This window comes from Chiloscyllium punctatum, chromosome 49 (genome assembly GCF_047496795.1).
Source record: "Chiloscyllium punctatum isolate Juve2018m chromosome 49, sChiPun1.3, whole genome shotgun sequence".
Taxonomy (NCBI): domain Eukaryota; kingdom Metazoa; phylum Chordata; class Chondrichthyes; order Orectolobiformes; family Hemiscylliidae; genus Chiloscyllium; species Chiloscyllium punctatum.
In genome coordinates, this window is record NC_092787.1 from 39,236,883 (window position 1) to 39,308,971 (window position 72,089).

General features: G+C 46.7%; 2 protein-coding genes across 2 annotated transcripts in view; both read left to right on the top strand.

The window, feature by feature from the left end:
* Positions 1-11,403, top strand: part of LOC140469602 (UDP-N-acetylhexosamine pyrophosphorylase-like protein 1) — a 37,795-nt gene extending 26,392 nt beyond the window's left edge. The window contains exons 6-9 of the mRNA XM_072566276.1: positions 433-573; positions 4,798-4,986; positions 6,665-6,731; positions 9,072-11,403. Coding sequence (XP_072422377.1) covers positions 433-573; positions 4,798-4,986; positions 6,665-6,731; positions 9,072-9,161 — 487 coding nt within the window. The 3' untranslated portion in view covers positions 9,162-11,403. The remainder of the gene's footprint in view (positions 1-432; positions 574-4,797; positions 4,987-6,664; positions 6,732-9,071) is intronic.
* Positions 11,404-23,460: 12,057 nt separating this feature from the next.
* edf1 (endothelial differentiation-related factor 1) lies at positions 23,461-39,372 on the top strand. Its single transcript, XM_072566278.1, has 5 exons — positions 23,461-23,619; positions 29,516-29,567; positions 34,806-34,966; positions 35,247-35,340; positions 38,930-39,372. The coding sequence occupies exons 1-5, from the start codon at positions 23,542-23,544 to the stop codon at positions 38,989-38,991; spliced, it is 447 nt and encodes a 148-aa protein (XP_072422379.1). The 5' UTR covers positions 23,461-23,541; the 3' UTR covers positions 38,992-39,372.
* The last annotated feature ends 32,717 nt before the right edge of the window (positions 39,373-72,089 follow it).

Sequence of the window (72,089 nt, forward strand, 5' to 3'; positions counted from 1 at the left end):
AATTGCCCTTGAGAAGGTGGCCTCGAGCCCTTAGTTGCTGTCTGCCTGGTGTCAAATGCCCATCCCTCAGGAGCAGTTCCAGCCCTTGCCAATCCTGACCCATTGCTAGTGGTACAGGGCATGTTAACTTCAGTGAATGGTGAGTGTTGAAAGGCTCTCTGCCACCGAGCAGCTGAAGGAGCGTGAGGAAATGTGAGAGAGACAGCCATAGTGGGTGGGAGGGTCAGTCATCACAGAACATAGGTAAGTCGGGAAAAAAAGCCAGAAGGAAGGTGAGAATCCTTTGCCCAGTGAGAGGTTGTGGTGTGGAATGCGGGAGCCTGAAAGGGTGGTGGAAGCACATTCAATCAGAACTTTCAAAAAGGAGCTTGCCCAGATGTGATGGGCTGACTGGCCTCCTGTGCGGTGTGATACATCCTCTCTTCCTTGCAGGGAGTTTGAACCTCAGCTGAAGCGTCACATAGCCGTGAAGAAGATTCCCTACGTTGATGAGCAAGGAAACACTGTGAGACCGGACGTGCCCAATGGCATCAAGATGGAGAAGTTTGTTTTTGACGTTTTCCAGTTTTCCAAGTGAGTACGTTGAGCAAGAGGGACTGCTTGAGGCTCCGTTCATCTCCATTTCCCTTCCATCGTGAGGCTTTCCTCCAATGATAACTATCTTGTTGATGGTCCTTTCCCCTCCTTCAACTGAACCGACTGCTGCGCCATCCCAGAGCCTTACACACAACACTCCTCAGCTCTCAAACAACCACACAATACTGCAAGTTTCCCTTTCCTCCTTTGTCACCAGCTAGGCCAGCATCTCTAATTGCCTGAGAGAAGCCGGTAAAATCGTGAGAGCCATTGATGGGGGAATAGCAAAGAGGGGAGGAGAGTACAAAATTCGGGGGCATATTTTTAAGGTGAGAGGAGAAAGATTTAAAAGAAACCCGATGGGGTAACATTTGCAGCCAGGGTGGCTTGCATAGAGTTGTACAGCATGGAAACAGACCCTTCGGTCCAACTCATCCATGCTGACCAGATATCTTAAATTAATCTTCTCCCATTTGCCAAAATTTGGCCCGTATTCCTCTTAAACCCTTCTTCATCATATACCCATCCAAATGCCTTTTAAATGTTGCAATTGTACCAGCCTCCACCACTTCCTCTGGCAGCTCATTCCATACACACACCACCCTCTGTCTGAAAAATGTGCCTCTTAGGTCTCTTTTAAATCTGTCCCCTTTCACTGTAAATCTATACCCGCCAATTTTGGACTCCCCTACCTTGGGAAAAAGATCTTGGCTATTCACCCTATCCAGTTGTGGAATGAATGGCCAGAGGAAGTGGTACCGTTACAACATTTAAAAGACATTTGAACAGGTACATGAGAAGGAACAGTTTATAGGGATACTGGTCAAATGCAGGCAAGTGGGACTAGTTTAGTTTGGGAACCTTGGTCATCACAGACGAGTTGGACTGATTAAGGTCCGTTTCCATGTTCTATGACTGTATTAGCTGCTGCAGCCTTTGGAGTGTCGAGATATGATAATGTTAGTGAGAGATTTCCACAGTTTTGATCCAGCAACACTAAAGGAAGGGATAGAAATCTTCAGGAGTTCAGGCAGCATCATGTTTCAGCCCGATGATGTTTGGTCAGAGTTGGAAGTACTTGGTGATGTAACATAGAGTCATAAAGATGTACAGCATGGAAACAGACCCTTCGGTCCAATCCGTCCATGCCGACCAGATATCCCAACCCAATCTAGTCCCACCTGCCAGCACCCGGCCCATATCCCTCCAAACCCTTCCTATTCATATACCCATCCAGATGCCTTTTAAATGTTGCAATTGTACCAGCCTCCACCACTTTCTCTGGCAGCTCATTCTATACACGTACCACCCTCTGCGTGAAAAAGTTGTCCCTTTGATCTCTTTTATATCTTTCCCCTCTCACCCTAAACCTGTGCCCTCTAGTTCAGGACTCCCCGACCCCAGGAAAGAGATTTTGTCTATTTACCATATCCATGCCCCTTATGATTTTATCAACCACTGTAAGGTCACCCCTCAGCCTCCGACGCTCCAGGGAAAACAGTCCCATCCTGTTCAACCTCTTCCTATAGCTCAGATCCTCCAACCCTGGCAACATCCTTGTAAATCTTTTCTGAACCCTTTCAGGTTTCACAACATCTTTCCGATAGGAAGGAGACTAGAATTGCACGCAATATTCCAACAGTGGCCTAACCAATGTCCTGAACAGCTGCAACATGACCTCCCAACTCCTGTACTCAATACTCTGACCAATAAATGAAAGCATACCAAATGTCGCCTTCACTATCCTATCTACCTGCAACTCCACTTTCAAGGAGCTATGAACCTGCACTCCAAGGTTTCTTTGTTCAGCAACACTCCCTAGGACCTTACCATTAAGTGTATAAGTCCGACTAAGATTTGTTTTCTCAAAATGCAGCACCTCACATTTATCTGAATTAAACTCCATCTGCCACTTCTCAGCCCATTGGCCCATTTGGTCCAGATCCTGTTGTAATCTGAGGTAACCTTCTTTGCTGTCCACTACACCTCCAATTTTGGTGTCATCTGCAAACTTACTAACTGTACCTTTTATGCTTGCATCCAAATCATTTATATAAATGACGAAAAGTAGTGGACCCAGCACCAATCCTTGTGGCACTCCACTGGTCACAGGCCTCCAGTCTGAAAAATAACCCTGCACTACCACCCTCTGTCTTCTACCTTTGAGCTAGTTCTTTATCCAAATGGCTAGTTCTCCCTGTATTCCAGGAGATCTAACCTTGCTAATCAGTCTCCCATGGGGAACTTTGTCGAATGCCTTACTGAAGTCCATATAGATCACATCTACTGCTCTGCCCTCATCAATCCTCTTTGTTACTTCTTTTAAAAAGTCAATCAAGTTTTTGAGACATGATTTCCCACACACAAAGCCATGTTGACGATCCCTAATCAGTCCTTGCCTTTCCAAATACATGTACATCCTGTCCCTCAGGATTCCCTCCAACAACTTGCCCACCGCCGACGTCAGGCTCACTGGTCTATAGTTCCCTGGCTTGTCTTTACCACCCTTCTTCAACAGTGGCACCACGTTTGCCAACCTCCAGTATTTTGGCACCTCACCTGTGACTATCGATGATACAAATATCTCAATAAGAGGCCCATCAACACTTCCCTAGCTTCCCGCAGAGTTCTCAGGTACACCTGATCAGGTCCTGGGGATTTATCCACCTTTATGCGTTTCAATACATCCAGCACTTCCTCCTCTGTAATATGTCTTTTAAGCGAGTGTAGAGGCTTGGTAAAGGTAGAGAAGGGACACGAGAACAAAAGCTGGAAGGCAGGAGAGATGAAATAAGTGATGGTGGAAAACAACAAAAGGGGTAATCGCATAAGGAAAATGTATAGGGATCCAGGGGAGTAGGAAATAGCAGCAAATGAACAGGGGACTGGGGAGAAACCTACAACCACAGTAAAGAGGAGCATAAGGCGCTCAGTGCCTTGGTAATGTTTGGCAACTCAGCTGCTCCTCCACTGACCCCAAGGACAGGTAACTCCCCCGCTTCAGTAATCCTGAGGGCCCGAATGGCCTCATCGCCTTCAGGATCCTGAGCTCAGATCAGTCCCTCGTCTCCAGTACCCCTGAGGCAGTTATCTCCCATCTTCCCTCAGCGACAGTCACATTGATTCTTCAAATCCTTACAATGCCGGAAGATGCCACTCTGCCCATCGAGTCTGCGTCAACCCTCCAAAGAGCATCCCACCCAGATCCCTACTCTATCCCTGTATTTTACCATTTACATCCCTGGGTAATTTAGCATGGCCAATCCACCTAACCTGCGTATCTTTGGACTGTGGGAGAAATCTGGAGCATCTGAAGGAAATCCACGTAGACAAGGGGACATTGTGTAAACTCCATACAGACAGTTACCCGAAGCTGGAATTGAACCTGGGTCCCTAATTCTGTGAGGCAGCTGTGCTAACCACTGAGTCACCGTGTTGTCTGTACGAGTATAGTAGCGTAGTTTTTTAAATCCCTGCTACAAGGACTCATTGCTGCAGGGTCTCAGCTGGTACTGAATCCTGGTAGGCTCGATGATAGGTTTGAAATTAGCTGCAATGAACTGAGCAGAGGTAGGAGAAGGATAGGCTCCTTGCTGAAGGTCAGAAGGAGCACCCAGCATTGAGTGAGTGCAGCTTACTCCCCCTCGGGCGTGTGCCTCAGAAATACAGGCTTGTGTGGGAGCAGCTGACTAGGAGCCACACTGAGATTCTGAAAGGTGCCATTGTGTGCAGGAGTCAAAAGGAATGACCACTGTTCCATTGGTTAACCCTTGCTCTGCCCATTGTTCCATTGGTTAACCCAACATCCTGCCCACTGTTCGCATTGATTAACCCACTCCCTGCCCACTGTTCCCATTGGTTAACCACACACCCTGCCCACTGTTCCCGTTGGCTAAACCCATGTGCTGTCTCTTACCATAGGATAACTGCAAACCCTGTCATCTGTACCCATTGATTAATCCATTGCCCTGTCGTCTGTACCAGTTGGTTAACCCCACGCCCTGTCGTCTGTTCGCACTGGCTAACCCAATGCCTTGCCCATTGTACATGTTAGTTAATGCCACACCCTTTCCTCTGTTCCCATTGGTCAACGCTATGCCTTTTCCTCTGTTTCCATTGGTTTACCCCATGCCCTGTCTTCTATCCATCGATCACCTACCCTCTGTTCCCATTGGTTAACATGAAGCCTTGTTCCCTAATACTGTTGGTGTTTCTGTGCAGGAATTTTGTTGCGTTTGAGGTTTTGAGGGAGGATGAGTTCTCCCCCCTGAAGAATGCCGACAGTGCTGGGAGTAAAGATACCCCGTCAACAACACGGCGAGCCCTGCTTTGGCAGCACTATCGCTGGGCAGTGCGAGCCGGTGCCCACTTCCTCGATTCCAACAACATGCGGATCCCCCATCTCAGCCAGTAAGTCACTGAGTCATACAGAGCAGACCCTTCGGTCCATATGGTCCATGCTGACCAAGCTTCCCAAACTAACCAAGTCCTATTTGACCCATATCCCTCTCAATCTTTCCTATTCATGTCTTTTAAATGTTGTAACTACCTGCATCTACTACTTCCTCTCACTGAAACTGTCTGTCTGCTTGGTTAACGGATGGTGCTGTCAACACAGCAATGAAGGAGAGTGATGTACATTTTTATAGCAGCTCTTACAACCTCTGTTCTTTCCAAATTGCTTACTCATCAGTGATGTGCCTTTGGAGTGCAGCTACTGCTGTAAAGTAGGAATGTGGTAGCTGAATGGAGTGCAGCAAATCTCATAAACAGCAATCTGACAAACAGGTTTGTGGCAGTGATGATGGTTCAGCATTAATGTTGGTCAGGACACCAAGAATAAGTCCTTGCTTTCTTTCAAAAGTAGTTTTTTTTTAAGTTTTGTTCATTCGTGGGATATTGGCATCACTAACTGGGTCAGCATTTGCCAATCCTTAATTGCCCATGTACTGAGTAGCTTGCTAGATCATGTCAGGGAACATTAAGAGTCAATCACACTGCTGTCTGGAGTCACATGTAGGGCAGACAGGGTAAGGATGTCAGATTTCCCTGCCCAGAGGACATTTGTGACCCAAATGGGTTTTTGCCACAATTGGCAACGGTTACATGTTCAACATTTTACTTGGAGGCCTGAGTGACTCTGGCTGGGAGTGGTCAGCTGGGATTTTGTCCGTTAATATTCAGACGCTCTGGTTGTGGGGAGACAATTACCTGATGGACCAAAACCAGAGGCAATAGGTTTTTCCCCTTTTATCTTTTCATGGGAGTGTGTATCACTGGCAAGAGCGATAGTTGATGTCCATCCCCAATTGCCCTCGTTCTGAGGGACTTGCTAGGCTGTATCGGGGGGGGCAGTTGAGAATCAGCCATGTTGCTGGGGGTCTGGAGTCACATGTAGGCCAAACAGGTAAGGCTGGCAGGTTTCCTTCCAGTAAAATAAGAATATTTTTTACTGTCATGTGTAAACATTATAAAATACTGTGCAGTCGCTGTACATAGGGGTTATTCACATTAACTTAGAATTTTAAAAAAACCTGGAGAGTCTAATTTTCCAAAACATTTTTTTTTAGAAGTTTTTGTTCATTCGTGGGGTGTTGGCATCACTGACTGGGTCAGCATTTGCCTATCCCCTAATTGTCTTGTCTACCGAATAGCTTGCTAGATCACGCCAGGGAACATTAAGAGTCAATCACACTGTCTGGAGTCACATATAGGGCAGACAGGGTAAGGATGACAGATTTCCCTGCCCAGAGGAATGGGTTTTCACAACAAACAACGACGGTTTCATGGTTGCCATTACTGAGGTGAGCTTCCGTTTCCAGATTAATTCATTAATTTAAATTCCCCAGCCACCATGGTGGGATTTGAACCCACTTCCACAGATCATTTCCCCTGGGCCTTTGGCCTGCATGTCCCATTCTTGATAAAAAAAACGCCTTGATTTGGAGAATTTACAAGGAGGGTGCAATCAGAAATGAAGTTTGTGTGCTTAATGAAGTGACTGTATCCAGAATGGATGAATTTAATAAAGCACGGAGAGTAGACAGGTGAACAACGGCATTCCTAAAACTCTTGTGTATTCCTGCAGGCTCCAGGAGGCTGAGGAACTACCTGCAGTTTGTGAGATCTCTCCGCTGGTCTCTTCTGAAGGAGAGGTAGGTGGCTGGCTATGAATTATGGTGATTTCATCAGGGACACGTGAAGCTTACACATTCATGGAGTTGAAGCCAGTAGTCCCAAAACGTCCAACACCCTGCATTGCCCACTCTGGGTTTGAGAGTCCCATCGTCTGCACATATGCACTGTTTGAGCCCCAGCTAAAAGCAAATAACCCTGACATGAGTGCATAGTGAGTAATTAGAAACCTTGGAGATGATACAGAGATGATTGAAAAATAAAAAACAATGAAGAAGGAGCTCAGAAGGATGTAGAGAGGGTGGCGAAACGGGTAGGTATATGACACATGACATTTAATGGCAAGCAGTGAGAAACGGTCCATCTAGCAGGAGGAAAGCTCAGAAGCAATACAAAGTAAATGATTAGAATTTGAAAGAGAGTGTAGACATTCACAAAGTATAGAGTCATTAATACAGACAGAGTACAAAAGCAAGGAAGTAGACTGAAGCTTAGATAAACACTGTTAGATGCCAGTCTTGATCAAGTAATGAAGAAATGTCTCATTGGCTGAAGAGTTGAGAAGCCTACAAACAGGACCTAACATGAGGAAGGAAACTTTTCATGATCATGATGATTTGTGATGATCCAAAACAAACTGCCTGAAAGGAAGGCAGCAGATTCAGTAAGAGCCTTCAAAAAGGGAAGCTGGACAAGAGTATGACAATGGGAAGAATTGGGTAGCTTTTTTTTTTCCAGAAGCTGCAGGACCATAATTACAGACTGATCAGCCTGACCTCGGTCACAGGTAAGATCCTGGAATCCATTGTGAAGGATGAGATTTCCGAATACTTGAAAGTGTATGGTGAAATAGGGCAAAGTCAGCATGGTTCCACCAAGGGAGATCATGCCTGATAAACCTGCTAGAATTCTTTGAGGAAGTAATGAGCAGGTTAGATCAAGGAGAGCCGATGGATGTTATCTACCTGCACTTCCAGAAGGCTTTTGACAAGGTGCTGCACAGGAGGCTACTGAGTAAGATATGGACCCATGGTATTAAAGGCAAGGTGCTATCATGATAGAAGCTTGGTGTCTGGCAAAAAGCACAGATTGGAGATAAAAGGGTCTCTCTCAGGATGGCAGCTGGTGACAAGTGGTGTTCCACAAGGCTCAGTGTTGGGACCACAACTTTTCACTTTATATAATAATGATCAAGATAAAGGAATCGAGGGCATTCTGACTAAGTTTGCAGACAATGCAGAGATCGGCAGAGGGACAGTTAACATTGAGGAGGCGGGGAGGCTGCAGAAGGAGTTGGATGGGTTAGGAGAATGGGCAAAGAAATGGCAGATAGAGTACAATGTGGGAAAGTGTGAGGTCATGCAGTTTGGTAGAAGGAATAGAAGCATGGACTATCTTCTAAATGGAGAGAAACTTCAGAAATCTGAAGTGCAAAGATGCTTGGGAGTTCTAGTCCAGGATTTTCTGAAGGTAAACTTGCAGGTCAGTCAGTAGTTAGGAAGGCAAATGTAATGATATCATTTATTTTGAGAGGACTTGAATGTAAAAGCAGGGATGTACTTCTGAGGCTCTATAAGGTTCTGGTCAGACCACATTTTAGAGTATAGTGCACAGTTTTGGGCCCCATACCAGAGGAAGGGTATACTCGCCCTAGAGCATGGTCAGAGAAGGTTCACCAGAATGGACTTAGGAATGAAAAGCTTAACATATGAGGAATGTTTGAGGACTCTGGGTCTATATCAGAGTTTTGAAGGATATGGGGGGATCTCTTAGAAACTTACAAAATACTGAATGGCCTGGACAGAGTGGATGTTGGGAAGATGTTTCCATTGGTGGAGAGACTGGGACCCGAGGGCACAGCCTTAGAGTAAAAGGAAGACCTTGTAGAACGGAGATAAGGAGAAACCTGTTCAGCCAGAGAGTGGGGAATCGATGGAATTCACTGCCACAGAAGGCTGGGGAGGTCAGGCCATTGAATGTATTTAGGATGGAGATAGATAGGTAGGTTCTTGATTGTCAAGGGGATCAAGGGTTATGGGGACAAAGCAGGAGAATAGGGTTGGGAAACGTATCAGCCATGATTGAATGGCGGAGCAGACTCTGTGGGCTGAATGGCCTAATTTCTGCTCCTATGTCTTATGATGGGCTGAATGGCCTTCTGTGCTGTTATTACATGGCTCCATGGTACTGGCTTTGCTTTGTCTACATCCTTTCTGTGAATGATGAAAGGGTAGGGTGCCATCAAGAATGGCTTCAGGCTGAGGTACAGCAAGACACTAAGGACTGGATTTGACCCGGTAGAAGTTCATGGGCCCTTGATGACTCATACACAAGCTGATCTCGGTTTGTTTTGGTTGCAGGGTTTGGAGAAGTATCTGAAGGATCGGGAGTTCCATTCCCCACTGCTTTTAACTGAGGACGCACTGGTTGCGCTGGGGCAGCACCAGTGATGGCCTTGTGTGAGCAGGCGGAGCTCATTGCCAAGAGAAGGATTTTCTACCAAGAACTGGATCAAGTGCCTTTACTTTTATACTATTGATTTATAAAACTGATTCCTGATTATTTTTATTTTTACTCGACAGTTTGAAATAGCGGCTGGGGTTTTATCCATTACAGGAGGCTGGGTGTTCCCTGGGTCTAGGCAACATCTTGAGTTTTGCCCTGGAGAGGGCCAACGCAACACAGCCACTGTCTCTCTCAGACTGCATCAAACATGGACTTACAGGGCCATAGCTGGTCAATGGGATACCTCTCTCTGATAAGCCCCACTCCAGTCAAGGAGCAATGGGACATGTCACTGTGATAAACTACCATCCTATGGCAATGGGACACATCACTCTAAGTCCCATCCAGGTCAAAGAGGAGCTATAGTGGTTCACATCTCAAACATAAGCAGCAGTAATGAGAGTTGGGAATGTGATCCTCCAAGTCTGCCCCTCCAATCCTAATGATCCTGGCTGGTTTTCCAACAAATCCCCCCATCGGAGTTTAAAACGGGATTGATCACTGCCTTTGATGTAGTTAATCTCTGAAGGAATGATGTAAAGATTCAGTGGAGAAATTCACATATTCAATGCTGAGCCTCCACTCCCCACGACATGTCCTGTGACGATCTTTGTTGTATAAGCCATCCCCAGCGGAGGGGCCAGCCACAACATCAAACCCTCTTCGCAAGAGGTTTGTGTCAACCTCCCTATTCCCTGGGTCATCTCTAGCTGATGAACTCCATTTCTGTTAATCTGGTTATTTACAAGCTGAGTGAAGAGGAGGCATCATTGCAACAGAGAGAGACCATGTTTCACCAGAGACACTACTGGACACACAGATACCGAGTGTGCCTTAGAAATCACTGCTGCTGTATTTTCAAGTTTCACTCCAGGGGACCAGCTCTGTTTCTGCCTGCAGTCTTTCCAATCTCTCAAATGGTCACCATTCTGAGATTCTGGAGATGGATGATCTGAGAGTGGGACGGACCAGCTTCTTCAAATCAGATAACCACAATTATTTCAATAAAAAGTCTTATTCTAGGCCTAGCTTGTGATCTCAGACCTCACCCTTGCCCATTTTGAAACCAGTGCCTCTTTCCTCTGAGCTCTTCGTCCAGCCTAGGATCATATATGTCCCTGCTTTGGCATTTCAAATCCCCAGTAGGAGGGGAGAACAGAGACAGGGCAAGGGCACACTTTCGCACACCATTTACAGTCAATGGTGGGCCCTCATGTCTACCATCCATCTGTAAGGCCAGGCCTGCATCATGAACATCCTGCAGACATGAATGCACAGAACCCAGATTGGAATTTGCTGATAGACTCCCATGCTGTCCCTGTCCTGGAAGAGTTTGATGGGGGCAGCACTGAGGAAGCCACACTCTTTGTTTAACCCTATGCTGTACCTGACCTGAGTGTGTTCGATGAGGACAGTGTAGAGCGAGCTTTACTTTCACTTTAAGAGTAGAGGGAGCCTTGAATGAAGAGCTGGAGAGTGCAGAAGGGCATGTTAGGAGCAGCACCAGGCATACCTGAAGATAAGTTGTCAACCTGGCGAAGCTACCAAACAGGAGTACTTGCGTGCCTGCAATGAGCTGCAAGTAATAGACTTAAGCATTCCCACAATCAATGGATCAGATTGGAACTCTGCAGTTCTGCCACATCCACTTGTGAATGGTGGTGGACAATTAAACAACTCACTGGAGGAGGAGGTCCATAAATATCCCCATCCTCAACAATAGACGACCCCAGCACTTCAGTGTAAAAGACAAGACTGAAGCTTTCGCAGCAATCTTCAGTCAGAAGTGCCGAGCAGATGATCCACCTCGGCCTCCTCCAGTGGTCCCCAACATTACAGAAGCCAGTCTTTAGCCACTTCGATTCACTCTACATGATATCAAGAAATGATTGGAGACACTGGATACTACAAAGGCACTGGCCATTAGAGCATTCCAGCAGTACTGAAGACTTGTGCTCCAGAACTTGCCGCCCCGTGGCCAAGCTGTTCCAGTACAGCTACGATATTGGCATCTACCCAGCAAGACAGAAACTCGCCCAGGTATATCCTGTACCCAGCAAGACAAATCCAAATCTGTCTACTCTCAATCATCAGTAAAACGATGGAAGGTGTTGTCGACAATGTAAACCTTTCAACCAGAGCATCTCACTGTGACCCTGTACTCTCTGAATAAAGGAATGAAGCAAAGTTTGGATGTAATTTGATGAAGTAAACCTCTATGAACTCTCTAAGGAACAGCACGTGTCCACACCACCCGTTTCTCAGGGAGGACAAAAACAGAAACTGCTGGAGAAACTCAGCAGGTCTGGCAGCATTTATGGAGAACAGTTCTGAAGAAAAGTTCTTAAACCTAAAACATTAACTCTACTTTCTCTCCACAGATGCTGCTAGACCGGAGTTTCTCCAGCACTTTGTTTTTGTTTCAGATTTCCAGCATCGACAGTTGTTTGTTTTCTGTCCCACGGCTGCAGCAGTGATGTCTTTGTGAACTGAGGCTTCAGCCCAGTGTCTTTCGCATACAGGCCAATGCCTTACAATTATGTCAGCAGATTGGGTTACCAGCCGCAGCCAGCTGTACTGCCGTGTGCCTCCTCTCATGTAACCTTCAGCAGGGGCCAGCTCGTGGTGCAGCTGGGTATGATCACTGGATCTCAACGTGGAGATGCCGGTGTTGGACTGGGACGGACAAAGTTAAAAATCACACAACACCAGGTTATAGCCCGATGAGTTTATCTGGAAGTACAAGCTTTCAGAGTGCTGCTCCTTTGTAAGGTAGCTCAGCGCACCTGCTGTTGTGTGATTCTTAATAATGGATCTGAACAGGAGTGGTGTGGTCAATGATCTCAGCAAGGTAGACACGATCAGTGGATCTCAGCAGTAGGAAGATACCAACCAGACATACCCACTGGGCCATTTGCAGTTCCATGGCTAGTTGTTGTGGTCACAATGTCTGGTAGTGAACACCACCTCAAAGAAATATTCTAACAAGGCTATGCTATTGTGTTTTTGCTGTGTGTGTTCCTGTGGGTTTGTGTGCGTCCTTGGCTTTGCATTTGTTTCTGTGGGTGTGTATTTGCGTGGGTTTGTGTGTGTTTCTCTGAGGGTTTGTGTGTGTTTCTGCTGTCTGTGTCCCCACTTCATTTAAAACTTTCCCTCTCGAGGCCCATAGTGACATCTTCCTACAGAATTATTTTTTCTTTGTGGCTCCATCTTACTACCAGTTGAGTTTGAGCTCACAAAGATATTAAAATACAAATGCTTTACATTGCAACACGATGGAAATATATAATATAATAAAAAAAGGTCTTGTAACACTGCCATCACATAATATTTATTTAGCTATGACCTGCCCCACTGACACTCAGCTTGATTTTGGCCAGACCCAGATCTCATTACAGCCTTGGTCTAAAGGAGCTCTAAACAAGTGGGAAAGTGAGGGTTACTGTTCTTGACACCAAGGTAGCATTTAACTTTGTAACAAGCATGTGGATGAGGGTAGAGCAGTGGATGTAGTGTACATGGATTTTAGTAAGGCATTTGATAAGGTTCCCCATGGTAGGCTTATGCGGAAAGTCAGGAGGCATGGGATAGAGGGAAATTTGGCCAATTGGATAGAAAACTGGCTAACCGGTCGAAGGCAGAGAGTGGTGGTAGATGGTAAATATTCAGCCTGGAGCCCAGTTACAAGTGGAGTTCCGCAGGGATCAGTTCTGGGTCCTCTGCTGTTTGTAATTTTTATTAATGACTTAGATGAGGGAGTCGAAGGGTGGGTCAGTAAATTTGCAGATGATACGAAGATAGGTGGAATTGTGGACAGTGAGGAGGGCTGTTGTCGGCTGCAGAGGGACTTAGATATGATGCAGAGCTGGGCTGAGGAGTGGCAGATGGAGTTCAACCCTGCCAAGTGTGAGGTTGTCCATTTTGGAAGAACAAATAAGAATGCGGAATACAGGGTTAATGGTAGGGTTCTTAGTCAGGTGAAGGAACAGAGGGATCTTGGGGTCTATGTACATAGATCTTTGAAGGTTGCCACTCAGGTGGATAGAGTTTGTAAGAAGGCCTATGGAGTATTATCGTTCATTAGCAGAGGGATTGAATTCAAGAGTCGTGAAGTGATGTTGCAGCTGTACAGGACTTTGGTTAGGCCACAGTGTGCAGTTCTGGTCGCCTCACTTTAGGAAAGATGTGGAAGCTTTGGAGAGGGTGCAGAGAAGATTTACCAGGATGTTGCCTGGAATGGAGAGTAGGTCGTACGAGGATAGGTTGAGAGTTCTCGGCCTTTTCTCGTTGGAACGGCGAAGGATGAGGGGTGACTTGATAGAGGTTTATAAGATGATCAGAGGAATAGATAGAGTAGACAGTCAGAAACTTTTTCCCCGGGTACAACAGAGTGTTACAAGGGGACATAAATTTAAGGTGAAGGGTGGAAGGTACAGGGGAGATGTCAGGGGTGGGTTCTTTACCCAGAGAGTGGTGGGGGCATGGAATGCGCTGCCCGTGGGAGTGGTAGAGTCAGAATCATTGGTGACCTTTAAGCGGCATTTGGATAGGTACATGGATGGGTGCTTAATCTAGGTTAGAAGTTCGGCACAACATCGTGGGCCGAAGGGCCTGTTCTGTGCTGTATTGTTCTATGTTCTATGTTCTAATCAGGAACCTGAGTTCCTGCCCACATCCCACGAGTCAATAAAATAAAAACTCCACTGGTTGGAGTCTTTCCTGGCTGTTGGAGGTCAGTCATCTCAGCTCTAGGAGATCTCTCAGCAGTTCCTCAGGGTAATGTCCCAGGCACAACCATCTTCAGCTGCTTCATCAATTACCTTCCCTCCATCGTAAGGTTTACCTTCCCTCCATCGTAAGGTCAGAAGGGATGTTTGCGGATGATCAAACAGTGCTCAGCACCATTTGCAATTCCTCAGGGATTGAAGTAGTCCATGTTCAAATACCAGATTTGGAAAATATTCAGGCTTGGGCTGACAAGAGGCAAGTAACATTTACAGAAGGTATTTAACAAGGTATCTCACAAGAGGGGAGGTCATAAAGTAAGAACCTGTGGTGTCCTAGGTAGTATATTGTTGTGAATAGAGAACTGGCTAATAGGCAGGAAACACTAAAGAACAAAGAAAATTTACAGCCCAGGAACAGGCCCTTCGGCCCTCCAAGCCTGAGCCAATCCAAATCCGCTGTCTAAACCTGTCGCCCAATTCCTAAGCATCTGTATCCCTCTGCTCCCCACCTACTCGTGCATCTGTCCAGATGCACCTTAAATGAATCTACCATGCCTACTTCTACCACCTCTGCTGGCAACGCATTCGAGGCACTCACCACCCTCTGTGTAAAGTACTTGGTCTGTGTATACCCCCTTAAACTCTTCACCTCTCACCTTGAAAGCATGACCTCTTGTTATTGAATCCTTCACCCTGGGAAAAAGCTTATCTCTATCTACCCTGTCTATACCCTTCATGATGTTGTAAACCTCAATCAGGTCCCCCCTCAATCTCCTTTTTTCTAATGAAAACAATCCTAACCTACTCAACCTCTTATCATAGCTAGCACCTTCCATACCAGGCAACATCCTCGTAAACCTTCCCTGCACCCTCTCCAAAGCATCCATATCCTTTTGGTAATGTTACCAGAACTGTACACAGTATTCTAAATGCAGCCGAACCAATGTCTTGTACAATTTTAACATGACCTGCTAACTCTTATACTCAATACCCCGTCCGATGAAGGCAAGCATATCATATGCCTTCTTGACCACTCTAACCACCTGTGCAGCAACCTTCAGGGTACAATGGACCTGATCTCCCAGATCTCTCTGCCCATCAACTTTTCCCAAGTCTCTTCCATTTACTGTATAATTCGTTTTAGAATTAGACTTCCCAAAATGCATCCCATCACAATTGCTTGGATAGAACTCCATCTGCCACTTCTCCGCCCAACTCTCCAGTCTATCTGTATTCTCCTGTATTCCTTGACAGTCCTCTATGCTTTCTGCTACTCCACCAATCTTAGTGTCATCTGCAAACTTACTGATCATACCAACAGTGCCCTCTTCCAGATCATTTATATATATCACAAATAACAGTGGCCCCAACACTGACCCCTGTGGAACACCACTGGTCACTTTTCTCCATTTCGAGAAACTCCCTTCAACTACTACTCTGTCTCCTGTTGCTCAACCAGTTCTTTATCCACCTAGCTAGAACATTCTGCACACCATGTGACTTGACTTTCTCTATTAGTTTACTGTGGGGAACCTTAGCAAACGGCTTACTAAAATCCATGTATATGACATCTACAGCCCTTCCTTCATCTATCAACTTGGTCACTTCCTCAAATAACTGTATTAAGTTGGTAAGGCATGATCTACCCGCGCAAAACCATGTTGCCTACCACTTCCAAAAATTGATTTTATCCCTCAGTACCTTCTCCAGCAACTTTCCCACTACTGACATTAGGCTCACTAGTCTGTAGTTACCCAGAATATCCCTACCACCCTTGTATAGGGGGACAACATGAGCAGTCCTCCAGCACCTCACCTGTGTTTAAGGATACTACAAAGATATCTGTCAGGGCCCCAGCTATTTCCCCTCTCACCTCCCTCAGCAACCTGTGATATATCCCATCTGGCCCTGAGGATTTGTCCACCTTAATAACCTCTAGCCTACCCAACACATCTTCCTTCCTTATGTCAATGTGATCCAGAGTTATCAAACATCTATCTGTAATTTCAACATTCATCATGTCCCTCTCCTCAGTGAAGACTGATGCAAAGTAATCAATCAAAATCTCACCCATTCTCTCAGGTTCGACACACAGCTTTCCTTCCTTATCCAATCCTTTCTCTAGTTACCCGCTTGTTTCTTATATAAGAGTAAGAGACTTTGGGATTCTCCTTAATTCTGCTTGTTAAAACTATTTCATGATCCCCTTTAGCACGCTTGATTCCTCGTTCAGATATTCCTCCAGGGCCCATTCTGTTCTTAGCTGCCTGAACCTTATGTATGCTTCGCTTTTCCTCTTGGCTAGCCATACCATTTCTCCTGTCATCCATGGTTCATGAATCTTGCCTTTCCTATCCTTTGATTTCAGTGGGACATGCCTATCCTGCACAATCTTTAAAAGTCTCCCACATATCAAATGTGTCCAAACCACATTTCCCAGCTCCTGTCTAATTTTGAAAAAATTGGCCTTGGCCCAGTTTAGTACTCTTCCCTTAGGACTATCATCCTTGTCTATGAGTATTCTAAAACTTACAGAATTGTGGTCACTGTTCCCAAAGAAATCCCCCACCGCAACTTCTACCACCTGGCCTGGGTCATTCCCCAGTACCAGGTCCAACATGGCCCCTTCCCTCGTCGGACTATTGACATACTGCTCTAGAAAACTCTCTTGGGTGGTTCTTACAAATTCTGTCCCATCCAGACCTCTGACACTAAGTGTATCCCAGTCAATGTTGGGAAAATTAAAATCTCCCATCACCACCACCCTATTGCCTTGACATCTTTCCATAATCTGTTTACCTATTTGTTCTTCTACCTCACGCTCACTGTTGGGAGGCCTGTAATACAGCCCCAACAATGTAACTGCACATTTCTTATTTCTCAACTCCACCCATAATGCCTCACTGCTCAAGCCTTCCATAGTGTCCTCCTTTAGCACAGCTGTGATATCATCCCTGACCAACAATGTAACTCCTCCCCACCTTATATTTCCCTCCCTATCCTGTCTGAATCGTCTATATCCTGGAACATTTAGTTACCAATCATGGCCTTCCTTCAACCAAGTGTCTGTGATTGCAATAATGTCATACTGCCAGGCACCAATGCAAGCCCTAAGTTTATCTGCCTTACCCACTATACTTGCATTAAAGTATACACACCTCAGGCCACCAGTCTTTTGCGATAAGTGGGCATAAGGAGTTATTTTTCAGGATGGTGACCTGGGAACCAGTCGGGTTCCACAGTGATCAATGCTGGGACCACAACTGTTTATAATATATACTAATGACTTGGAAGAAGGAAGCCAAATTGGTAGATAACACAAAAATAGGTGGGAAGGCAAGTTGTGACAGGGATACAAACAGGTTAGAGAGAGATATTGATAGGTTAAGTAAGTAGGTACTATGTTGGCAAATAGAATATAATGTAGAAAAACGTCAAGTTGTTCACTTAGGCAGGGAGAACAAAAGAAGTGGCAGATGAAATACAAGCGTGGGAAAGGGGCGACACAGTGGTTCACACTGCTGCCTCACAGCACCAGGAACCCCAGTTCGATTCTAGTCTCAGGCGACTATGTGGAGTTTGCACATTCTCCTCGTGTCTGCGTGGGTTTCCTCCCAGAATCAAAAGGTGTGCGGGTGAGTTGGCCATGCTAAATTGCCCATAGTGTTCAGCAATGTGTAGATTAGGCGCATTGGTCAGGGGTAAATATAGAGTAATAGGGTAGGGGAATGGGTCAGGATAGGTTAATCTGCAGAGGGCTGGTATGAATTTGTTGGGCCCTAATGGCTTGTTTCCACGCTGTAGGGATTCTATGATAAAGTGTGAGGTCATGCACTTAGATAGGAAGAATAGAGGCATGGACTATTTTCTAAATGGGGAGAAAATTCAGAAATCTGAAGTGCAAAGGGACTTGGGAGTCTCTGAAGGTTAACTTGCAGGTTGAGTCAGTAGTTAGGAAGGAAAATACAATGTTGTCATGCATCTCGAGAGGACTAGAATATTAAAGCAGGGATGAACCACTGAGAGTTTATAAGGCTCTGGTCAGACCACATTTAGAGTATTGTGAGCAATTTTAGGCTCCATACCTCAGGAAAGACGTATTGGCTTTGGAGCGAGTCCAGAGGAAGTTCACAAGAATGATTCCAGGAATGAAAGGCTTAACATAGGAGGAACATTTGGGGACTCTGGGACTATACTCTTATGGAGCTTAGAAGGATATGAGGGGAATCTGATTGAAACTTACAGAATACTGAATAGCCTGGACAGAGTGGACGTGGAAGATGTCTCCATTGGCAGGAGAGAGGAGGGCCTGAGGACACAGCCTTAGAGTAAAGGGAAGACCCTTTAGAACAGAGATAAGGAGAAAATTCTTTAGTCATAGAGAGGTGAATCTGTGGAATTCATTGCCTCAGAAGGCTATAGATACCAGGTCACTGAATATATTTAAAACAGAGATAGATAAGTTCTTCATTGTTAAGGACATCTAAGGGGCGAAAGTGGGAAATGGGTTGAAAAACCTATCAGCCATGGTTGAATGGTGGAGCAGGCTCGATGGGTCGAATGGCCTAATGTCTGCTCCTATATCTTATAGTCTTTTTTAAATGGAGAAAAACAGAAAGCTGCAACACAAAGGGATTTGGTGGTACTTGTGCATGAAACTCAGAAATCTAGTTCACAGGTACAGCAGGTAGTCGGGAAGGTTCATGGAATGTTAGCCCTTATTTCAACAGAGTTGGTGTACAAGAGTAGGGAAGTCCTACAGCAACTGTCCAAGGCGCTGGTATGACCCATAACTGGAGGACTGGGAACAGTTTTAGTCCCTTTATTCAAGGAATGCTATCATTTCATTGGAGGCAGTTCAGAGAAAGTTCAAGAGGATGATCCCTGGTGTGGAAGGATTTGTCTTATAGGCTTGTCTTCATTGCTGACACCTTTGCGTATGGAGATTGGGATGTCATGTTGAAACTTTACAGGATATTGGTGAGACCTCTTCTGGAGTACTGTGTTCAGTTCTGGACCAGAAGTCACATACGACCTCATCCATGGCCTTCTATAGGAAGCTTATTATTGAGCTGGAGAGGGTTCAGGAAAGATTTACCAGGATGTTGCTGAGAATGGAAAGTTTGAGTTATAAGAAGAGGCTGGGATTTTTTTTACTAGAGCATAGGAGGTTCATTTATGAAGTCATGAGAGGTATAGATAAGGTGAATGGCAGATGTCTTAGGGAAGGGCATTTCAAGGGTAGGGGCAATTTTTTTTAAGGTGAGAGGAGAAAGATTGAAAAAAGACATGGGGGCAACTTTTTTTACATGGGGTGGTTTGTGTATGGAATGAACTTCCAGAGGAAATGGTGACTGCAGATACAGTTACAATATTTAATAGGCATTTGGATAAGTTCATGAATAGAAATGGTGGAGGGATATAAAGAACAAAGACCAATACAACACAGGAACAGGCCTTTTGTCCCTCCAAGCTGGCATCAACACATTTTGCCTTTCCGTTCTAAAACTGTCTTCACTTTCAGGATCTGTATCCCATCTATTCCCTTCCTATTCATGTACTTGTCCAGATGCTTCTTGAATGCTGCTATTGTGTCTGCTTCCACCACCATCTCTGGCAATACGTTCCAGGCACTCACTACCCTTTGTGTGAAAACATTGACTCACACCTTGAACATGTGTCCCCTAGTAATTGACCCCTCCACTCTGGGAAAAAGCCTCGTACTTCCCACTCTATCCATGTCATTCACAATTTTATAAACTTGTATTAGGTCATCCCTCAACCTCCTGCTTTCCAGTGAAAACAAACCCAGTCTAACCAACCTTCCTTCTTAGCAAAAATTACCCATACTGGGAAACATCCTGGTAGACCTTTTCTGTACCCTTTCCAAAGCAACCACATCCTTCTGGTAGTGTGATGAGCAGAACTGTAAGCAATATTTCAAGTGTAGCCTAACTAAAGCTGCAGCGTAACCTGTCTGTCCTCACTCAATGCCCCTTCCAATGACAACATGCATGCCATATGCCTTTTTTACTACCTTATCTACCTGCGCTGCCATCTTCAGTGATGTAGGATCTGCACACGCAGATCCCTCTGCATATCATTACTCCTAAGGATTAGAACATAGAACAGTACAGCACAGAACAGGCCCTTCAGCCCACGATATTGTGCCAACCACTGATCCTCATGGATGCACCCTCAAATTTCTGTGACCATATGTATGTCGAGGAGTCTCTTAAATGTCCCCAATGACCCTGCCTCCACAACTGCTGCTGGCAATGCATTCCATGCTCTCACAACTCTCTGTGTAAAGAACCCACCTGTGACATCCCCTCTATACGAAAGTAGCTTAAAACTATGACCCCTTGTGTTAGTAATTTCTGCCCTGGGAAATAGTCTCTGGCTATCGACTCTATCTGTGCCTCTCATTAGCTTGTATACCTCAATTAGGTCCCCTCTTCTCCTCCTTTTCTCCAATGAAAAAAGTCAACCTCTCTTCATAAGATAAGCCCTCCAGTCCAGGCAGCATCCTGGTAAACCTCCTCTGAACCCGCTCCAAAGCATCCAAATCTTTCTTATAATAGGGCGACCAGAACTGGACGCAGTATTCCAAGTGCAGTCTTACCAAAGTTTTATAGAGCTGCAACAAGATCTCACGACTCTTAAACTCAATACCCCTGTTAATGTAAGCCAAAACACCATATGCTTTCTTAACAACCCTGTCCACTTGGGTGGCCATTTTAAGGGATCTATGTATCTGCACCCCAAGATCCCTCTGTTCCTCCACACTACCAAGAATCCTATCCTCAATCCTGTGCTCAGCTTTCAAATTCGACCTTCCAAAATGCATCACCTCACATTTATCCAGGTTGAACTCCATCTGCCACCTCTCAGCCCATCTCTGCATCCTGTCAATGTCCCGCTGCAGCCTACAACAGCCCTCTATACTGTCAATGACACCTCCAACCTTTGTGTCATCTGCAAACTTGCTGACCCATCCTTCAATCCCCTCATCCAAGTCATTAATAAAAATTACAAACAATAGAGGCCCAAGGACAGAGCCCTGTGGAACACCACTCACCACTGACTTCCAGGCAGATTCTGCCATTCAGTGTATAATTTCCACCTGTACTTGACTTTCCAAAATGCATCACCTCACATTTGTCCAGATTAACCTCCATCTGCCATTTTTCTGCCCATGCTTCCAACCGATCTATATCTTGCTATATCCTCTGACAACCTTCGTCACTATCTGCAACTCCACCAATCTTCGTATCATCTGCAAACTTGCTAATTAGGCTAGCTATGTTTTCCTCTAAATCATTATGTAGATCACAAATAGCAGAGGTCCCAGCATTGGTTCTTGTGTAACACCAGTAGTCACAGCACTCCATTCTGAAAAGCATCCTTCCACCGCTATCCTCTGTCTCCTATGACTAAGTTAAGAATCACACAACACCAGGTACTATAACTTGGTGTTGTGTGATTCTTAACTTTGTCCACCCTGTCCAACACCGGCCCCTCCACATCCTATGACTAAGCCAGTTCTTTATCCACCTTGCCAGCTCACCCCTGACACCATGTGACTTCATCTTTTGTGCCAGTCTGCCATGAGGAACATTGTCAAAGTCTTTATTGAAGTCCATGTAGACAACATCAACTGCTTTTCCCTCATCAATCAACTTCGTCACCTCCTCAAAAAACTCAATCAAGTTAGTGAGGCATGACCTCCTCCGCACAAAGCCATGCTGTCTATCGCTAATAAATGCTTCTAAATGTGTATAGATCTTATCCCTGAGAATCTTTTCCAATAATTTCCTTACCACCAAAGTGAGATCCACAGACCTGTAAATTTCCAGGATTATTCCTGCTACGCCTCTTAAACAATGGGACAACATTGGCTATTCTCCAGTCCTCTGGGAGCTCACCTGTGGCCAAAGAGGATACAAAGATGTCTGTCAATGCTCCAGTAATTTGTTGTGTTGCCACCCTCAATATTCTGGGATAGATTCCCTCAAGATTCGGGGATTTATCTACCTTAATAATTTTTAAGATGTACAACACCTCTTCCTTTTTATTAGCAACCTGGCTTAGAAACTTAAAACTTCCTTCCCTGAGATCATCCTTTACCAATTCCTTTGCTTTGGTGAATACCGAGACGAAGTATTCATTTAGGACCTCACCTACATCTTCTGACTCCACACATGGATTCTCTCATTTGTCCTTGAATGGGCCAACCCTTTCCCTGGCTACCCTCTTGCTTTTTATATATGTATATAAATTCTTGGGATTCTCCTTAATCCTGTTTGCTAATGATTTTTCATGACCATTTTTAGCCCTTCTAATTCCTTGTTTAAATTCTTTCCCACTTTCTTTATATACTTCAAGGGCTTCATCAATTCCCATCCTCCTAGAAAATACATTAGTTTCCTTTTTTCTTTCTGACCGAGATCACAACATCTCCGGTCATCCAAGGTTCACGTAGCTTGCCAAACCTATCTTGCATAAATGTGCCGCTCCTAAACTCTTATCAACTTCTGTTTTAAAAACTCCAACATGGGCCAAATGCAGTCAGGTGGGACGAGTTTTGTTTGGGATTATGGTTGGCATGGGCTGGTTGGACCAAAACGTCTGTTTCCATGCTGTATGACTCTACTCACTGGAGTTTAGAAGGATGAAAGGGAACTTCATTGAAACCTATAGAATTCTTAAGGGTCTTGACAGGGTAAATGTTGAGAGGATGGTTCCACTCATAGGACAGTATAGGACCAGAGGGTATAGTCTCAGAATAAAGGGGCTGAGTCTCAATTTAAGACTGAGATGAGGTTTTTTTCACTCGGTGTTGAGTCTTCAGAACTCATTGTCACAGAGAGCTGTGGAAACAGAATCCTTGTTTTTTATTTCAGCCTGAGAGATTCTTGATCACTTGGGGAGTCAAGGGTTATGGGGGAAAAAACACAGAAAAGTAAGGAATGTGAGATCAGCCATGAGTTTAGAAGACTGAGAGGGGATCTGATTGGGACATATAAGATTATTAAAGGATTGGACACTCTGGAGGCAGGAAACATGTTTCCGCTGATGGATGAGTGCCGAACCAGAGGACACAGCTTAAAAATACGGGGTAGACCATTTGAGAACAGAGGAGAAACTTCTTCACCCAGAGAGTGGTGGGTGTGTGGAATGCTCTGCCCCAGAGGGCAGTGGAGGCCCAGTCTCTGGATTCATTTAAGAAAGAGTTGGATAGAGCTCTCAAGGATAGTGGAATCAAGGGTTATGGAGATAAGGCTGGAACAGGATACTGATTAGGAATGATCAGCCATGATCATATTGAATCGCGGTGCAGGCTCGAAGGGCTGAATGGCCTACTCCTGCATCTATTGTCTATGATTTTATTGAATGGCTGAGCTGGCTAGAGGGGCTGAATGGCCTACTCCTAAGGCGTCCCAGTCCAAAACAACTGCTTCCCGGTCTCTGATTGGCTGCAGACTCTCCGTCTCTGATTGGCTGCACATCCCTTGCGTCTGATTGGCTGATGGCCATTGTTTGAATAAAGTTGGTTGAAGGGTATTTGTGCGGCTGCGCAGTGAGCGGAGTGAAGATGGCGGAGAGTGACTGGGACACGGTGACGGTGCTGAGGAAGAAGGGGCCAAGTGCGGCGCAGGCCAAGAGCAAACAGGTACTGAGAAGGTGGGGCGTCTTTACCCGCGGCCCTGGCGCCGAATATCCGCCTGAACGGGTAGCTCCGGTAGGAGCCGCGGCTGCTACACCTACCCCAGGGCACTGGGGTCAGTGTTGACGCTCCTCCCACCCAGGGCACTGGGGTCAGTGTTGACGCTCCTCCCACCCAGGGCACTGGGGTCAGTGTTGACGCTCCTCCCACCCAGGGCACTGGGGTCAGTGTTGACGCTCCTCCCACCCAGGGCACTGGGGTCAGTGTCGACGCTCCTCCCACCCAGGGCACTGGGGTCAGTGTCGACGCTCCTCCCACCCAGGGCACTGGGGTCAGTGTCGACGCTCCTCCCACCCAGGGCACTGGGGTCAGTGTCGACGCTCCTCCCACCCAGGGCACTGGGGTCAGTGTCGACGCTCCTCCCACCCAGGGCACTGGGGTCAGTGTCGACGCTCCTCCCACCCAGGGCACTGGGGTCAGTGTCGACGCTCCTCCCACCCAGGGCACTGGGGTCAGTGTCGACGCTCCTCCCACCCAGGGCACTGGGGTCAGTGTCGACGCTCCTCCCACCCAGGGCACTGGGGTCAGTGTCGACGCTCCTCCCACCCAGGGCACTGGGGTCAGTGTCGACGCTCCTCCCACCCAGGGCACTGGGGTCAGTGTCGACGCTCCTCCCACCCAGGGCACTGGGGTCAGTGTCGACGCTCCTCCCACCCAGGGCACTGGGGTCAGTGTCGACGCTCCTCCCACCCAGGGCACTGGGGTCAGTGTCGACGCTCCTCCCACCCAGGGCACTGGGGTCAGTGTCGACGCTCCTCCCACCCAGGGCACTGGGGTCAGTGTCGACGCTCCTCCCACCCAGGGCACTGGGGTCAGTGTCGACGCTCCTCCCACCCAGGGCACTGGGGTCAGTGTCGACGCTCCTCCCACCCAGGGCACTGGGGTCAGTGTCGACGCTCCTCCCACCCAGGGCACTGGGGTCAGTGTCGACGCTCCTCCCACCCAGGGCACTGGGGTCAGTGTCGACGCTCCTCCCACCCAGGGCACTGGGGTCAGAGGTTGATGGCCCTCACCCCAGGTGATTGAGGTGCTGCCTCACTGTCAGTTGCTTTCTCCTGAAGTATCCATCAATGATGCCCACTCCAGTCGTTGTGCTCCCTCCCATTCTCAGACACTGATATGGGACAACACTGAGATTGAGTTCTCTGGGGCTAATTGACCCTGAATTTGCAGGTGTTTGTGTCTTGTTTATTTATATTGTCATTTCACAGTGACTGTGTTTATGATTCCTGTGGCTGATTCCAGCAGAAGACTTATCAGTTTTCAATTTTTGTACTGTTTGTTGGTGTGAGCAAATTTTGTTTCCCCATCATACAAAGCAAAAAATTCCAAGATTTACAGCACAGATGATAAGTGTGAGATCTTGTATTTTGTAAAGTCAGGTCAAGGTAGGAGTTTCATGGTGAATGATAGGGCCTTAAGGAGATAATGGAACAGAGGAACAGATTCACAATTCTCTGAAAGTGGAGTCACAGGTAGACAGGGCACTGAAGAGGGTTTTTGGCACACTGGCTTTCATCAGTCAGGGCATTGAGTATCGAAGTTCAGAAGTTATGTTGCAGTTATATAGGACATTGCTGAGGCCGCACTTGGGAATATTGTGTTCAGTTTTGGTCACCTTGTTATGGGAAGGATGGTATTGAAGAGTGGAGAAGAAATTTATAAGGATGTTGCCTGGACTCAATGATCTGCATTATGAGATGTTGGTGGGCAGAATGGTGGCTCAGTGGGTAGCGCTGCTGCCTCATCGTGCCAGGGACCCGGGTTCGATCCCAGCCTTGGGTGACTGTCTGTGTGGAGTTTGCACATTCTCCCTGATCTGGTTTCCTCCCACAGTCCAAAGATGTGCAGATTAGGTGAATTGGTTGTGCTAAATTGTCCGTAGTGTTCCGGGATGTGTAGGTTATGTGCATTAATCAGGGGTACATGCAGCGTAATAGGGTAGGAGAATGGGTCTATGTGGGAAATGTTTTGGAGGGTCGATGTGGATTTCTTGGGGTGAAAGGCCTGTTTCCACACTTTTATAGGAATTCTATTCAATTCTAAATTAGGACCTTTTTTCTTTAGAGTGTAGGATACTGAGGGGTGACCTTATAGAGGTGTATAAGATTATGAGATAGGGTGAATGCATGCTGTTTTTCCCAGGGTTGGGCATTTGAGGACTAGAGGGCATTAGTTTAAGTTTAAAGGAGAAAGAATAAAAGGGAACTTGAGGGGCAGCATTTTTACACAAAGGGTGGTACGTTCATGGAATGAGCTGCCAGAGGAAGTGGTTGAGGCGGGTACATTAACAACATTTAAAAGGCATTTGGACAAATGCATAGATAGGAAAGGTTTAGAAGGATATGGGCTAAGTGCAGGGAAATGGGGTTAGTGATGATGGAGATTTTGGTCGGGATGGACCAGGACATGTCTCTACTGTAAGACTCGTGACTCTATGATATGCTGTCCAGGCCCAAATTGGTGACTGTTTACGCTTAAACTTGGCTCTTATTTCTCTTTTAGACTGCTGCTCAGAAACTCCATCACTGGCCAAACATTTGGCAACCAATCCTAACAATTACTGCTAAGACAAAAAATGTTATTTGACATTTCTATGAAATGCATTTGACAGTGTTAAAGATACTGCATAAGTAATTGTTCACATGGATGGAGAGTAAAGCTCCTTCACTTTGTACCCAAAAAACACTCCCAGAAGAGCTATATCATGGCGATAGATGCACAGTAAAGCTCTCAACACTGTCCCCATCAAACACTACCAGGGTAGGTTAGATACAGAACAAAGCTCATTTGATGCTATCCCAACAATGTACCTTTGTCCAGTTACTAGATCATGCATCTATTCCCCTAACTGTTAAATTTAGTCAGTCTGAGCCGAGCAAGTGTTTAATGGATCAAAGAAAATTACAGCACAGGACCTTCAGCCCTCCAAGCCTGCGCCGATCCAGATCCTCTATCCAAACCTGTTGCCTATTTCTAAGGATCTGTATCCCTTTGCTCCCTGCCCATTCATGAATCTGTCTAGATACATATTAAATGATGCTATCGTTCCCGTCTTTACCACCTCCGCTGGCAAAGCATTCCAGGCATTACCACCCTCTGTGAAGAATTTTCCACGTATATCTCCCTTAAACTTTTCCCCTCTCACTTTGAACTCATGACCCCTAATAATTGAGTCCCCCATCTGGGGGAAAAAGTTTCTTGCTTACCACCCTGTCTACAGCTCGCATGACCTTTGTAGGCCTCAACCTCCTTCTTTCCAATGAAAATAATCCTAATCTACTCAACCTGTCCTCATAGCTAGCACCCTCCATACCAGGTAACATCCTGGTGAACCTTCTCTGCACCCTCTCCAAAGCATCCAGTGATAGGCAGCATGGTTTTGTACAGGGAAGGTCAAGTCTTACAAACCTAATAGATGAGGGAAGGGCTGTAGATGTCATATACATGGACTTTGGGAAGGCATTTGATAAGGTTCCCCATGGTAGGCTGATGGAGAAAGTGAATGTAATGGTAATGTGGTAACCAGAACTGTACGCAGTATTCCCAATGTGGCCGAACTAAAGTCCTATACAACTGTAACAGAACCAGCCAACACTTGTAGTCCGTACCCTGTACGATGAATGAAAGCATGCTGTATGCCGTGTTGACCACTCTATTGACCTGCGTTGCCACCTTCAGAGAACAATAGACCTGAACACCCAAATCTCTCTATACATCAACTTTCCCCCGGACTTTTCCATTTACTGTATGGTTCGCACTTGAATTGGGTCTTCCAAAATGCATCACCTCACTTTTGTCTGGATTGACCTCCATCTGCCACTTCTCTGCCCAACTCTCCAATTTGTCTATATTCTGCTGTATTCCCTGACAGCCCCCTTCACTATCTGTTACTCCACCAATCTTAGTGTCATCTGCAAACTTGCTAATCAGACCAACTATACCTTCCTCCAGATCATCGCAAACAACAGTGGTCCCAGCACGGATCCTTGTGGAACACCACTGGTCACAGGTCTCCATTTTGAAAAACTCCCTTCCACTACTACTCTCTGTCTCCTATTGCCCGACCAGTTCTCTATCCATCTAGCTAGTACACCCTGGACCCCATGCAACTTCACTTTCTCCATCAGCCTACCATGGGGAACCTTATCAAATGCCTTCCCAAAGTCCATGTATATGACATCTACAGCCCTTCCCTCATCTATTAGGTTTGTAAGACTTGACCTTCCCTGTACAAAACCATGCTGCCTATCACTGATAAGCCCATTTTCTTCCAAATGTCATAGTGCCAAGGACCCAGACTGAGGGATACCTAGATTATCCCTGCTACCCTTCTTAAAGAAGGGGGCGACATTAGCAATTCTCCAGTCCGCTGGAACTTCACCTGTGTTCAAGGATGCTGCATTATATCTTATTGTCTCATTTTGAATCTTGGAGAAAGTAAGGACTGCAGATGCTGGAGATCAGAGCTGAAAAATGTGTTGCTGGAAAAGCGCAGCAGGTCAGGCAGCATCCAAGGAGCAGGAGAATTGACGTTTCGGGCTGAAGAAGGGCTTATGCCCGAAACGTCGATTCTCCTGCTCCTTGGATGCTGCCTGACCTGCTGCGCTTTTCCAGCAACACATTTTTCAGCTCATTTTGTACCTTGGTCACTGTTGAGGAAGGGTTCCTGAAACTTTGGTGATATTTTTTCGTAATGCATAAGCCTGTGCAGTCCGATCTGTTCTGCAGTAATGCACGTGAGCCTGACACTAACCTGGTGTTATACAGAGACAGACCTGTTCCCTCCAGTATTGTACCCCAGTGTTACATAGAGGAGCTTGTACTCACCAATGCTGCAACTTCTATTGTTTCTGAATTTAAAGAGGGCACAGAAAATATTTATTAGAAGAATCCTCTGGGATGAGGGATTTCTCTAACGTAGATAAATGGGAGAAATTGTGCATTTTCCCTCGGAGGGAACATTGAGAGAAGATTTGATTGAGATCTTCAAAATTGAGAGGTCTGGACAGAATGGATCGGGAGAAACTGTTCTCACTGGGGGAAGGACAAGTAGGCTCCGAGTTTAGGTGATTTGCAAATGCATTAAAGCTATGCAAATGCATGGAAACCCATTTTTACCCAGCTAGTGTCTGTGTTCTGGAAGGAACTATTGAAAATGTGATGAATTCAAATGTAATTAGCCACTTGCCGAAACAGTTACAGGAGCAAGGGCAGGCTGTTAGATTGCTGTTGCAGAGAGCTAGCAGTGATTCAGGGGGCTGCTGGCTGCCCTCCTGCTCTGTAACCATTTTGTGTTTCTGACTGAGGGCACGCTCCAGGTCCAATGTCCACTTCCAACTTTTGCTTAAAGGCACAGCCTTAAAGACTTTCTAGATATACACGAGAGAAGCAGGAGCTGAGGTCGCTGTAGAACAGTTTGGGGAAGGTGGTGTGGTGAGGCAGCTGTGTAATTCTGTCATGTCATTTGATGAGCACAGCCATCTGCCCAACCATAAAATGGAAGGAGAGATGATTATGGCAACACTGTTTGATCTGGAGAAAACAAATGATGCAAAAGGAAGAGTTTCCAATTTGAGAACAAGTTCAACAAGGAGTGGGTTGGTGGATGAGAATTTTTTATTATTTAAGAAGTTAAGAATACTCAATGGTATGCTGAGTGAGATTGTGAGAAGGAGCACTGTCAGAGACAGAGGAATTGTCTCTAAGATTCACTGATTCCATGATATTGAATGCAAGCCCATGGTAAAGGTACATTAATTTCAGTCATAGTTAGTAAACTGAGGATTTCACGGTGTTTTTTTTCCAACTGTTGATCTTTTCATTCCCCTCTTGTTCCTAGGCAGTCACATTGGCCCAACGCAGAGGAGAAGATGTAGAGACTACAAAGAAATGTAAGCATCTTCTTATTACTGTAGCTGATGATCCTACAAGGAAACTCAATGCACAGTTGAGAGGTGATAGCTACATTTTTTTTCTTTCTCTCTGAGCTGCTCCATCAAGGTTGCTGTTCCTTGTCTATGATCCTAGACTCTGGAATGTCAGCCAGCTGTTGGCCCACAGGATGGAATTTCAGGCCAACACACCAGTATTCCTTGTGGTGGGCTATTGGGCACTTGCCTGTGGGTGAGACAATAAACTGTAGAGGGTATAGCTCCCATCGATTAAGCCCAATCAGTATGTGGCAGGAAGGAACAAGAGTGTACAAATGAAGAGCATCAGCAGAAATGATTGGAGATTACAGAAATACTATTGGATGGAACTAATGGCTTTACTATCATTGAGGGCTGCCCTCCCTGCGCTCTCCCAGTTATGATTGTTAGTCCGTTTTTCCCCTCACTGCGTCACCTATTTTTGAGGCGAGATATGGAGTGTACAGCCATTATCATGTGCTGCAGTCCTGGTGTGAGTGCCATAGGGTGCAAAACACAGTGGAAATTTTCCATGATTGTTATTCTAACGCTAAATAACTTTCAAGACGAGGTGTTGAAAAACAAGGCTTTGGCATGTGCAGGACTCCTTTCTACCCACACGATAAGGAACTCAGTAATAAAGAGTTGAAGTGCAGTGAGAGCTCTTAAAGGAAAGTGACTGGAAAATGAAACCATTGGAAAAGTAAGCAGAAGGGAGCAGTTCAGCGATAGCAGTCACAAGATTTAAAACGCCTTAGTTTTGAACAACGTAAGTTAGATAAAGACCAAAGTAATAATATATCGGGTTTTAAAAAAAGCTACTTATGAGGCTAGGACTAGGAGAAGTAAACGGCGGGGGGAGAAATCTCAAATTAAAAACCATTGAGAAATAGTTTGTGAGACAAATATCCCTGTTTTTAAAGAAAAAGTGCACACTAACCAAGAGCTGAACAAGTTGAACTAAAGGAAAAGGTCAAAACTACGTAAACAGTCAGTAAATGAGAGTGGCAAAAGGAAATGTTAAAGACATTAAGTTCAAGTCAGAAAAGCTCTGCATCCTGTTGAGGGTCTTAATACGTACCTTCAGTATTCGCTACTGAGAGGGACCTTGTTGTTTGTGAGGACAGCGTGAAACAGGGTGATTATACTTGAACAGGTTGATGTTAAGAAGGAGGATGTGTTGAAAATTTTGAAACTTATGAAAAATAAGTCCCCTGGGCAAGACAGGGTATACCATGGGTTACTCCAGGAAGTGAGAGGAGAGATTGCTGCACCTTTGGCGATGATCTTTGCGTCCTCTGTGTCCACTGGAGTAGTGCCAGATGACTGGAGGGTGGTAAATGTTATTCCTTTGTTCAAGAAAGGGAATAGGGATAATCCTGGGAATTAAAGACGAGTTGCTCTTATGTCTGAGGTGGGCAAATTATTGGAGAGGGTTCTGAGCAACAGGATTTATGATTAATTGGAAAAGCATTGTTTGATTAGAGATAGTCAGCATGGCTTTGTGAGGGGCAGGTCATGCCTCCCAAACCTTATTGAATTCTTTGAGGATGTGACAAGACACATTGATGATGGTAGAGCAGTGGATGTGGTATATACATGGATTTTAGCAAGGCATTTGATAAGGTTCCTCGTGGTAGACTCATTCAGAAAGTAAGGAGGGTAATCTGGCTGTCTGGATAAAAAATTGGCTGGCCCATAGAAGATAGAGGGTGGTATTAGGTGGAAAGTATTCAGCCTGGAGATCAGTGACCAGTGGTGTTCCACAGGGATCTGTTCAGGGACCTATGCTCTTTGTGATTTTTATAAATGACTTGCATGAGGAAGTGGAAAGATGGGTTAGTAAGTTTGCTGATGACACGAAGGTTGGTGGAGTTGTGGATAGTATGGAGGGCTGTTGTAGGTTCAACAGGACATTGACAGGATACAGAGCTGGGCTGGGAAGTGGCAGATGGAGTTCACCTGGAAAAGTGTGAAGTGATTCATTTTGGAAGGTCAAATTTGGATGCAGATTACAGTGTTAAAGGCAGGATTCATGGCAGTGTAGAGGAACAGAGGGATCTTGGGGTCCGTGTCCATAGATCCCTCAAAGTTGATAGATTTGTTAAAGAGGCTTATGGTGTGTTGGCTTTCATTAACAGGGGGATTGAGTTTTAGAGCTGCAAGATTATGCTGTAACTCCAAAGAGTCCTGGTTAGACCATATTTGGAATATTGTGTTCAGTTCTGGTTGCCTCATTATAGGAAGGATGTGGAAGCTTAGAGAGGATGCAGGGGAGATTTACCAGGACGCTGCTTGGAGTGGAGGGCATGTCTTATGAAGGAAGGTTAGGGAGCAAAGGCATTTGAGTGAAGAAGGGTGGGAGGTACTTTGATAGAGGTGTACAAGATAATGGGAGGCATAGATAGAGGGAATAGTCAGAAACCTTTTCCCAAGGCAGACATGGCTGTCACAAGGGGGTGTAATTTTAAGGTGATTGGAGGAGAGTTTAGGGGAGATATCAGAGGTTAGTTCTTTACGCAGTTGTGGGTGTGTGGAATCCACTGCAAGCGGTGGTGGTGGTGATGGAGTCAGACACATTAGGGACACTTAAGCGACTATTGACTAGGCACATGGATGATAGTACAATGAAGGATATGTAGATTAGTTTGATCTTCGAGCAGGATAAAAGGTCAGCACAAGGGCCTGTACGTGCTGTACTGTTCTAACAAAGAATAGAATTTCAACGTTTGTGAGAAGATTTGTAGCTTGTTGTGGTTCTGTTCGCCAAGCTGGGAATTTGTGTTGCAGACGTGACATCCTCAGTGCTTGGGAGCCTCCTGTGAAGCGCTTCTGTGATGTTTCCTCTGGCATTTGTAGCGGTTTGAATGTGCCGCGTCCGGTTGTCAGTTCCAGCTGTCCGCTGCAGTGGTCGGTATATTGGGTCCAGGTCGATGTGCTTATTGATTGAATCTGTGGATGAGTGCCACGCCTCTAGGAATTCCCAGGCTGTTCTCTGTTTGGCTTGTCCTATAATAGTAGTGTTGTCCCAGTCGAATTCATGTTGCTTGTCATCTGCGTGTGTGGCTACTAAGGATAGCTGGTCATGTTGTTTCATGGCTAGTTGGTGTTCATGGATGCGGACCGTTAGCTGTCTTCCTGTTTGTCCTATGTAGTGTTTTGTACAGTCCTTGCATGGGATTTTGTACACTACATTGGTTTTGCTCATGCTGGGTATCGGGTCCTTCATCCTGGTGAGTTGTTGTCTGAGAGGGGCTGTTGGTTTGTGTGCTGTTATGAGTCTAGTGGTCATGACCAATATACTGGTCACTGCAGCAGACAGCTGGAACTGACAACCGGAAGCGGCAGATTCAAACCACTATAAATGCCGGAGGAAACATCACAGAAGCGTTTCACAGGAGGCTCCCAAGCACTGAGGATATCACCTAGACAGGGACGAAACGTCTGCAACACAAATTCCCAGCTTGGCGAACAGAACCACAACAAAGAATAGAAATTTTGAAATGAAGCTTTTGAAGAATATATAAACAACAAAAGGAAAATTGGAAAAAGACATCCAAAGAAAACAAGAATAGCTCTGATAAAGACACCAAAGTGCGGAAGTATTGAAGAGTTAATTGTTTCTGTACCTAGATATTTGAAATGTGGACATAGAACAGACAATTACTATTTTTACAGCAACTTTCTTGAAGCGCGGAATATTTGACTTCACACTTTCTGAAATATATCATGAATCTCCATTACTTAGTCCAGATCCAATTCACCAACAATCCTTTGGAAGTCCACGTACATGACAGAAAAGTTAATAGTATTTATATAACCATTTTCATAATCACTGGACATCAAAAGGGCTTTCCAATCGATTTGGAGGTAGTGAGGACTGCAGGTGCTGGTCAGCAGCATCAGTGGAGCAGGAGAGTTGACATTTCAGGCATAACCCTTCATCAGAAATGAGGGGGAAGGGGACTGAGAAAAAAATAGAGGGAGGTCCTGGGGGGGAAAAGGTAGGTAGGAGATGATTGTGATTGGTCAGTGGGAAGGGTGGAGTGGATAGGTGGGAAGGAAGATTAGGTCAGGTTAAGGGGTCAGGGCAAAGGAGGAGGGTTGGACCTGCAATGATGTAGGAGGTGGGGAGATTTGGAAGTTGGTGAATTCAGACTGGTGCCTGGAGAAGTGGGGCCGGGGAGGAATCAGTCAGGCAGGAGTACATAGGGATTCATGAGGAGAGATACAAAGCAATAGCACAGATTGGAGTGTCCGACAAGATAGGAGGGTAAAGATGAATGTAAGTAACTCCGACCGGTAAAAGGTGGGAAGTGGGATCCCGAGTTGATTGGTCTTTCTATGGCTGGTGTCAGGGAGGACGCTGCTGTCTGAACTGAGTTGGAAATTCCAAGTACGACATCAAAATATGAGCCCAAATTGGAGGAATAATTAATAATGAGCAAGAGTGCAACAAGTAATAAGCTTGCAGGATGGGTGTCTAATTGTCAAATCACCTATAATATGGATGAGTGTAGGGTGCTGCATTAAGAGAGGAAGAACAAAGAGGCTACACTCTGCTTGGGAAGGATTAACTGGGGTAGAGTATAAATGGACCTCAACGTACCTAAGTGCATCCATGTTAAACTTCTGTAGATCTTGTGGAGACCAGACTTGCTGCTGTAATATTTCACAAATGCTAATGTAGAAGGGTGATGCTCATAACCTCTCAAATTTGCCCTTGGATAAGTCTTCACATATGGTTGCTGTATTCCCTGGAAAGAGCGAAGCTATGCTGCCCTCATCCCATGAGTGAATACAAAGAAAATACAGCTTTTTTGAGATATTTAACAATTGAAAGATTTGGAGAAGATGGAGAAAGGTTGATTCCATCTGAGAGGAAATCCAAACTAAAGGTTTGTGAGCACAGAGCAGTCCCTCCTGAATGCTGTACTCTGAAAGGATCAGTGTTAGCAAATACATCCCTACTGTATCGACTGGTTGATGTAGATAGTTGAGTTTGTCTGCCCAGAATATGTTTGATGGGCCAGTATAGTGTAGAGGAAGCTTTACTTAAACTATCCCTAATTACAGAGTGCCTGCTGGATTTCCAGCAGTAATCTTTTCTGCGTTCTCTAACCCTCCTGCTTGAACATTGCTTAGTAAAGTCCTGCTCAGAATTGAACAAGCACGAACTATCAGGGTGAGGGATGACTTTGCACTTTTGTTTGTGCTTAGGGTCTGCAGGACAAAATAAGCAACACACCATCACTAAGAACACCGCGAAACTGGACCGGGAAACTGAGGAACTGCACCATGAGCGTGTCTCACTTACAGTTGGCAAGTTGATCCAACAGGGCCGACAGAACCTGGGGATGAACCAGAAGGATCTGGCCACAGTGAGTGCACATGAATTCCTTTGTACAGTGCGGTTTGTGCAGAGGGGTCTGTAGGGTGAGGGGAGAGCTGGTCACATTGTGTTCCACAACAGGGCTGTCAGGGTGAAGTCTGGGCATGAGAGGTGCAGGTTTCTGAGTGTGGAGATTGGAATCTGTGCAGTCCACTTTGGGCTTGTGGAAAGGGGGAATAGAAGCTGTAATTTCAATCCAGGAGAACTCTCTTTGTTCCGAATGCAGAGCTCTGTCTAGCCCTAACTTGCTGCTTTCCTTTTCTCTCCAGAGAATCAGCGAGAAACCCCAGGTCATTGCTGATTATGAGTGTGGGAAAGCCATCCCCAACAACCAGGTCCTTGGCAAGATTGAAAGAGTACTCGGTGAGTTAATGTCTCTATAGAATCCCTTCTGTGCTGAAAGTGGCCATTCAGCCCATCAAGTCTGCACCAACCCCCTACCTCCACCCAAAAGAACATCTCACCCAGACTCGAACCCCCCACCCCCCCAAACCTTATCCCTGTGATCCTGCATTTACCATGGCTAACCCACCTAGCCTGCACAACCCTGGACACTACAGAGCAATTTAGCATGGCCAATCCACCCAGCCTGCATGTCTTTGGACTGTGAGGGGTAATCGGTGCACCCGGAGGAAACCCACCCAGACAGTGGGAAGAAGGTGCATACTCCACACAGACAGTCACCTGAGGTTTGAATCTAATCTGGGTCCTTGGTGCTGTGAGGCAGCAGTGCTAGCCACTGTGCCATAATGTTTACCTGTACAAGAGTGAGGACAGAGTATTGCTGAGTGAAGCTCCTCTTTCGGGACTATGTTGATCCAGAAATATTAAACACAGTTCTGCATTCTTTGAGCCAGATCCTCATTATTGCAATAACATTGTATTTCTATATGAGAATCTGTGCCTGGTACTCTCAAATCTTATTTACTCACTCTGCACAAATTGTATTTCTCTGCCTTTCTTTTTCCCCCCTCTAACAACTCTGTTCACAACCTTAGGAGTTGTATCTGCTGCCAGGATGTGCCTCCACTCTCCTATTTGTACCTTCATTTAAGATGATTGTAGCTGGCTATCCCTTTATCATAATATTGTTTGATTGTATCCATAAAATCTTCATGCTCTGCTCAGCCCTGATTAGAACCCCATGTTTGGACAGTTTCATCTTGAGTTTGTGAGCACCCCACCTCCTCCCCAATTTTTATTGTCTTTGAAGCTAGGTCTCAATGATTACCATATCGTACTTGCCACATTGTATCTGCAGCTCATTCTGTTGCTCCTGATCCTGTCCTTAAACAAAGCACATTTACTGGGCCCCTCAGTCTGGCCTGACATTCTGGTCGAATGTTTTACCTGCATTTCTTAATTCTCTCTCCCTCTCGGTTTATGCATCTTATAATTTTTACTTTTTAGACTCATCGAGGTGTACAGCATGGAAATAGGCCCTTCTGTCCAACTCGTCCACACCAACTAGATAACCTAACGTAATCTAGTCCCACCTGCCAGCACCCAGCCCATATCCCTCCAAACCCTTCCTATTGATATACCCATCCAAATGCCTCTTAAATGTTGTAATTGTCCCAGCCTCCACCACTTCCTCTGGCAGCTCATTCCATACACACACCACCCTCTGTGTGGAAAAAGTTGCCCCTTAGGTCCCTTTTAAATGATTTCCCTGTCACCCTAAACCTATGCCCTCTAGTTCTGGACTCCCCCACCCCAGGGAAAAGACTTTGTCTATTTATCCTATCCATGCCCCTCATAATTTTATAAACCTTTATAAGGTCACCCCTCAGTCTCTGACACTCCAGGGAAAACAGCCCCTTCCTGTTCAATCTCTCCCTATAGCTCAAATCCTCCAACTCTGGCAACGTCCTTGTAAATCTTTTCTGAACCCTTTCAAGCTTCACAGCATCCATTACCTGAAGCATAATTTCTGGCTGTTCCTCTATGATGTATTTGTTGTTTGTTTGTAAATGATTACCTGTTCCACCTGAGGCCTGCCACACCCCACATCGTGGAGTTCAATGTTCTTGTTTATCATCATATTTATCCTTTTCATTATTCCAGCCTGGTTCAGTTGGAGCCCTGTACCTGTTGTGCCAGGAAGTGTACCTGTGCTCCCACATCACTCATTTAATCATGTGCCCTTTATCCACTTGGCACAAGGCTATATCTTTGAGGGTTAACTTTGCTCCTCAATCCTGGTACATTCTAAATAGAATCACTTGTCTGCTCTTCCTTATGTTGTTTCCATTATGGACTACACAGTGATTGACAGAATCCTCCCATTCCAAACTTGAAATGTCCCTCCACTTGGCAACCTAGCACAAGATTCTGGATCTCGCTCCCTGGTTGCTTCCTCAGCCTCCTGCTCCAAAGGTTCATATATAAATAGTCTGGTTTGTCTTTCCAACATCCTCTAGCTCTATTCTCTCAAGTAGCAAGATTATTGTACATGTTGGATCAGATTAATTTCAATAGATCTTCAATCTTCTGAATTTGCATCTCTTGACACGATTTGGCGAAAATCTGGCACAAACTGTTCAGACATTGTTTTCCTCCTGAGTAGATTAGATCCCGAACAGTATGGAAACAGGCCCTTCGGCCCAACAAGTCCACACCAACCCTCCGGAGAGTAACCCATCCACACCCATTCCCCAACCTTAACCCCTGACTAATGTCCTAACACTACGGGCAATTTAACATGGCCAGTTCACCTGAACTGCACATCTTTGTGATTGTGGGAGGAAACCCATGCAGACACAGGGAGAATGTGCAAACTCCACACAGACAGTCACCCGAGGTGGGAATTGAACCCAGGTCCCTGGCGCTATGAGGCTGCAGTGCTAACCACTGAGCCACCGTGCTGCCCTAATTGGAGTGTTATCAGTTCAGTAGCTGAGCCAGTCCATGAACACTCTCTCATTCTGCAAACCACATGCGCATCTGTTTGTGGCTTCATTGTGTAGAGTCCTTTATGGTTTTGCTTAACTTTTTGACGTGAGAACTTGCATGAGTCACTCAAACACTCGGCATTGTTGAACCACAAATCACCAGCACTGCCCAGAAACTGAACTGGATCAGCTATTTAAATACTTAGGTCACAAGAGCAGGTCAGTGGCAGGGAACTTTGCGACTAGCAGCTCCAACCCCTGATCCCCAATACCTGCTTATCATTTCCAAAGACAAGTTAGAAATGTGATAGAATATCTGCTGGATAACTGCAGCTCCAACAACACTCAAACGTTTAATTCTCCGGGTATTATAGTTTCCTGTTTGTGGGAGTTTGCTGAGTGCAGACGAGTCATCACATTTTCTTGATTGCCAGTGATACTTTATTGACTGTGCAGGGCTTTGGGAAGCCGATGAATGTGAAATGTGTTATATAAATGCAAGTGAAAGGGCAGCACAGTGGCTCAGTGGTTAGCACTGCTGCCTCACAGTGCCAGGACCCCAGGTTCGATTCCAGCCTCGGGTGTCTGTGTGGAGTTTGCACATTCTCCCCCATGTCTGCGTGGGTTTCCTCCCACAATCCCAAAGATGTGCAGGTGAATTGGCCATGCTAAATTGCCCGTAATGTTAGGTGTTGGGTGAATGTAGGGGAACGGATCTGGGTGGGTCTCTCTTCAGAGGGTTGGTGTGGACTTGTAGGGCCGAAGGGCCTGTTTCCACACTGTAGAGAATCTAATCAAATCTAATCTTTTTAAAAAAAAAAGTGTGTAGTGTGGTGATTTGTGGTTCAACAATACTGAGTGTTTCAGTGACTCGTGGGGGGAAAAAAAGGCATTTCACCACTAGCTTCAAGGGCCAGTGAAGGTCCCATGCTGTGTAATGAGGTACCTACCCCATGAGCCTACCTTTTTAAAAACTTGCGATAGACCGCACGTGTCAGATGGAATTATTTGGTATTAACCAGCTTTACTTTGTTTTATTTTTTGTTTTGTTTTGCAAGGTCTCAAGCTGCGAGGGAAGGATATCGGGCAACCCCTGGAGAAGGGCCCAAAGAAAAAATGAGGACAAAGCCTCGAAATCAGTTCTGCCTTTGAACTGGTCTCCCCTGGTTTCCTTCACCAGTCAGAATGACGTATTGTCACCTTCACTACGGAAAGGATCGTGACCTGCCCCCAGCTGAGTAACTCTCATTGATTCGCTGCTGGCATTCTATATCGCCCAAAGAAAAGCTTAGTTTCTGAAATTCTGTCTGATTCCCAGGCATGGTTTTGAATGCGATTAATCTCTAACCAGGGACAGAAGTGTGAAAACTTTATTTGTGTTAATTCCCCTTTCCACAAGTACACCTCTGACTGGGTGCATATATTATTTCCTTTCACTTTTTCTCTGTTCTTTTCCTTTCTCCCTGTAAGTTCTTGTAGAAATAAAGTTTAAGCCTTTGGACTTGGTGTCTGATGGTTTTGTGTGTTTTGAAATGAGGGAGAGACTGTGGCATTGTTTCCTGTGTTTATTAACGCTTCCCTAAATCTTGAGCTTCTGCTCCCTTCCAGGATCCAAGTGGAAATCAGGCTGTCTGTTTTTCTCAGCATGCACCAGCCTTTCCTGACATTGAATCGTGGCATGTGTGGCAAAGTTTGTCGTTTTTCTCCCCTTCTCTGCCCTGCCCTGCCCTGTGGAGCAGACTGCAGAAGGTCATTTCCTTGGAACTTGTGTTCCCACCAAGGCAAGGGCAAATTGCCCTGAGCATCTTCCAATGGAGAAACGCAGCTTGCTGCCGATGCAGGCAGTCCAGTGGTATGTTCAAATTGGGCTGTATCGCTTTGGAAATGTCACCTCCATGTGAGATGATGGTTTAACCAAACATCAGACAATCCCGACAGCATGAAGATGGGTGGGTCTCACTTCCGGCCCTCCAGAGTAAACCACGTAACTTGTTGATCATTGCTGTTGCATTGTTTCATGTTTGGAAGGGCAGAGGATGTGTCTCTGTTCCGCAGATGAGAGATGAAGATCGGTTGGGGTAAGGATATACTTAGCTGAGGAATGACTCTGACAGGAGTCCTAGGCAAGGACCGAGGGAGAAGGAACGGTGGCTCAGTGGTTAGCACTGCTGCCTCACAGTGCCAGATACCCCAGTTCAGTTCCAGCCTCAGGCAGCTATCTGTGTAGAGTTTGTACATTCTCCTCATGTCTGCGTGGGTTTCCTCCAGGTGCTCCATTTTCCTCCCGCAGATCAAAGATGTGCAGGTCAGGGTGGATTAGCTGCGATTATGTATAGGTTAGGTGCATTTAGTCAGGAGTAAATGTAGAATAATAGGGTAGGGGGAATGGGTCTGGATGGGTTACTGTTCAGAGGGTCAGTGTGGACTTGTTGGGCTAAATGGCCTGTTTCCACACTGTAGGGATTCTGTGAAAATCCCATTAACCCACAGTGTTGGGGAGGAAGGGGTGAAGGAGAGGTACATGGTTGTGTCTGTGGCAATAACTGGTCACTTGCCTCTCTGAGGAACGTCCACAGCAAGTGTATTGGTGAAGAAATACTGAGAGAAACTCTGTTTCACTTCTGGGTCAATAATATTGCAGGATATAATATCATAGAATCCCGACAGTGTGGAAACAGGCCATTTGGCCCAACAAATCCACACTGACCCTCCAGAGAGTAACCCATTCCCCTACTACTTTATATTTACCCCTGACTAATGCACCTCATCTACACATTGTGTACACAATGGGCAATTTAGCTTGGCCAATTCACCTCACTTGTGCATCGTGGGAGGAAACTGGGGCACCCACAGTTGCCTGAGGCTGGAATCGAACCCAGGTCCCTGGTGCTGGGAGGCAGTAGTGCTTACCACTGAGCCACTGTGTCACCCAATATAGTTTGCAAGGTTAAAGAAAGCGAATGATTCTGAAAGGGTTGACACAAGTAATTTTTCCTCTGAGCTAGGGAATGGAGGATGCTGTTGGGGACACAGTCTCACGATAAGGGTGGGATGTCAGAGATGAGGAGTTCCTTCACTCAATGGGTGGGGAATCTTTTGGAATACTTCCCACCAGAGGGTTGCAGATACAGTATGGAATAGATTTCAGGCTGCAGTGGATTTTCCCAGGGACTGCAGGGACATTGGGAGTGGACTGGGAAGTTGAAGCCCAAGATGAGCTGTATTGAATGGTGGGGCAGGTTCACCGGTAGAATGGTGTACTCCAGCTCCTCTTTCTTAGGGGATTGAGGTAATTATTTGTGATTAATAGGGCACGAGGATAAAATAACATCACCGATGTGAAACTAGAAATAGATCATGTGGTGGGTGTTCCCCAGGGAATACTACAGCCAACTGTTTTGGAGACCAACTAGAGGACCAGGGAGGTGAATATGAAAGTAAAAACAAATTAATCAATCATGGGAGATTTCAGCTAGCCCCAAGTAAGCTGGGAAGCTTCACACAGCATTGCCCTTTGATGAGAAGGACCCTGCTTGTCACTGGCTGCTCGTGTGTTCCCTTTTCTTCCTATTGTTAGAAAAATAAATAAAGATTTGTACCCCATTGTCTTTCACTGTGTCTCACACTTGCATTCACACACACAACCTGGGTGCTGGGGAAAACATAAGCACAACTGCAGTTAGGCGGTAGTGTGGGGGCAGGGGGAAAAAAGATAACCAGGAGATTTAGAATTGCCTTCGTATAGGGGAGTGTGTGTGAGATGGCTAGTGTGTTCCTGCTGCTACTAATGTCAAAAAATATAAACAGGAGATTTCAAATCCCCTCAGTGGTTTCATATTTTGGAAGTCTGTCTTATTTACTTCTCCAGATTTCTGGAGTTTTTTGAGTAAGGCTGTGATTTGGTTCTCTAGTTGTGGGGTCGGGTCTATCGCCACTTGTTGATATCTGCAAGTAGTGCGTTCGCTTTTTCAATGTAGTCTCTTTGGTTTAAAATGACTGTCAAGTGTCCTTTAACTGCAGGTAGGATAACAATGTTTCTTAAATTTTTTTTTAGTCTTTCTAGTACTTTCTTGTGTATTGAGTGTGTTTTCTTCTGTTTTTCTGCTTCATGGTGGTGTGACTACCTGTCTTGAGTTTGCTAGGTTTCAGTTTGCTGGCAAGAATTCCTGAAGACCATCACGATAGAAGAGATGAAATAATGGTCCCCTTTGATGTGACAGCCCTGTCCACATCAATCAACATCAACCTGGCCAAGGAAACACTGACTACACTATTGGAAGACCCAAAGAGACATACACCAAAAACCACCAACTTCATCAGCAAGGATAATGTCATCAAGCTAGTGGACCTACGTCTTACCACCCACTTCACCTTCAACAACAAAACCTACAGACAAATCAATGGAACGCCTGTGGGATCTCCAATATCAGGGTTCTTAGCAGAGGCAGTAATGCAGGGACTCGAACAAGTAGCTCTGCCAACCATCTAACCCAAACTTTGGGTCCGCTACAGGGATGACACCTTTGTCATCACTACATGAAACAAATTAGAGGAAACCTTCAAGACCATCAATAATACCCTCACTGGCATAAAATTCACTACAGAGGAGGAAAACAACAACAAACTACCATTCCTAGATGTCACAGTAGGGCGAACAGCCAATGGGGGAACTTCAAACTAGTGTCTTCAGGGAAACAACACACACAGATCAAATACTGAACTACGGAAGCAATCACCCCAACGCCCACAAACACTGCATTAGAACGTTATTCCAACAAGCCACCACACACTGCAGCACAGAGGAACTACGCAGAACACAGCATCTGTGCAGTGTATTCAAAAAGAATGGGTACCTAATGAACACAGTCTGCCAATTTCTCAGCAACAAACCCCAACCAAGCAGACCAAACATGTCCAGAAACCCTAGCCACTTTCCCCTACATCAAAGACATCTCACGGTAGCCCACAGACCCACCAACACACTAAAACAGCAGCTAATGAACTTGAAAGACCCTACACAGACAACAAGCAAAACTAATGTCATTTACAAAATACCTTGCAAGAACTGTAACAAACGCTACATTGGACAAAAGAGAAAAGTAACCACCAGGATACATGAACATCAACTAGCCCCAAAACAATCTCTCTCTCTCTCTCTCTCTCTCTCTCTCTCTCTCTCTCTCTCTCTCTCTCTCTCTCTCAAATATCCTTACATACAGATGAGGAAGGACATCACTTCGACTGGGACAACACATCCATCCTAGGGCAAGCCAAACAGAGACCTGCACAAGAATTCCTAGAAGCATGGCATTCCAACCAGAACTCTATTAACAAACACATTGACTTGGATCTGACTTACCACCCCCTGAGAAAATGAACAAGAAATGACATCACCAATTTAAAGAAACCCAAACATGTGAATAGAAAGCAGGAATCATCAGCAGTGCTTCATCCAGAGGCTCACTGAAGATGTTACCTAGTGTGGTGACAAAATGTCTGAAGATGAATCTTCCAGCTCAGCGAGCAAACCTACATCCAGAACCTCAACCTGAGTTACAAATCTTCTCAAAACGTGCTAATAGGTGTCTTTTCCCTAGGCTGGAGGATTTCAAGGCTAGGGGGCATATTTTTAAGGTGATGTGGGAGATTTTTTAAAAAGGACATGGGCAAATTTTATACACAGAAGGTTGTTCATGTGTGGAAGGAACTTCCTGAGGAAGTGGTGGATGTGAGTAAAGTCACACCATTTAGCTAAGTGCATGAATAGGAAAGTTTTGGAGGGATATGGACCAGGAGCAGGCAGGTGGGATTAGTTTAGTTTGGGAATGTGGTTGGTGTGGACAGATTGGGCAGAAGACTCCGTTTCCATGCTGTATGACACAAGTCCACTTGGCTGATCTCATTACAATCTGGGGTCACGAATTCCAAAGCTTCCTGTTAATCTACCTTGCATTATTCCAGAACCTGCAGTGAACATTAATAAGGAAACAGTCAGTCGGAGGGGAGGCAATGTTGGGGTGATCTAGCAATCAGAAACCTAGTATAATGCTCTTGGGACCTGGGTTCAAAACCCTCGCTGGCTAATAGAAAGCTTGAAATCAATTAAACCTGGAAATAAAGGTCAGCCTGTTTGTAACCATTGTTGTAAAGCCCATCCAGCTTACTAATGTCCTTTTGGACTCTCCTTCAATAGCTCAGCTGGCAGAGGGGAGGACTGTAGTGTATCACAAATCTATCACTTTATAGAAGGCCGAGTGACTGAGAAGGTGCACACTCAGCTCCCAGTGATGGTGGTAGGTGAGCAAGCAGTGTGACAGGGACGTGCAGTGTGACAGGGACATACAATGTAACAGGGTCTTGCAGTGTAACAGGGACATACTGTGTAAGAGAGACATGGTGTGTAACCGAGATATGCAGTGTGACAAGATCATGCAGTGTGACAGGGACATATAGTGCGACAGAGACATGCAGTGTGACAGGGACAAGCAGTGTAACAGGGACATACACACTGCAAGACTCTGTTACATTGTAAAAGGGACATACTGTGTAATAGAGACACGGTGTGTAACAGAGATATGCAGTGTGACAAGATCATACAGTGTAGCTGGGTCATGCAGTGTGACAGGGACACGCAGTGTGACAGGGATGCGCAGTGTGACGGGGACACTCAGGATGACAGGGACACTCAGTGTAACAGTGACTTGAAGTGTGACAGGGACATACAATGTAACAGGGTCTTGCAGTGTAACAGGGTCTTACTGTGTAATAGGGACGCGCAGTGTGACGGGGACGCGCAGTGTGACGGGGACGCGCAGAGTGACAGGGACACGCGGTATGACAGGGACACGCAGTGTGACAGGGACACGCAGTGTAACAGGGACGTGCAGTGTGACAGGGACACGCAGTGTGACAGGAACACACAGACTAACAGAGACATGCCGTGTTACAGGGACACGCAGTGTAACATGTAAGAGGGACACGCAGTGTAAGAGGGACACGCAGTGTAAGAGGAACACGCAGTGTAAGAGGAGCACGCAGTGTAAGAGGAGCACGCAGTGTAAGAGGAGCACGCAGTGTAAGAGGAGCACGCAGTGTAACAGGGACACGCAGTGTGACAGGGACACGCAGTGTAAGAGGAGCACGCAGTGTAACAGGGACTCGCTGTGTAAGAGGGACACGCAGTGTGACAGGGACACGCAGTGTGACAGGGACACGCAGTGTGACAGGGACACGCAGTGTAAGAGGAGCACGCAGTGTAAGAGGAGCACGCAGTGTGACAGGAGCACGCAGTGTGAGAGGGACGCGCAGTGTGAGAGGGACGCGCAGTGTGAGAGGGACGCGCAGTGTGAGGGACGCGCAGTGTGACAGGAACACGGGAACACGCAGTGTAAGAGGAACACGCAGTGTGACAGGGACACCCAGTGTAAGAGGAGCACTCAGTGTGACAGGGACACGCAGTGTGACAGGGACACGCAGTGTAAGAGGAACACGCAGTGTGACAGGGACGCGCAGTGTGACAGGGACGCGCAGTTTAAGAGGAACACGCAGTGTGACAGGGACACGCTGTGTAACAAGGACACGCAGTGTTAGAGGAACACGCAGTGTGACAGGGACACGCAGTGTGACAGGGACACGCAGTGTAACAAGGACACGCAGTGTAAGAGGAACACACAGTGTGATAGGGACACGCAGTGTAACAAGGACACGCAGTGTAAGAGGAACACGCAGTGTGACAGGGACACGCAGTGTGACAGGCACATGCAGTGTAACAGGAACATGCTGTGTGACAGGGACATGCCCTCCTAGTGCAATGTAATACCTTCATGTCTCCAATTGGTATTAAATCTATCTGATTGAAGATGCCAAAAGCTCTGGGAAGGTCAAGGTTTTACTCCATGTCAGAACTACGCACCGTGGACAACTCCCTTTATTCGAACCACCCCCCGTGTCTTGAGCTGTCTGCATTGATAATACGACACATCACGGATTGGAGCCTTTTTCTGTCCTCAACCCTCACTCTGGGAATGAAACATGTTGACTGTGGGACAATGGCAGATGGGACTAGATCGGGTTGGGATATTTGGTCGGCATGGACGAGTTGGGCCAAAGCTATTTCTGTGCTGTACATCTCTGTGACTATGACGCTCAGTCTCTGCACTGGCTAAAGTGCTAGAAACATCAGAAACATAAACAGGCTGTTGCTGGAAAAGCTCAGCAGGTCTGGCAGCATCTGTGGAGTTAATGTTTCAGGTCAAGTGACCATTTCTGAGGAAATGTTACTGGACCAGAAACGCTGAGTCTGATTTCTCTCCCCAGATTTTGCCAGACCAGCTGAGCTTTTCCAGCAATTTTGTTTCTGATTTATAGCAACCACAGTTCTTTCAGTTTTTGGTTTTCGAAACATTTTCTCTTTATTTGTGCAATTTAAATATCTTTCATATCTTCAAATATTTTCCTGAGCTGATTAATCCTGACTTCTCTCATCTCACTTTCTGACTGAATCCCTGGCAGTATTTTAATAAAACTCTTCTGCCTACTTTGCAAAACCCTGATATTGTTCCTAATATCTGATCCCTGGTACTGATAGTCCATACATTTCTCTCTTAATGAAGCCGAGATTTCCGCGTATTTCATAACCAACCTTTTCAACTTATCCTCAGAATGCCATTCTCTGGTCATGCAGCTCCTTTAAAAACGTTAGTTTTTCATTCTCCATCCAATTCCCAATGAATTGTGTCACCTCATGATTCTCTGCATGAGGTTTGACCTTCCACTCCACTTCCTCAAATCTCTAAGAACCTATCCCACTTTTTACAATGTACCCACATCCTGTGTCAAGCCTTGAAATTACCTGCTCAAGTACAGTTCATCAAAAACCTCTATGGAGTTGTTATCCCAAGACAGACCTGTAGGGGTCAGCCACACACACACACACACACACACACACACATATATTCCTGTACATCACAGTCTGAGACTTAAACCAATTTACATGCTCTAAGAATCTGAAAGGTTTAATGATAAGAAGCGCATTAAACACCACACCATATGATGATGCCAGATGATGCCAGGTGGGCAATAACTTTTGAATCTCGAAGGAGCGTTCTCAAACACTGGGGACTCCCTCATGGTCTCAGTCTTAGATTCACACCAGTGTAACTCGTACCCAGAGCCATAGAGTCACGCAACATGGAAACAGACCCTTCAGCCCAACTTGTCCACACTGACCAGAGATCCCAATCTGACCTAGTCCCATTTGATAGCATTTAGCCCATATCCCTCTAAACCCTGCCTGTTCATATACCCATCCAGATGCCTTCTAAATGTTGTAATTGTACCAGCCTCTACCACTTCCTCTGGCAGCTCATTCCATACACCTACCACCCTCTGTGTGAAAAAGCTGTCCCTTACTTCACTTTTTAAATCTTTCCCCTCTCACCCTAAACCTACACCCTCTAGTTCCGGACTCTTCCACCCCGGGGAAAAGACCTTGTCTATTTACCCTATCCATGCCCCTCATGATTTTATAAACCTTCAATCCCACAGAGCCTATCCCCGCTGTGTGGTCTACCTGCACATGTCAGCTGTGGCTCGGAGAAACAAGATTGTATTCAAACCCAATCACCAACGCTCTGCAGTACAAAGGGAGTGCGACATTGTCAGGGTCACCGTGCCGTTTGGAAAAGATATTAAAATGAGGCTGTGCAGGAGGAGTAATTGATTTCATGTTGAGGAAATAGGTAAGGGTTTCCTCAGTGAACCAGCTAATCTTTATTCCCCAGTCAATGCTGGCTAAATACATTACCCAGTCATTAGCAATTTACAGTTCACCGGATCTCTCTGTGCAGACATTTTTTATCATGTTTCTGACATTTTAGCAGTCGCAACAATTCAGAAGAGCATTACTGGCTGGAAAGCCCTTTCAGAAATCTGGTGATCATGAGACAGGTGATATAAAAATAATTATTTTAAACAGACCCTGCTCCATTACACAGTCCATTCCCCAATTACACAGACCCTGCTCCATTACACAGTCAATTCCCCTTTTACACAGACCCTACTCCATTACACAGTCCATTCCCCATTACACAGACCCTGCTCCATTACACAGTCCATTCCCCTTTTACACAGACCCTGCTCCATTACACAGTCCATTCCCCAATTACACAGACCCTGCTCCATTACACAGTCAATTCCCCTTTTACACAGACCCTACTCCATTACACAGTCCATTCCCCATTACACAGACCCTGCTCCATTACACAGTCCATTCCCCTTTTACACAGACCCTGCTCCATTACACAGTCCATTCCCCAATTACACAGACCTTGCTCCATTACACAGTCAATTCCCCTTTTACACAGACCCTGCTCCATTACACAGTGAATTCCCAAATTACACAGACCCTGCTCCATTACACAGTCCATTCCCCATTACACAGACCCTGCTCCATTACACAGTCCATTCCCCAATTACACAGTCCCTGCTCCATTACACAGTCCATTCCCCAATCACACAGACCCTGCTCCATTACACAGTCCATTCCCCAATTACACAGACCCTGCTCCATTACACAGTCCATTCCCCAATTACACAGACCCTGCTCCATTACACAGTCCATTCCCCAATTACACAGACCCTGCTCCATTACACAGTCCATTCCCCAATTACACAGTCCCTGCTCCATTACACAGTCCATTCCCCAATCACACAGACCCTGCTCCATTACACAGTCCATTCCCCAATTACACAGACCCTGCTCCATTACACAGTCCATTCCCCAATTACACAGACCCTGCTCCATTACACAGTCAATTCCCCTTTTACACAGACCCTACTCCATTACACAGTCCATTCCCCATTACACAGACCCTGCTCCATTACACAGTGAATTCCCAAATTACACAGACCCTGCTCCATTACACAGTCGATTCCCCAATTACACAGACCCTGCTCCATACACAGTCCATTCCCCAAATACACAGACCCTGCTCGATTACACAGTGCATTCCCAAATTACACAGACCCTGCTCCATTACACAGTCCATTCCCCAAATACACAGACCCTGCTCCAGTACGCAGTGTATTCTCTAATCACACAGACCCTGTTCCATTACACTGTCCATTCCCCAATTACACAGATGCTGCTCCATACACAGTCCATTCCCTAATTACACAGACCCTGCTCCATTACACTCCATTCCCCAATTACACAGACCCTGCTCCATTACACAGTCCATTCCCCAACTACACAGACCCTGTTCCATTACACAGTCCATTCCCCTTTTACACAGACCCTGCTCCACTACAAAGTCCATTCCCCAATTACACAGACCCTGCTCCATTACACAGTCCATTCCCCATTACACAGACCCTGCTCCAGTACGCAGTGTATTCTCTAATCACACAGACCCTGTTCCATTACACTGTCCATTCCCCAATTACACAGATGCTGCTCCATACACAGTCCATTCCCTAATTACACAGACCCTGCTCCATTACACTCCATTCCCCAATTACACAGACCCTGCTCCATTACACAGTCCATTCCCCAACTACACAGACCCTGTTCCATTACACAGTCCATTCCCCTTTTACACAGACCCTGCTCTATTACACAGTCCATTCTCCATTACACGGACCCTGCTCGATTACACAGTCCATTCCCAAATTACACAGACCCTGCTCCATTACACAGTCCATTCCCCATTACACAGACCCTGCTCCATTACACAGTCCATTCCCCATTACATGGACCCTGCTCGATTACACAGTCCATTCCCAAATTACACAGACCCTGCTCCATTACACAGTCCATTCCCCAATTACACAGACCCTGCTCCAGTACACAGTGTATTCTCTATTCACACAGACCCTGTTCCATTACACAGTCCATTCCCCAATTACACAGATGCTGCCTCATACACAGTCCATTCTCCAACTACACAGACCCTGCTCCATTACACAGTCCATTCCTCTTTTACACAAACCGTGCTCCAGTACACAGTGTATCTCCAATTACACAGACCCAGCTCTATTACACAGTCCATTCTCCAATTACCCCGACCCAGCTTCATTACACAGTCCATTCCCCAATTACACAGACCCTGCTCCAGTACACAGTGTATTCTCTATTCACACAGACCCTGTTCCATTACACAGTCCATTCCCCAATTACACCGACCCGGCTCCATTACACATTCCATTCCCCTCTTACACAGACCCGGCTCCATTACACAGTCCATTCCCCAATTACACAGACCCTGCTCCATTACACAGTCCATTCTCCAATTACCCCGACCCAGCTTCATTACACAGTCCATTCCCAAATTACACAGACCCTGCTCCAGTACACAGTGTATTCTCTATTCACACAGACCCTGTTCCATTACACAGTCCATTCCCCAATTACACCGACCCGGCTCCATTACACATTCCATTCCCCTCTTACACAGACCCGGCTCCATTACACAGTCCATTCCCCAATTACACAGACCCTGCTCCATTACACAGTCCATTCTCCAATTACCCCGACCCAGCTTCATTACACAGTCCATTCCCCAATTACACCGACCCGGCTCCATTACACATTCCATTCCCCTCTTACACAGACCTGGCTCCATTACACAGTCCATTCCCCAATTACACAGACACTGCTCCATTACACAGTCCATTTCCCTCTTACACAGACCCAGCTCTATTACACAATCCATTCCCCAATTACACCGACCCAGCTTCATTACACAGTCCATTCCCCAATTACACAGACCCGGCTCCATTACACAGTCCATTCCCCTCTTACACCGCCCCAGCTTCATTACACAGTCCATTCCCCTCTTACACAGACCCGGCTCCATTACACAGTCCATTCCCCAATTACACAGACCCGGCTCCATTACACAGTCCATTCCCCTCTTACACAGACCCGGCTCCATTACACAGTCCATTCCCCAATTACACAGACACTGCCCCTTTACACAGTCCATTCCACAATTACACCGACCCGGCTCCATTACACATTCCATTCCCCTCTTACACAGACCCGGCTCCATTACACAGTCCATTCCTCAATCACACAGACCCTGCTCCATTACACAGTCCATTCCCCAATTACACAGACACTGCCCCATTACACAGTCCATTCCCCACTTACACCAACATTGCTCCATTACCCTGTCCATTCCCAAATTACACAGACCCTGCTCCACTACACAGTCCAACCACAATTACACAGACCCGAACTATTTGCCATCAGCGGTTACACTATCCATGGTATCCCCAGTGGATGAGTATGTCATGATATTGAATTTTCTGAGGTTGCTCCTCATCACAGCTGACAATATCAGACATTGGAGACGGAAAGATCTAGTCCTTTCCAAATTGAAACAATTGCCCTTAATGGGAGAAACCAAAGGGCCATCACAACAAGAATGAACACCTTTATGGATCTGGAGAGACCAGCTCACGATAGATGATAGGAAGGAAGAGTGATTGTCCCGAGCAAAGGTCGGCACCAGATACTGGCTGGTCACCATCAGGGTCATCCAGGGGTCTCCAGAATGTTGGTGAGAAGTTATGTCTGTTAGCCAGGCTTGAAGGAGACATAGCCACGTTGGTGGGGCAGTGCCCAGCATGCCAACAAGGACAGGAAGTACCATCAGTAACTCTCCCAAACTGTTGGAAATGTCCAGGTGAACCCTGGATGCAGTTAGTTGTGCAGGTCTGTGTTTTTAGTCAAAGTGGCTGGAAGTGGAAAGAGTCCATTAATCAAACAGTGGAGCGATGATAGACAAATTGCGCATACCTTTTGCATAACACAGAGTAATGGAGGTATTGGTCACAGACAACAGGCCTTCGTTTACCAGCAGGGACTTTAGTTACTTCTGAAAGTTGAATGGGATATAAAGACAAATCCATACCATCTATCATCCAATGGCCTGGCAGAAAGAGCAATCCAAACTTTAAAGACTGGATGGAGGAAACAGCCTACAGCCTCGCTAGATACCAAGCCAGCATGGTTCATATTTGGTTATAGGACCGTCCCTCATGCAACAATAGGGATAACTCCAGCAGAGTTGATAATGGGTAGGAGGCTCTGCACCAGGTTAAATCTGATCTTCCCAAACCTGGGGAGGTGGGATGTTGCAATGGCATCAGGAATGCCAGACTCTGCTAAGCGAGAGAGATGACGGTTGGTGCAGGAGTCACAGGAATGGCCAAGAGGCCTGGTCAATGTGAAGTCGGGTCCAGTGATGCCTGAGGTTCAGGTAGCGACAACAGTTCTACAACAAGCACATGGACCACCTGAAAGCTACAAACTCACAAAACGTGCCACGCTCCTTAGAAAAGCTGGAAAGGCTGTGACAACCCACTTGCTTTCCCTCACCATCAAGAATTGCATCAGACACGGTGGACGTAGCTGCCTTAACACCTCTGCCACAAGGAGAAGAGAATGAAGTTCTACTGAGGCACTCCTGGCGCAAGACGTGATCTCCTCATTACACACCACCTGTATCAGTATTGAATCACAGGAGCCTGACCTGGTACTAAAACACCCAGGAGAAAACAGACCTGCCTATGTCCTCGGACTCAGAGGGGATGGGATGTAGAGATTGTAAGGGGGGTCATCAAAGTCGACCTCATACAATCTGAGTTCCCTGATTGAGGCCGTTAATCTGGTCCAATCAGGGAGCCCTGACTGACAGAAATAAATCAGAATGTCAGAGAGATTGAGCCTCTGAATGCCTGACTCCTGTGAGAGGCTATTGTCAAAGACTATGCATTTGTGAACAAAGGGTTAATGGGAATGGGAGACCGGCCTCTGAGGAATTATTACACAGGGAGAAAGTGAGGACTGATGCTGGAGATCAGAGTCGAGAGTGTGGTGCTGGAAAAGCACAGCAGGTCAGGCAGCATCCGAGGGGGAGGAGAGTCGACATTTCAGGCATAAGCCCTTCATCAGGAATGAGGCTGAGGGCCACGGGGTGGAGAGACAAAGGGGAGGGGGTGGGCGTGATTTTGGGGAGAAGGTAGCTGAGAGTGCAATCAGTGGCTGGGGGGCGGGGTAAAGGTGACAGGTCGGAGAGGAGGGTGGAGTGGATAGGTGGGAAGGAAGATGGACAGGTGGGACAGGTCATGAGGGCGGTACTGAGTTGGAAGGTTGGAGCTGGGATGAGATGGGGGGAGGGAAATGAGGAAACTAGCGAAATCCACGTTGATGCCCTGGGGTTGAAGTGTTCCGAGGCGGAAGATGAGGCGTTCTTCCTCCAGGCGTCTGGTGGTGAGGGAGCGGCGGTGAAGGAGCCCCAGGACCTCCATGTCCTCAGCAGATTGGGAGGGGGAGTTGAAATCTTGGGCCACGGGGCAGTGTGGTTGATTGGTGCGGGTGTCCCGGAGATGTTCCCTAAAGCGCTCTGCTAGGAGGCGCCCAGTCTCCCCAATGTAGAGGAGACCGCATCGGGAGCAACGGATACAATAAATGATATTAGTGGATGTGCAGATAAAACGTTGATGGATGTGGAAGGCTCCTTTAGGGCCTTGGATAGAGGTGAGGGAGGAGGTGTGAGCGCAGGTTTTCCAGTTCCTGCGGTGGCAGGGGGAAGTGCCAGGATGGGAGGGTGGGTTGTTGGGGGTTGTGGACCTGACCAGGTAGTCGCGGAGGGAATGGTTTTTGTGGAATGTGGAAATGGGTGGGGAGGGAAATATATCCCTGGTGGTGGGGTCCGTTTGTAGGTGGCGGAAATGGTGGAGGATGATGTGATGTATACGGAGGTTGGTAGGGTGAAAGGTGAGGACCAGGAGGCTTCTGTCCTTGTTGTGGTTGGAGGAGTGGGGTTCAAGGGTGGATGTGCGGGAAATGGATGAAATGCATTAGAGGACATCATCGACTACGTGGGAGGGGAAATTGTGGTCTTTAGGAGACTTCCATACACGTCATTTACTGTATCCATTGCTCCCGATGCAGTCTTCTCTACAATGGGGACACAGGATGCCTACTTGCAGAGCACTTCAGAGAACATCTCTGGGACACCTGCACCAACCAACCCCACTGCCCAATGGCTGAACACTTAACTCCCCTTCCCACTCCACCCAAAGTCTTGGGCCCTGACCCAAAGTCTTAAGTAAACAGAAGGATGGTTAATGTACAAGACGCAAGGTGGAAATAGACCAGGGCACTATAGACCTGTGAGTCTAACTTTAATGGTAGGGAAACTATTAGAGAAAATAATGAAGGAGAAAAAGTTTGGTCAGGGACAATCAACATGGCTCTGTCAGAGGGAGGTCATGCCCAGCAAAGGGTGGCAGGGTGGCTCAGTGGTTAGCACTGCGGCCTCACAGTGCCAGAGACTCGGGTTCAATTCAAGCCTCAGGTGACTGTGTGGAGTTTGCACATTCTCCCCGTGTCTGTGTGGGTTTCCTCTGGGAGCTCCGGTTTCCTCCCACAGTCCAAAGATGTGAATTGACCATGCAAAATTGCCCATCGTGTTCAGGGATGTGTAGATTAGGTGCATTAAGCAAATATAGGGTAGGTGAGTGGGTCTGGGTGGGTTACTCTTTTTAGAGTCAGTGTGGACTTGTTGGGCCAAAGGGCCTGTTTCCACACTGCAGGGATTCTAATTCTAAATATCTGGTGGGATTTTTCAAACTGTGACCAAGTGTTTGTTTGAGGGAAGGAAAGTGGATGCAGTTTATATGGATTTCAGCAGGGCCTTTAACAAGGTCCTATATGGGAAAATGATAAAAGCTGAAAGCTCACGGGATTCCAGATAACTTGGCAAGATGGATCCAAATCTGGCTTATTGACAGGAGACAGAGGGTGGGGGTAGAAGGCTGTTGGAGTGACAGAAGCCCAATGTGCTGTGGTGTACCACAGGGATCAGTGCTGGGTCCCTTATTGTGTGTGATATTTATAAATGATATAGATGAGAATATGGGGGTGGGGGGGGTGGGGGGGGTTGGGGGGGGGGGAAGTGGTATGGTTCTTCAGTAGCTTTGCAAATGACACAAAGATTGGCCTGAGTTGTTGACAGTGAAGCAGACAATGTCGGGTTACAGGAGAGTATAAAGGGATTGGTCAGCTAAGCGGGTCAGTGGCAGAGGGAATTTAACTCTGGTAAATATGAGATGATGCACTTTGGAAGAAGGAACAAGACAAGGAAGTACTCAATGAATGGCAGGACGCTAGGAAGCTCAGACGAACAGAGGGATCTTGGGTTGCCAGTCCCCAGATCCCTGAAGGTGACAGGTAATAGTACAATTACGAAGGCATGCACACTGTACACTTGACTGTATCCTGGATTATAAGAACAGGGAGATTGTATTAGAGCTGCACAGAACCTTTGGTTCGGCCACATTTGGAGTACTCTGTGCAGCTCTGGCCACTGCATTATAGGAAAGATACGATTGCACTGAAAGGGGTGCGGAGAAGATTCACCAGAATGTTGCCGGGGATGAAGCATTTCAGTGATGAAGAGAGACTGGATAATCTCAGTCGGTTTCTTTGGAGTAGAGAAGTTTGAGGGGGAACCTGGTGGGGGTGTATGAAATTGTGAGGGGCACAGATGAGGGTGAATAGAAAGCTGCTGTTCCACTTAGTTGAGGATCAACAAGGGAATATAAGTTTATAGTGAAAGGCAGAAGGTTTAGAGGGGGTTTGAGTAAAACTGCTTTCACCTAGAGGGTGGTGGGGGTCGGGAATGCACTGCTGGGGAGAGGGATTGAGGTGGGAAAACTCACAATTTTTTAAAAATGCACTTGGGTGAGCCCTTGAATATTCATGGCTTTGGCCTAGTGTGGGAAATTGAGACCCACAGCAGGTAGTATATTTATACCGTTACACACTTGAGCCAAAGGGCTTCCTCTGTACTGTGTGATTCTATGGTTGTATGACCTTGCTTCACTACAGAGTTGATTCCACTGTTACACAGTCCCATTCCCCTGTTACACAGTTCCATTTCCCTGTGACACAGTCCTATTCCCCGTTACACAGTTCATTCCCCTGTTACGCAATCCCATTCCCAGTTACACAGTCCATTCCCCTGTTACGCAATCCCATTCCCCTGCTACACAGTCCCATTCCCCTGTTACGCAATCCCATTCCCCTGTTACACAGTTCCATTCCTCTGTTACACAGTCCCATTCCCCATTACACAGTCCCATTCCCCGTTACACAGTCCATTCCCCTGTTACACAATCCCATTCCCCTGCTACACAGTCCCATTCCCCTGTTACGCAATCCCATTCCCCTGTTACACACTCCTATTCCCCTGTTACATACTCCCATTCCCCTGTTACACAATCCTATTCCTCTGTTACACAATCCCATTCCCCTGCTACACAGTCCCATTCCCCTGTTACGCAATCCCATTCCCCTGTTACACACTCCTATTCCCCTGTTACATACTCCCATTCCCCTGTTACACAATCCTATTCCTCTGTTACACAGTCCCATTCCCATGTTACACAGTCCATTCCCCTGTTACACAATCCCATTCCCCTGTTACGCAATCCCATTCCCCTGTTACACAGTCCATTCCCCCGTTACACAGTCCCATTCCTGGTTACACAGTCCATTCCCCATTACACAATCCCATTCCTTATTATACAGTCCCACTTCCCTGTTACACAGTCCATTCCCCTGTTACGCACTCCCATTCCCCTGTTACACAGTCCCATTCCCCTGTTACACAGTCCATTCCCCTGTTACGCAATCCCATTCCCCTGTTACACAGTCCCATTCCCCTGTTACGCAATCCCATTCCCTTGTTACACAGTTCCATTCCTCTGTTACACAGTCCCATTCCCCGTTACACAGTCCATTCCCCTGTTACGCAATCCCATTCCCCTGTTACACAGTCCCATTCCCCTGTTACGCAATCCCATTCCCCTGTTACACAGTTCCATTCCTCTGTTACACAGTCCCATTCCCCGTTACACAGTCCATTCCCCTATTACGCAATCCCATTCCCCTGTTACACGGTCCCATTCCCTTGTTACACAGTCCCATTCCCATGTTACACAGTCCATTCCCCTGTTACACAATCCCATTCCCCTGTTACGGAATCCCATTCCCCTGTTACACAGTCCATTCCCCCGTTACACAGTCCCATTCCTGGTTACACAGTCCATTCCCCATTCCCCTGCTACACAGTCCCATTCCCCTGTTACGCAATCCCATTCCCCTGTTACACACTCCTATTCCCCTGTTACATACTCCCATTCCCCTGTTACACAATCCTATTCCTCTGTTACACAGTCCCACTCCCATGTTACACAGTCCATTCCCCTGTTACACAATCCCATTCCCCTGTTACGCAATCCCATTCCCCTGTTACACAGTCCATTCCCCCGTTACACAGTCCCATTCCTGGTTACACAGTCCATTCCCCATTACACAATCCCATTCCTTATTATACAGTCCCATTTCCCTGTTACACAGTCCATTGCCCTGTTACGCACTCCCATTCCCCTGTTACGCAATCTCATTCCCCAGTACACAGTCCATTCCCCTATTTTACAATCTTGTTCCTTATTATACAATCCCATTCCCCTGTTACACAGTCTATTCCCCTGTTACACAATCCCGTTCCTTATCTCACGGTCCCATTCCCCTGTTACACACAGTCCCATTCCCCGTTACAAAGTCCCATTTCCACTTACAGACCCCCATTCCCCTGTTACACAGCCCATTTTCTGTTACACAGACCCATTCCCCTGTTACACAATCCCATTCCACTGATATACAGGACCATTCCCCGTTACACAGTCATTTCCCTGTAACATAGTCCATTTCCCTGTTACACAGTCCCCTTCCCCTGTTACACAGTCCCATTCCTCTGTTACACAGTCCCATACTGCTGTTACACAGTCCATTCCCCTGTTACACAGTCCAATTCCCCTGTTACACTGTTCATTCCCCTGTTGCACAGTCCCATTCCCCGTTACACAGTCCATTCCCCTGTTACACAGTCCCATACCCCTGTTACACAGTCCATTCCCCTGTTACACAGTCCCATTCCCCTGTTACACTGTCCATTCCCCCGTTACACAGTCCATTCCCCTGTTACACAGTCAATTCCCCTGTTACCCAGTCCATTCCCCTGTTACACAGTCCCATTCCCCTGTGACATTGTCCATTCCCCTGTTGCACAGTCCCATTCCCCGTTACACAGTCCATTTACTTGTGACAGAGTCCATTCCCCTGTTACTCATTCACATTCCCCGTTACACAGTCCCATTCCCCTGTTACACATTCCCATTCCCCTGTTACACAGTCCCATTCCTCTGTTACACAGTCCTATTCCCTTCCTACACAATGCCGCTCCCTGTACACAGTCCATTCCCCTGTTACACAATCCCATTCCCCTGTTACACAGTCCATTGCCTGTTACACAGTCCCATTCCCCTGTTACACAGTCCATTCCTCTGTTACACAGTCCCATTCCTCTGTTAGAAAGTCCCATACCCCTGTTACACAGTCCATCCCCCTGTTACACAGATCCATTCCCCATTACACAATCCATTCCCCTGTTACACTGTCCCATTTCCTTGTTACACAGTCCATTCCCCTGTTACAAAGTCCCATTCCCCTGTTTCACAGTCCATTCCTCTGTTGCACTGTCCCATTTAACGTTACACAGTCCATGCCCCGTTACACAGTCCCATTCCCTGTTACCCAGTCCATGCCCCTGTTACACAGTCCCATTCCCCTGTTACACTGTCCATTCCCCTGTTGCACAGTCCCATTTACTTGTTACAGAGTCCATTCCCCTGTTATTCATTCACATTCCCCGTTACACAGTCCCATTCCCCTGTTACACATTCCCATTCCCCTGTTACGCAGTCCATTCCCCTGTTACACAGTCCCATTCCCCATTACACAGTCCCATTCCCGTTACTCATTCACATTCCCCGTTACACAGTCCATTCCTCTGTTACACAGTCCCATTCCTCTGTTACAAAGTCCCATACCCCTGTTACACAGTCCATTCCCCTGTTACACAGACCCAATCCCCATTACACAATCCATTCCTGTGTTACACAGTCCCATTCCTCTGTTACACAGTCCCATTCCCCGTTAAACAATCCCATTCCCCTGTTACACAGTCCATTCCCCTGTTACACAGTCCCATTCCCCTGTGACACTGTCCATTCCCCTGTTGCACAGTCCCATTCCCCATTACACAGTCCATTTACTTGTTACAGAGTCCATTCCCCTGTTACTCATTCACATTCCCCATTACACAGTCCCATTCCCCTGTTACACATTCCCATTCCCCTGTTACACAGTCCATTCCCCTGTTACACAGTCCCATTCCCCGTTACACAGTCCCATTCCCGTCACTCATTCACATTCCCCGTTACACAGTCCCATTCCCCTGTTATACATTCCCATTCCCCTGTTACGCAGTCCCATTCCCCTGTTACACAGTCTCATTCCCCTGTTACACAGTCCATTCCTCTGTTACACAGTCCCATTCCTCTTTTACAAAGACCCATTACCCTGTTACACAGTCCATTCCTCTGTTGCACTGTCCCATTTCCCGTTACACAGCCCATTTCTCTGTTACACAGTCCCATTCCCAGTTACACAGTCCCATTCTCCTGTTACACAATCCATTTCACTGTTACATGGTCCATTCCCCTGTTACACAATCCCATTCCCCTGTTACACAATCCCATTCCCCTGTTACGCAATCCCATTTCCCTGTTACACAGTCCCATTCCTGGTTACACAGTCCATTCTCCATTACACAATCCCGTTCCTTATTATACAGTCCCATTTCCCTGTTACACAGTCCATTCCCCTGTTACGCACTCCCATTCCCCCGTTACACAATCCCATTCCCCGGTACACAGTCCATTCCCCTATTTTACAATCTGGTTCCTTATTATACAGTCCCATTTCCCTGTTACACAGTCTATTCCCCTTTTACTGAAACCCATTCACCTGTTACACAATCCCATTCCCCTGTTACACAGTCTATTCCCCTGTTACACAATCCCGTTCCTTATCACACGGTCCCATTCCCCTGTTACACACAGTCCCATTCCCCGTTACAAAGTCCCATTCCCAGTTACAGACCCCCATTCCCCTGTTACACAGCCCATTTTCTGTTACTCAGACCCATTCCCCTGTTACACAATCCCATTCCACTGATATACAGTCCCATTCCCCGTTACACAGTCCCATTCCCCTGTAACATAGTCCATTTCCCTGTTACACAGTCCCATTCCCCTATTGCACAGTCCCATTCCCCGTTACACAGTCCATTCCCCTGTTACACAGTTCATTTCCCTGTAACATAGTCCATTTCCCTGTTACACAGTCCCCTTCCCCTGTTACACAGTCCCATTCCTCTGTTACACAGTCCCATACCGCTGTTACACAGTCCAATTCCCCTGTTACACTGTCCATTCCCCTGTTGCACAGTCCCATTCCTCTGTTAGAAAGTCCCACACCCTGTTACACAATCCATTCCCCGGTTACACAGTCCCATTACCCTGTTACACAGTCCATCCCCCTGTTACACAGACCCATTCCCCATTACACAATCCATTCCCCTGTTACACAATCCCATTCCACTGATATACAGTCCCATTCCCCGTTACACAGTCCCATTCCCCTGTAACATAGTCCATTTCCCTGTTACACAGTCCCATTCCCCTGTTGCACAGTCCCATTCCCCGTTACACAGTCCATTCCCCTGTTACACAGTCCCATTCCCCTGCAACATAGTCCATTTCCCTGTTACACAGTCCATTCCTCTGTTACAAAGTCCCATTCCCCTGTTTCACAGTCCATTCCTCTGTTGCACTGTCTCATTTAACGTTACACAGTCCATGCCCCTGTTACACAGTCCCATTCCCTGTTACCCAGTCCATGCCCCTGTTACACAGTCCATTCCCCTGTTGCACAGTCCCATTCCCTGTTACACAGTCCATTCACTTGTTACAGAGTCCATTCCCCTGTTATTCATTCACATTCCCCGTTACACAGTCCCATTCCCCTGTTACACAGTCCCATTCCCCGTTACACAGTCCCATTCCCGTTACTCATTCACATTCCCCGTTACACAGTCCCATTCCCGTGTTACACATTCCCATTCCCCTGTTACGCAGTCCCATTCCCCTGTTACACAGTCCCATTACCTTGTTACACAATCCATTCCCCGTTACACAGTCCCATTTCCTTGTTACACAGTCCCATTCCCCTGTTACACAGTCCCATTCCACTGTTACCCAGTCCCATACCACTGTTACACAGTCCATTCCCCTGTTACACAGTCCAATTCCCCTGTTACACTGTCCATTCCCCTGTTGCACAGTCCCATTCCCCGTTACACAGTCCATTCCCCTGTTACACAGTCCCATACCGCTGTTACACAGTCCATTCCCCTGTTACACAGTCCCATTCCCCTGTTACACTGTCCATTCCCCTGTTGCACAGTCCCATTCCCCGTTACATAGTCCATTTGTTATAGAGTCCATTCCCCTGTTACTCATTCACATTCCCCCTTACACAGTCCATTCCCCTGTTACACAGTCCATTCTCCTGTTACCCCGTCCATTCCCCTGTTACACAGTCCCATTCCCCTTTTAAACTGTCCATTCCCCCGTTGCACAGTCCCATTCCCCGTTACATAGTCCATTTCCTTGTTACAGAGTCAATTCCCCTGTTATTCATTCACATTCCCCGTTATACAGTCCCATTCCCCATTACACAGTCCCATTCCCGTTACTCATTCACATTCCCCTGTTACACATTCCCATTCCCCTGTTACGCAGTCCCATTCCCCTGTTACACAGTCTCATTCCCCTGTTACACAGTCCATTCCTCTGTTACACAGTCCCATTCCTCTTTTACAAAGTCCCATTCCCCTGTTACACAGTCCATTCCTCTGTTGCACTGTCCCATTTCTCTGTTACACAGTCCCATTCCCAGTTACACAGTCCATTCCCCTGTTACACAGTCCCATTCCCAGTTACACAGTCCCATTCTCCTGTTACACAATCCATTTCACTGTTACATGGTCCATTCCCCTGTTACACAGTCCCATTCCCCTGTTACACATACTATTCCCCGTTACATAGTCTCATTCTCCTGTTACACAGTCCTATTCCCCCGTTTCACAGTCCTATTCCCCTGTTACACTGTCCCTTTCCCCGTTACAGAATCCTATTCCCCGTTACACAATGCCGTTCCCTGTCACACTGTCCTATTCCCCTGTTGCACAGTCCCATTCCCTGTTACACAGTCCAATTCCCCTTTTAGACAATCCATTTCCCCTGTTACACAGACCCATTCCCCGTTACACAGTCCATTCCTCTGTTACAAAGTCCATTCCACTGTTACACAGTCCATTCCCCTGTTTCACAGTCCCATTCCTCTGTTACAAAGTCCCATACCCCTGTTACACAATCCATTCCCCTGTTACACAGTCCCATTCCCCTGTTACACAGTCCCATTCCCTGTTACACAATCCCATTCCCCTGTTACATAGAACATAGAACATAGAACAATACAGCACAGAACAGGCCCTTCGGCCCACGATGTTGTGCCGAACTTCTAACCTAGATCAAGCACCCATCCATGTACCTATCCAAATGCCGCTTAAAGGTCGCCAATGATTCTGACTCTACCACTCCCATGGGCAGCGCATTCCATGCCCCCACCACTCTCTGGGTAAAGAACCCACCCCTGACATCTCCCCTATACCTTCCACCCTTCACCTTAAATTTATGTCCCCTTGTAACACTCTGTTGTACCCGGGGAAAAAGTTTCTGACTGTCTACTCTATCTATTCCTCTGATCATCTTATAAACCTCTATCAAGTCACCCCTCATCCTTCGCCGTTCCAACGAGAAAAGGCCGAGAACTCTCAACCTATCCTCGTACGCCCTACTCTCCATTCCAGGCAACATCCTGGTAAATCTTCTCTGCACCATCTCCAAAGCTTCCACATCTTTCCTAAAGTGAGGCGACCAGAACTGCACACAGTACTCCAACTGTGGCCTAACTAAAGTCCTGTACAGCTGCAACATCACTTCACGACTCTTGAATTCAATCCCTCTGCTAATGAACGATAATACTCCATAGGCCTTCTTACAAACTCTATCCACCGGAGTGGCAACCTTCAAAGATCTATGTACATAGACCCCAAGATCCCTCTGTTCCTCCACCTGACTAAGAACCCTACCATTAACCCTGTATTCCGCATTCTTATTTGCTCTTCCAAAATGGACAACCTCACACTTGGCAGGGTTGAACTCCATCTGCCACTCCTCAGCCCAGCTCTGCATCATATCTAAGTCCCTCTGCAGCCGACAACAGCCCTCCTCACTGTCCACAACTCCACCTATCTTCGTATCATCTGCAAATTTACTGACCCACCCTTCGACTCCCTCATCTAAGTCATTAATAAAAATTACAAACAGCAGAGGACCCAGAACTGATCCCTGCGGAACTCCACTTGTAACCGGGCTCCAGGCTGAATATTTACCATCTACCACCACTCTCTGCCTTCGACCGGTTAGCCAGTTTTCTATCCAATTGGCCAAATTTCCCTCTATCCCATGCCTCCTGACTTTCCGCATAAGCCTACACAGTCCATTCCCCTGTTACACAGTCCCATTCCACTGTTACACAGTCCATTCCCCTGTTATATAGTCCCATTCCCCTGTTACACAATCCATTCCCCTGTTACACAGACCCATTCCGCTGTTACACAATCCCATTCCACTGTTATACAGTCCCATTCTCCGTTACACAGTCCCATTCCCTTGCAACATAATCCATTTCCCTGTTACACAGTCTATTCTCCTGTCACTGACACCCATTCCCCTGTTACACAATCCTGTTCCTTATTACACGGTCCCATTCCCCTGTTACACACAGTCCCATTCCCCATTACAAAGTCCCATTCCCAGTTACAGACTCCCATGCCCCTGTTACACAGCCTATTTTCCTGTTACACAGACCCATTCCCCTGTTACACAATCCCATTCCCCATTACACAGTCCATTCCCCTGTTACACAGTCCCATTCCCCTATTACACAGTCCCATTCCTCTGTTACACAGTCCCATTCCCCTGTTACACAGTCCCATTCCTCAGTTACACAGTCTCATTCCCCTGTTACACAGTCCATTCCCCTGTTACACAGTCCCATTCCCCTGTTACATTGTCCATTCCCCTGTTACACAGTCCCATTCCCCGTTACACAGTCCATTTACTTGTTACAGAGTCCATTCCCCTGTTACTCATTCACATTCCCCTGTAATACAGCCCCATTCCCCTGTTGCACAGTCCATTCCCCTGTTACACAGTCCCATTTCTCTGTTACACAGTCCCATTCCCCTGTTACACAGTCCATTCCCCTGTTACACAGTCCCATTCCCCTATTACACAGTCCCATTCCCCTGTTACACAGTCCATTCCCCTGTTACACAGTCCCATTCCCCTATTACACAGTCCCATTCCTCTGTTACACAGTCCCATTCCCCTGTTACTCAGTCCCATTCCTCAGTTACACAGTCTCATTCCCCTGTTATACAGTCCATTCCCCTGTTACACAGTCCTATTCCTCTGTTACACAGTCCCATTCCCCTGTTACACAGTCCATTCCCCTGTTACACAGTTCCATTCCCCTATTACACAGTCCCATTCCCCTGTTACACAGTCCATTTCCCTGTTACACAGTCCCATTCCCCTATTACACAGTCCCATTCCTCTGCTACACAGTCCCATTCCCCTGTTACACAGACCCATTGCCCTGTTACACAGTCCCATTCCCCGTTACACAGTCCATTTACTTGTTACAGAGCCCATTCCCCTGTTACTCATTCACATTCCCCTGTAATACAGCCCCATTCCCCTGTTACACAATCCATTCCCCTGTTATACAGTCCCATTCCTCTGTTACACAGTCCCATTCCCCTGTTACACCGTCTATTCCCCTGTTACACAGTCCCATTCCCCATTACACAGTCCATTTATTTGTTACAGAGTCCATGCCCCTGTTACTCATTCACATTCCCCTGTAATACAGCCCCATTCCCCTGTTACACAATCCATTCCCCTGTTATACAGTCCCATTCCCCTATTACACAGTCCCATTCCCCTGTTACACAGTCCATTCCCCTGTTACACAGTCCCATTCCCCTATTACAAAGTCCCATTCCTCTGTTACACAGTCCCATTCCCCTGTTACTCAGTCCCATTCCTCAGTTACACAGTCTCATTCCCCTGTTATACAGTCCATTCCCCTGTTACACAGTCCTATTCCTCTGTTACACAGTCCCATTCCCCTGTTACACAGTCCATTCCCCTGTTACACAGTTCCATTCCCCTATTACACAGTCCCATTCCCCTGTTACACAGTCCATTTCCCTGTTACACAGTCCCATTCCCCTGTTACGCAGTCCCATTCCCCTATTACACAGTCCTATTCCCTTCCTACACAATGCCGCTCCCTGTTCACAGTCCATTCCCCTGTTACACAGGCCCATTCCTCGTTACACAATCCCATTCCCCTGTTACACAGTCCATTCCTCTGTTACACTGTCCCATTCCACTGTTACGCAGTCCATTCCCCTGTTACATAGTCCCATTCCCCTGTTACACAGTCCATTCCCCTGTTACACAGACCCAGTCCCCGTTACACAATCCATTCCCCTGTTACACAGTCCCATTCCTTTGTTACACAGTCCATTCCCCTGTTACACAGTCCCATTCCACCGTTACACAGTCCATTCCCCTGTTACACAGTTGCATTCCTCTGTTAGAAAGTCCCACACCCCTGTTACACAATCCATTCCCCGGTTACACAGTCCCATTACCCTGTAACACAGTCCAATTCCCCTCTTACACAGACCCATTCCCCTGTTCACAGTCCATTCCCCTGTTACACAGGCCCATTCCTCGTTACACAATCCCATTCCCCTGTTACACAGTCCATTCCTCTGTTACACTGTCCCATTCCACTGTTACGCAGTCCATTCCCCTGTTACATAGTCCCATTCCCCTGTTACACAGTCCATTCCCCTGTTACACAGTCCAATTCCCCTGTTACACTGTCCATTCCCCTGTTGCACAGTCCCATTCCCCGTTACACAGTCCATTCCCCTGTTACACAGTCCCATACCCCTGTTACACAGTCCATTCCCCTGTTACACAGTCCCATTCCCCTGTTACACTGTTCATTCCCCTGTTGCACAGTCCCATTCCCCTGTTACACAGTCCATTCCCCTGTTGCACAGTCCCATTCCCCGTTACATAGTCCATTTACTTGTTACAGAGTCCATTCCCCTGTTACACATTCACATTCCACTGTTACACAGTCCCATACCACTGTTACACAGTCCATTCCCCTGTTACACAGTCCAATTCCCCTGTTACACTGTCCATTCCCCTGTTGCACAGTCCCATTCCCCGTTACACAGTCCATTCCCCTGTTACACAGTCCCATACCGCTGTTACACAGTCCATTCCCCTGTTACACAGTCCCATTCCCCTGTTACACTGTCCATTCCCCTGTTGCACAGTCCCATTCCCCGTTACATAGTCCATTTGTTATAGAGTCCATTCCCCTGTTACTCATTCACATTCCCCCTTACACAGTCCATTCCCCTGTTACACAGTCCATTCTCCTGTTACCCCGTCCATTCCCCTGTTACACAGTCCCATTCCCCTTTTAAACTGTCCATTCCCCCGTTGCACAGTCCCATTCCCCGTTACATAGTCCATTTCCTTGTTACAGAGTCCATTCCCCTGTTATTCATTCACATTCCCCGTTATACAGTCCCATTCCCCATTACACAGTCCCATTCCCGTTACTCATTCACATTCCCCTGTTACACATTCCCATTCCCCTGTTACGCAGTCCCATTCCCCTGTTACACAGTCTCATTCCCCTGTTACACAGTCCATTCCTCTGTTACACAGTCCCATTCCTCTTTTACAAAGTCCCATTCCCCTGTTACACAGTCCATTCCTCTGTTGCACTGTCCCATTTCTCTGTTACACAGTCCCATTCCCAGTTACACAGTCCATTCCCCTGTTACACAGTCCCATTCCCAGTTACACAGTCCCATTCTCCTGTTACACAATCCATTTCACTGTTACATGGTCCATTCCCCTGTTACACATTCCCATTCCCCTGTTACGCAGTCCCATTCCCCTGTTACACAGTCCCATTACCTTGTTACACAATCCATTCCCCGTTACACAGTCCCATTTCCTTGTTACACAGTCCCATTCCCCTGTTACACAGTCCCATTCCACTGTTACACAGTCCCATACCACTGTTACACAGTCCTATTCCCTTCCTACACAATGCCGCTCCCTGTTCACAGTCCATTCCCCTGTTACACAGGCCCATTCCTCGTTACACAATCCCATTCCCCTGTTACACAGTCCATTCCTCTGTTACACTGTCCCATTCCACTGTTACGCAGTCCATTCCCCTGTTACATAGTCCCATTCCCCTGTTACACAGTCCATTCCCCTGTTACACAGACCCAGTCCCCGTTACACAATCCATTCCCCTGTTACACAGTCCCATTCCTTTGTTACACAGTCCATTCCCCTGTTACACAGTCCCATTCCACCGTTACACAGTCCATTCCCCTGTTACACAGTTGCGTTCCTCTGTTAGAAAGTCCCACACCCCTGTTACACAATCCATTCCCCGGTTACACAGTCCCATTACCCTGTAACACAGTCTATTCCCCTCTTACACAGACCCATTCCCCTGTTCACAGTCCATTCCCCTGTTACACAGGCCCATTCCTCGTTACACAATCCCATTCCCCTGTTACACAGTCCATTCCTCTGTTACACTGTCCCATTCCACTGTTACGCAGTCCATTCCCCTGTTACATAGTCCCATTCCCCTGTTACACAGTCCATTCCCCTGTTACACAGTCCAATTCCCCTGTTACACTGTCCATTCCCCTGTTGCACAGTCCCATTCTCCGTTACACAGTCCATTCCCCTGTTACACAGTCCCATACCCCTGTTACACAGTCCATTCCCCTGTTGCACAGTCCCATTCCCCGTTACACAGTCCATTCCCCTGTTACACAGTCCCATACCCCTGTTACACAGTCCATTCACCTGTTACACAGTCCCATTCACCTGTTACACTGTCCATTCCCCTGTTACACAGTCCCATTCCCCATTACATAGTCCATTTGTTACAGAGTCCATTCCCCTGTTACACAGTCCATTCCCCTGTTACCCAGTCCATTCCCCTGTTACACAGTCCATGCCCCTGTTACACAGTCCCATTCCCCTGTTACACAGTCCATTCCCCTGTTGCACAGTCCCATTCCCCGTTACATAGTCCATTTACTTGTTACAGAGTCCATTCCCCTGTTACACATTCACATTCCACTGTTACACAGTCCCATACCACTGTTACACAGTCCATTCCCCTGTTACACAGTCCAATTCCCCTGTTACACAGTCTCATTCCCCAGTTACACAGTACATTCCTCTGTTAAACAGTCCCATTCCTCTTTTACAAAGTCCCATTCCCCTGTTACACAGTCCATTCCTCTGTTACACAGTCCCATTTCTCTGTTACACAGTCCCATTCCCAGTTACACAGTCCATTCCCCTGTTACACAGTCCCATTCCCAGTTACACAGTCCCATTCTCCTGTTACACAATCCATTTCACTGTTACATGGTCCATTCCCCTGTTACACATTCCCATTCCCCTGTTACGCAGTCCCATTCCCCTGTTACACAGTCCCATTACCTTGTTACACAATCCATTCCCTGTTACACAGTCCCATTTCCTTGTTACACAGTCCCATTCCCCTGTTACACAGTCCCATTCCACTGTTACACAGTCCCATACCACTGTTACACAGTCCATTCCCCTGTTACACAGTCCAATTCCCCTGTTACACTGTCCATTCCCCTGATGCACAGTCCCATTCCCCGTTACACAGTCCATTCCCCTGTTACACAGTCCCATACCGCTGTTACACAGTCCATTCCCCTGTTACACAGTCCCATTCCCCTGTTACACTGTCCATTCCCCTGTTGCACAGTCCCATTCCCCGTTACATAGTCCATTTGTTATAGAGTCCATTCCCCTGTTACTCATTCACATTCCCCCTTACACAGTCCATTCCCCATTACACAGTCCCATTCCCAGTTACACAGTCCCATTCTCCTGTTACACAATCCATTTCACTGTTACATGGTCCATTCCCCTGTTACACATTCCCATTCCCCTGTTACGCAGTCCCATTCCCCTGTTACACAGTCCCATTACCTTGTTACACAATCCATTCCCTGTTACACAGTCCCATTTCCTTGTTACACAGTCCCATTCCCCTGTTACACAGTCCCATTCCACTGTTACACAGTCCCATACCACTGTTACACAGTCCATTCCCCTGTTACACAGTCCAATTCCCCTGTTACACTGTCCATTCCCCTGATGCACAGTCCCATTCCCCGTTACACAGTCCATTCCCCTGTTACACAGTCCCATACCGCTGTTACCCCGTCCATTCCCCTGTTACACAGTCCCATTCCCCTTTTAAACTGTCCATTCCCCCGTTGCACAGTCCCATTCCCCGTTACATAGTCCATTTCCTTGTTACAGAGTCCATTCCCCTGTTATTCATTCACATTCCCCGTTATACAGTCCCATTCCCCATTACACAGTCCCATTCCCGTTACTCATTCACATTCCCCTGTTACACATTCCCATTCCCCTGTTACGCAGTCCCATTCCCCTGTTACACAGTCTCATTCCCCTGTTACACAGTCCATTCCTGTTACACAGTCCCATTCCTCTTTTACAAAGTCCCATTCCCTGTTACACAGTCCATTCCTCTGTTGCACTGTCCCATTTCTCTGTTACACAGTCCCATTCCCAGTTACACAGTCCATTCCCCTGTTACACAGTCCCATTCCCAGTTACACAGTCCCATTCTCCTGTTACACAATCCATTTCACTGTTACATGGTCCATTCCCCTGTTACACAGTCCCATTCCCCTGTTACACATACCATTCCCCGTTACATAGTCTCATTCTCCTGTTACACAGTCCTATTCCCCCGTTTCACAGTCCTATTCCCCTGTTACACTGTCCCTTTCCCCGTTACAGAATCCTATTCCCCGTTACACAATGCCGTTCCCTGTCACACTGTCCTATTCCCCTGTTGCACAGTCCCATTCCCTGTTACACAGTCCAATTCCCCTTTTAGACAATCCATTTCCCCTGTTACACAGACCCATTCCCCTGTTACACAGTCCATTCCTCTGTTACAAAGTCCATTCCACTGTTACACAGTCCATTCCCCTGTTTCACAGTCCCATTCCTCTGTTACAAAGTCCCATACCCCTGTTACACAATCCATTCCCCTGTTACACAGTCCCATTCCCCTGTTACACAGTCCCATTCCCTGTTACACAAACCCATTCCCCTGTTACATAGAACATAGAACATAGAACAATACAGCACAGAACAGGCCCTTCGGCCCACGATGTTGTGCCGAACTTCTAACCTAGATCAAGCACCCATCCATGTACCTATCCAAATGCCGCTTAAAGGTCGCCAATGATTCTGACTCTACCACTCCCATGGGCAGCGCATTCCATGCCCCCACCACTCTCTGGGTAAAGAACCCACCCCTGACATCTCCCCTATACCTTCCACCCTTCACCTTAAATTTATGTCCCCTTGTAACACTCTGTTGTACCCGGGGAAAAAGTTTCTGACTGTCTACTCTATCTATTCCTCTGATCATCTTATAAACCTCTATCAAGTCACCCCTCATCCTTCGCCGTTCCAACGAGAAAAGGCCGAGAACTCTCAACCTATCCTCGTACGCCCTACTCTCCATTCCAGGCAACATCCTGGTAAATCTTCTCTGCACCCTCTCCAAAGCTTCCACATCTTTCCTAAAGTGAGGCGACCAGAACTGCACACAGTACTCCAACTGTGGCCTAACTAAAGTCCTGTACAGCTGCAACATCACTTCACGACTCTTGAATTCAATCCCTCTGCTAATGAACGATAATACTCCATAGGCCTTCTTACAAACTCTATCCACCGGAGTGGCAACCTTCAAAGATCTATGTACATAGACCCCAAGATCCCTCTGTTCCTCCACCTGACTAAGAACCCTACCATTAACCCTGTATTCCGCATTCTTATTTGCTCTTCCAAAATGGACAACCTCACACTTGGCAGGGTTGAACTCCATCTGCCACTCCTCAGCCCAGCTCTGCATCATATCTAAGTCCCTCTGCAGCCGACAACAGCCCTCCTCACTGTCCACAACTCCACCTATCTTCGTATCATCTGCAAATTTACTCACCCACCCTTCGACTCCCTCATCTAAGTCATTAATAAAAAATACAAACAGCAGAGGACCCAGAACTGATCCCTGCGGAACTCCACTTGTAACCGGGCTCCAGGCTGAATATTTACCATCTACCACCACTCTCTGCCTTCGACCGGTTAGCCAGTTTTCTATCCAATTGGCCAAATTTCCCTCTATCCCATGCCTCCTGACTTTCCGCATAAGCCTACACAGTCCATTCCCCTGTTACACAGTCCCATTCCACTGTTACACAGTCCATTCCCCTGTTATATAGTCCCATTCCCCTGTTACACAATCCATTCCCCTGTTACACAGACCCATTCCGCTGTTACACAATCCCATTCCACTGTTATACAGTCCCATTCCCCGTTACACAGTCCCATTCCCTTGCAACATAATCCATTTCCCTGTTACACAGTCTATTCCCCTGTCACTGACACCCATTCCACTGTTACACAATCCCGTTCCTTATTACACGGTCCCATTCCCCTGTTACACACAGTCCCATTCCCCATTACAAAGTCCCATTCCCAGTTACAGACTCCCATTCCTCTGTTACACAGTCCCATTCCCCTGTTACTCAGTCCCATTCCTCAGTTACACAGTCTCATTCCCCTGTTATACAGTCCATTCCCCTGTTACACAGTCCCATTCCTCTGTTACACAGTCCCATTCCTCTGTTACACAGTCCCATTCCCCTGTTACATAGTCCCATTCCCCTGTTACACAGTCCATTCCCCTGTTACACAGACCCATTCCCTGTTACACAATCCATTCCCCTGTTACACAGTCCCATTCCTTTGTTACACAGTCCATTCCCCTGTTACACAGTCCCATTCCACCGTTACACAGTCCATTCCCCT

Coding starts and splice junctions, on each gene's coding strand:
- edf1 (XM_072566278.1), top strand. CDS start 23,542: ATGGCGGAGAGTGACTGGGACACGGTGACGGTGCTGAGGAAGAAGGGG. Junction 29,568..34,805: donor TGTAGAGACTACAAAGAAAT/GTAAGCATCTTC, acceptor GTTTGTGCTTAG/GGTCTGCAGGACAAAATAAG. Junction 34,967..35,246: donor ACCAGAAGGATCTGGCCACA/GTGAGTGCACAT, acceptor TTTTCTCTCCAG/AGAATCAGCGAGAAACCCCA.